The sequence below is a fragment of the Pelecanus crispus genome, chromosome 1, assembly GCF_030463565.1.
Source record: "Pelecanus crispus isolate bPelCri1 chromosome 1, bPelCri1.pri, whole genome shotgun sequence".
In the NCBI taxonomy this organism is placed as follows: Eukaryota; Metazoa; Chordata; class Aves; order Pelecaniformes; family Pelecanidae; genus Pelecanus; species Pelecanus crispus.
The window spans coordinates 30,919,263-30,974,894 of NC_134643.1; the positions used below are offsets into that span (position 1 = coordinate 30,919,263).

The 55,632-nt window shown below is 38.8% G+C and overlaps 1 protein-coding gene across 1 annotated transcript; it reads left to right on the forward strand.

Annotated features, from left to right (window-relative positions):
* Positions 1-18,229: 18,229 nt before the first annotated feature.
* On the forward strand, positions 18,230-52,173 carry SAMTOR (S-adenosylmethionine sensor upstream of mTORC1). Its single transcript, XM_075721211.1, has 5 exons — positions 18,230-18,395; positions 29,465-29,606; positions 38,529-38,702; positions 46,236-46,350; positions 51,364-52,173. Exons 1-5 carry the CDS (start codon positions 18,245-18,247, stop codon positions 51,991-51,993), a joined length of 1,212 nt encoding a protein of 403 aa, XP_075577326.1. The 5' UTR covers positions 18,230-18,244; the 3' UTR covers positions 51,994-52,173.
* Positions 52,174-55,632: the final 3,459 nt, after the last annotated feature.

Below are 55,632 nucleotides of genomic sequence, written 5' to 3' on the forward strand. Positions count from 1 at the left end.
CATAAAAATAGTGTCTTGTAATTCTCTCTTTGGATATTTAATAAGACATAATTATTTACTAGCTACTTATGCCTAGAAGCAAAAAGTTTTACTTCCAGTTATCAACTCTTTCAGCTACTTAGTCTCCTCCCGGTTTGGAGCAAAACTGGGTTATGATATCATGCAATTTAAAGACTATATATTTTTCTTGGCATTAGCCACGTAGCCTCTATTTGTACATTAAAGCAGCATTAAAATGTACCTGACATCCTGTTCATATTTGTTTCTATCTACAGAAGATGAGTTAGAGATGTCACATCCAAGGACAGAGATCAGATGAGGTAAGGGTCTGCTTTTCCCAAACTATTTGTAAAGCAGTTGGACAAATATAGAGATTAGATAACTCATACACACACTTACATAAAATAATTATGTGGGTTTTTTTTTTTTTTGGCTCACGTGTTATAGAAAAATCCAGCATTTTTTTGCAGTACATACTAAAAACACTGTAAACAAGCAGCCTGTGAAAAATGTGAAGCTGTTTGGCATTAATAGATGCATCCACTCTGGCAACTCCTAATTACATCATCATCTGTTTGCCTGTTTTTAATGCAGTATGTTCACATCTTACTACGCTAAGCAAATGGCCAGATACCTTGAGCTAGCAAACATATTGGTCTGTAGTAACCTACCCGCCTACTAATACTTATTTCTAGGCCCATGTTTTTAGATAAAACACATTTCGTGATTGATATACTGATATCTCTGTGCATGGCTATACATGGAAAGAAATATGTATTCTTCATTTCTGTTTGCTTAGAAGTAGTAACTCACATGCTGTAAAATTCTAGAGAAGAATAACTTGTATTTTTAAGACACACTAGCAGACAAGCTGATATGGAGGAGTCTAGTGCCTACCGCCATCCTGGTTTTGATGCATCCGACAATTTTGTATGATGTAGGAAATACCTCACTGGCCTACACTGGTGCTTAAGGCCACTCTTGAAACAAGGCAAATCACCAAAAGCTCATTTAGAATCAAATAGCAGGACTGAGGACACTCCCTTTGTTTTATAACAGCAATTGTCTAACATGACTGAAATATCGTAGGTTATTCCAGGCTGGGGAACAGATTGTAGTCTCATCTTTTTCTTTCTAGACTTAAATTCCTTTGTTATTTCCATAGAAATGCTTCCCCAAAACCTTAGGATTACTGCCGGCTGTCTAAGATTCCATCAAATTTGCAAAAATCTTTTTAAACCTGGACACAGTATTCCCAAGCGTAAGTAAAGCTGCATAAAGCAGAACTATTTTCCTGTCCTTAAAAGTCATACCCTATTTATATATCTGGTACACTACTCATTTTTTGCAGCTTCATCACATTGTGAACTCCTGTCTCATTTGCTCTCCATCACCCTCAGGTCTTCCTCTGCATTACTGCATTTTAAAACTGTGATTAGGGAACTGGCCTTAAGTAAAAATAACCAACTCAATCAGCCCTTACCAAGACTTTCGAGAATTCAGACAATCCAACAGAATATTCCTCTACTCCCTAACTCCATCTTCCCTAGTCACACTGCAAATAAGCACATTTACCGCCATCACACACTAATCCTATTATAATTACTTCTCAGAAAACCTTTGCTGTGGGTTGAGAGGAAATGGAGAAGAAAATAAAAAACTGTGCCAGAGGCTCCAGTCCTATCAGGGAAAGGTAAGTGTTCCTTCCAGCATCTGGTGTGAGCCTATCACTCTTTATACCTGAGGGTGGAAACAAGAACTGCTGTTTTGTTATAATCACCCTTGCTCCAGCACCTTTTCATTAGCAACACCTCTCTGAAGCATTGCTCTGCCATCTCTGGTTTCCCTTAAAGCTCCACACAGATGGAAAACTCCTGCTTGGTGGCAAGTGGGCATTTTCTTCTGCATGGCAAAGGGGTTCTAAGCTATTTAATATGAGAGTATGCTGAAGTCACATTTTACATTATATTTCTGCAATCAATAATGCTAGAAACTTCCACATAAAGCAGAGTGAGATGACATTCTTAGTTGATATGATTGTAAAAGTTGATGCTTCATGAAAATCACCAAAAGAAAACAAAAGCCGTGCACCACATTACAGCATGATTTACTTTGTATCAACAAGGTTAACTGCTGCAAAATTAGCTTCCTGATTTCAAAGACAGGTTACTCGGTCTCTCCTCTGCTGATTGCATTCCTACCAAGCAGCAAATTTGTGAAAAAGGAAAGCCTATGGTCAGCTTCTGTTTCTACTCATATTACACTGCACATACTGAAAGAGGCTAAGGGACCTTCATCCCTGGAAGTTTTCCAGACTCAGCTAGACAAAGCCACGGCTGATCTGACTTAGTTCCAGGATGAGTTCTGCTTCAAGCAGGAGATTGGGTAGATGATGTCCACAGGTTCCTTCCAAACACTTCTGGAAATCTGGTCTACAAAAGCAGCAGGAAAGTCAGTTGTATCTCAGTGCTTTTTAGACGTCAAATACTGAATAAGGGAAGAAGAGAAAATGCATCTAAAAATAAAAACAGAGTCAAAGGATGCCTTGTTTTTCTTGTCTCACAACAGCAACAAGAGCCAGAAGCAGGCAGAAAATACAAAAGATCTTTTTCTCTCTGGCAGCTTGGATGGGTGACTCACAGCAAGTAATGAACTCTCTGCATACTGCTCCTGTCAGTGCCGAGTGGATTCGCCTTCTGAGCCCTGACCTGGGCCATACAGCTGCGGACAGAAAGAGGGAGCTTGGCTTCTTCCTAGCAGTTTTGTCAGTAAGACATAATGCCAAGGACAGCTGAGGACAGCAATCACTGAAACTTAGACTTTGCAAAGCAGCGAAAAAACAAGTGACAGTAAAGCAGGTTGAGAAAATCCCAGCACTCTCACATCCCACAGCTGCTCTGAATTGCAGTAAGCTGAGTCTCTCCCCAGGCTTTTCTTCCCAGAACTCAGAGTGCCTTTGGATCCCATTAACCTTTACACCTACCTACTGCCAGCCAGAAAAATTATGATGCATGTTCTTGCACTTCTCTATCAGCTAAGTTCTCCACCAAAAATTGTAGTTTTCCTTGTGTCTTCTAACTTGCAAACCAAACCTAAAGATTAAACAAAGGCAGCTTTTTCATATGGGGAGCAGGAAACAGAATTGAGGATGATTTTGCTATTAACTTATTTTTGCCTGGTTACTATATATTGTAATTGCACATGAACACTGAGGCATTGATGGCATATTTCACTGAGAGTGCCATGCATTTTCACAGTGCTTATATACCCAGAGAAGGCTGTTCATGCTCTCCCAGAGTAACAGGAAGACAAAGTCTTTGCGGTAAAGATTTGTTTTTAAACTTTCACTTGTGTTTTGCAGAACTAATGGATTTGTATATCAGCTAAACTTACTATTACATTTATTAGACCCAGAAAGTTGAATTGTATTTCAGTTGACCTTCACCTATGGACACTAGCTTTTAGATACATAGCCCAGACAGCACTATACTACTGTCTTGCTTCTCCATGTAAATAGGTTATTTTTCATACATCTTACACCTAGAGGCAATAAGCATTATGGCTGTGACATCTGCTGCCAGTGCAGCTGTGGCTCCAGCTTGTTTTCTTCCCTGGGGTAAACAAACAGCACAGTACTTAGATTCTGAGGGGGGGTTAATTTATTGTAGACAGTATCATCATAATCACTGATCATATCAGTTATTGGTTTTGAAACAAGTTGTTTCACAAGAAGTACAATTTAAGAAGCATTCCCAAGATTTCTCAAGCCTGAGAATGACAAACCTGTTTTTTCTTGTCTTTACTGTATACAATGTGTTACTGCTTACTTGTATACCAGGCAGAAGAAGAGCATCTTATGCCTACTTCGCACAGCTCGAGGCTAAAAAGAACCATCTCCATATTGCACAGGCTTTATCACTGGAAGTTTTTCCTGTTGAATTCACCAGCACAAGGACCAAAGTGACTGTTAATATTAAATGTATGGGTTGGTGGAAGCTTTCAGGTTCATGCCCTGTGATTGGATCTTTCTTGGCCATGTTCTGGAAATGGCTCAGGAAGTGACAGTGCACTTTCCTCTTTCCTGAGGTCTTCCTCCTTTATTTTAAAGAATAAAGTCCTCTGATACTGCAAAAGATACTTTTATTCCATGCTGAAACAGTCCTTCCTAAGAAGTCTCTTCCTCCCTTATGCTTTCTGACTTTCTACTTCAAGTCTAGTTCAGTTCAGTTTTAAGTGCAGCAAACTCACAGTTGTACATGAAGTAGGATGATTTGCGGATGCTTGTGAAGTACGCACATATCACAGGATCTCCTGTGACTGTGGTGGATTAGTCCTAGTGAATGTGGTGGCTCCTTCCACCACTCCTAAAACAACCCACAGATGTCATCAGTGATCTAGCTACCACACAGGCACTTGTTCATTAGGAACTGTCCCTGAAAAGCAGTCATGAGAAATTAATTATATTTAATTCCAATTAGGATAGATCTGAACCTGTGACTTCAGGGTGAAAGAGAATGAGTTCTGTGAATGAATCTGCTACCATAGGATGTTCTGAGGAAAGCTGCAGTTGACTCCTTTCTGACAGCCAGTCTCTGTGAATGCAAAAATAATTATCTAGGGAAAAAAGAGGCAACATCAACAAGACTTGGAATTTTAACTGACATGAAAGGAGGTTATGCTTATCTTAAAGATGCAAATGTTGGTAAGTAAACACATTTGTTTTCATTTTAAGATAGAACTATTGATCTGTTTGCCCTTGCTATGTTGTCTAATTGATCACCTAACTGGCTGATTGGATTAAAATGTGTTCCTGGTATGTGCCCTTTCATCCTCTTAGTTTCTATTTCTTAAATTTTTAGAGCATGTTAAATCAGTTTACAATTCTTTTTCTGATTGCAGACCACCCTTATAGTATCTCTTGTTATTTTAAACACGTTGTGAGCTTTAGAAAAATGTTATATTCCTCTGTTATATTTTCTGTCTCTATTTACTGTATTTACTTGGTCACTTCCCATTTACTGATAATGGGTTCCTGTAAGAAATCTACACTTTTTACTTACAGGAAATCTGCAAATACTACAATTCAGCTTTGCTAGGATAAATCAAACATTCTTTGTGAAACTGCAGTCTCATAGATAATGTCTTCACTTAGCCTATAGACTTAAAATCAATCTGGTGAAATCTAGAAAGACAGCTATTTAGTCTAAATTTTAATTTTTGCTTTTTTTCTGTGATTCATTAGGTCACCTCCCATCATGTACAACAAATCTTGTAAATTTTTAAAAAATAATCAATACTTGGCTAAAGCCACCATTTCAAAGTATGCACTCCAATTATGAAGTATTATTTTGCAATTAAGATGTCGAATTGGGAGCCAGGAACCATACAGTATCAAGACCAAAAACCTGACTTATGGCTCAGTTCGTTACCTTGCTCTGCCTTAATGGTCTATCGGCAGGCAGCAACTTCTTTCTCAACTATTCAAAGATGGATGGCTCAAAACTTGCAGTGCAGGTTAGACCCCTTGGTTAATTCTGGAGGGTGTTCTGGGAATTACAGGATCTCTGTGGCACTCTAGGAAAGGCTACCCTGTGCCGAAATGGCCGAAAGATGAGAGTCTTCATCTCCACATTGAAACCAGGTGGCAAGAGGAACTTGAGGACATAAATAAACAGTCCTCTGAGATAGTAGGTCTAACACCCTATATAATGCAAAGGGTCATTTCTTTTCTTAGCATGTAAACTGTGCACAAGTGACTACATCAAGTGTGTGACTTGACAAGAAACAGATGACTCAATTCTCTTGAGTTATAAAAGGTGATGGAACTGGACCCAATTCTCCTGTGGTTACTCTTAAAGAAATCTGCTTTCTTAAAAATGGTATTCTGATCAGCACTAGCTTGAAGCCTAGATGCTACAGGCCAATTTACCTATGGCTTGTGAGATGATGCATTTGCATCAATATCATATTTTCTTCAAGAATATATATTTTAAAATATAGTCTTGCTCTTTGTTAAGAAATTCTTCAAAGTCTGAACCAGATACAATTAATGATCTGATTCTTTGCCTGGAAATAATCTCAAAAGACAATACTGAAGAGGGGAACTGCACTTGATCTAGGGCTGTAGTGTACCTACAGTCCAGTTTCATCATAGAATCACAGAATCATAGAATGCTTTGGGTTGGAAGGGACCTTTAGAGGTCATCTAGCCCAAACACCCTGCAGTGAGCAGGGACAGCTTTAACCAGATCAGGTTGCTCAGAGCCCCATCCAACCTGGCCTTGAACGTTGCCAGGGATGGGGCCTCCACCACCTCTCTGGGCAACCTGTTCCAGTGCTTCACCACCCTCATTGTAAAAAATTTCTTTCTTATGTCTAGTCTAAATCTATTCTTCTTTAGTTTAAACCCATTATTCCTTGTCCTGTCACAACAGGCCTTGTTAAAAAGATTCTCCCCATCTTTCCTGTAGGCCCCCTTTAAGTACTGGAAGGTCGCAATAAGGTCTCCTCGCAGCCTTCTCTTCTCTAGGCTGAACAACCCCAATTCTCTCAGCCTGGCCTCATAGGAGAGGTGCTCCAGCCCTTGGATCATTTTGGCGGCCCTCTTAAGTTTGCCTTAAGTTTGCCTTAATCCTGCTCCAGCTGTAAACCTCATGGACCTGTCAGATTTTCTAGGTTGTGTGTGACCTTCACTTAACAGGTCTTTGCCTCATGCTTCCTTGTATTGGTGCTCAAATTTCATTAATATACAGCACAATGTTTCCCTTCCATGCTGGCAACCTTCATGCTAGTGTTTGAGTCACCATCCCTGGAGGTATTTCAAAGACGTGTAGATGTGGTGCTTAGAGACATGGTTTAGTGGTGGACGTGGCAGTGCTAGGTTAATGGTTGGACTTGATGATCTTAAAGGTCTTTTCCAACCTAAACAATTCTATGATTCTATGATTCTAGACAGAGCTGGGCAAACTGTTTTCTGTGCTGGCATAAGAGGTCATGGAGCCAGGGAAGGGCCACAGTAGGATGGCAGGGGGTCATCCTTCAGTGAGGCCAAAACCAGAGAACACTTCCTACACATCAGGAATTCTCCCCACCATATGATCCTGAACACGGGGTCTTGCATATTGGCTGAGATGCCCATTTTGAGGCTTATGAGTAGCTCCTATGGCACTCATGACCACATTCAACACAATTACATGAATGGTAAAAAATAGTGTAATGTGCCAATTAATTTATATATAAGGTCAAAAAATTGGTTCTTTAATTTTGGCTTTATTCAGTTTACAAACCTACCCTGGTTGCAATCTCTTCTGGTCTTCTTATTTAAGGACTCAACTCTACAAGCATGTTTAGAAAGCAATTTACATCTGACTTTTACTTATGTGAAATTATAAAATCACATAAGGAACAGTGAAGGACTGAAGTGAGAAAATACTTCCTCTGAGCACACTGACTACTATTCCTGTACTTAGAATTACAGCCTGTTCCAAAACTATGCAGCTATTTTGCCCATTTATCAATCAAGATTTGCATGTTTACACACCAGATGCCAACATGTGATCCAATGGCCATTACTGCTTTTGTGTTAGAGGAAAGACAGATTGCATTAGTCTGGAGCCAACTGTTTGTAAAACTATTGTAAGAAGTGTATATGAAGAGTAATAGTGATCACAAATCACTTACTAAGCATATTGACCCAAGCCTTGCCACTAAGTTTAAGAGATTCAAATTTATACCTGATAAGCAACTGCTGTCAGAAGTGGTAGCTGCTTATGTCAGTCATCTCTGAGACCCAGCAAGCACATGTGAATTCAACAATCCCCAGTAGCAAAAGAAGACTTCAGACTATAGCCATTTGCTTGTCACCTTCATTTAGGTGCCAGGTTCTATAGGAAGAGAAGTCTCAGAAACATTCACAGATGACCCAGTAAATTGAAATATCAGAACAGCAAGTATTAGAGTCACTGAGCATATACCCCAGAGTGGAAAGAATGTAGAAGATAATTAATTTGAAATAAAATTCCACTAAAAACATGACTCACTGAGGATTAGGTAACCCTTTTGGAAGTCTCTTACATCATACCAGTAACACAGGCATTTGGAAAGCCCATCTCTTTACAGTTTCAAAAATCTCATCAAGTTGCTCAGATCACGAGAAGGAATCCCTAGCACTTCTACAGAAGCCTCAACAATGGAGAGCTTTAAAAGCTCACCTTTGTGTTGGTATTTCTCTTATTCAGGATAAAAGAGGAAATGATGCTGGAGTACAATTCAAAATAATAACAGGATCACCCTCTGTATTCTTTCTCAACAGCCCAAAGATTGCATGTTCCCATTACCTTTGGGGTGTGTTAGAAAAATCCCTAGTGTGCAATTTCCAGCTAAGCTGCTTCAGGAAGCAATCTAGTTCCTGTCCTCCAAAGGCCTTAAGTGATGTAACTTAAAGAACATGAAGCGTAGGAGATTCATAGGCAAGGGCGATTCACATCATAAAAACATTTATGTAGTGTTCTTAACCGCTAATGTAGGCAGACCCATTCAATCCCCAGGAGCAAAAGAAAATTGGCCAGGGTCCCATTTGTGTTCATCTGCATGAAGAAACTATTGCCAAACAAACACACCAGGTATGAATTTAAAGTACAATAGCCATTTGTCTTGCTTCTCTTAGTGCTCTGGCTCCAGCAGGTTACACTGGGATGGCTATAGAAGCTGCTGTTCGCAGCTGGACACGTGCCCCTTGTTCAGAGGTTTCTGCCTCCATTGTAAGGCTAGTTCATGAAGCAGCTGCTGGGCTGCCACAAATTACAGACTAAAATTGAAGAAAACCATCAGGCATAAAACATGACCAAGAATGCATCCTTATCCTAGGTAATCCTAGGTATCCTGAGCAACATCAAGGCCATAGAATAAATTAGATTTGCAGGTAGCCTGAAAAAATCTGTCAACAAGGAGTCATAGGATGCCTTGTGCTGGATCTGGGAACAGGGTGAAATTCCTAGTGCCCCTAAGAGTCCTCGCCAAACATGATTTAAACATGACTGGTGTCCATACCAAAACCAATGTCTTTCACACCATCTAATTTGAGTTGCTTCTCTCATAAATGAGCTTTCACAGACCAACAGAATTCTGTTTGTCCCACCCAATTTGGTTTACAGGCAACTTCTTTTGAAATAGCAAACTGTAAAAATAACTACACACATGGACAACCCTCCAACAACTGTAAGGCCAGCTAGATCTTTCTATATATATACAGGTCTTTAGATGTCAGCCTGAACGGTACAAAAATGGAGGAAGCCTTTTACCAAAGGGAAGTACAACTTGAAATACTTTTAAACCAAAAATTTATTCCCACCTTTTCACACAGGTTCTAGTATTGTTCAGAACAACAACAAAAAAAAAAGTTAATGAAAAGGCAGGCTTCAAAATTATTTTTAAAATACATTTTTGGTCATGCTTTTAGTTCTGGTTCAGGGACCTTTAATGATGGATAAAATTCACCTTTATGAGTACAAATAGAGCTTGAAAGGACACGAGTTATATAAGAAAATTGGCCACAATTACTTTTTTTGATGCTTCAGAATTATTTCTATGTCTTCTAAGAAAAGTCTGTTTCTATTTATGCAGAAAAGCCTCCAGGAGACCATTCTAGCTTCTGAAAAGGCAAGGACAGCAATGCTTCAAGTACCTGTTAGGCTGTGTGATAAGCCTCATGCTGCATTTTGCTGATCACGTCAGCCTCCAAAAGAGGAAAATATTATAACTTTATAATATGAAATTATGTTCCTGTTGAGCATACGACCTGGGAGCTGACAGCCATTTCACCTGGATTTAAAGGAGTCATTCAGCAAAAATCCACCTTTCATGTTCCAGCAAGCAGGAGCTCTGCCTCTAGTTCTTACAGCCTTCTTACACTACCTCCTCTGTTATAATTTTCCTCATTTTGTAGTATGTTGTCATTATGGCTTCCAAAATGATGTCTTTTCCTTGGTGACCAGTGCAGAAAAGCGAGTAGCCTAAGTAGACATTGTTATTATAAAAGCATTCTTAATGTCATTTCTCTGTAATGAAGCCATCAACATTTATAAGGAGTGTTTGCACCGGTGTGAAAACTTTTCTGACAAAGAGTATCTACATGCAATATGTTTCAAGGAACAAGTTGATATGGCAAATGTGAACACTTCAATACTGGATCCCCAGCAAAACTTAGCTGCTTTTGAAAAGCAGAACTACATTTTCTGTAAAGACATAGGTTCCACTTGACAACCACAACTCTGAAGAAATTAAGTATTTGTAGTCAGCTCTTTCCCTTCCCCTTTTTTTTTTTTTTTTTTAATTAATGAAAAGGCATGGCACCTGTAGGGGCTGAAAAATATGTTGTGGTTGTAATTACGGAGCCATCTAGATCATACAGCTGGGATTCTGCCAAAGCCAGATGAAGGTGCAGGCTGCTGTGTGGCTTGGAGGTGCTTCTTCCCCCTCCTGTTAGGATGCCAGTGAGATTACGGTCATGCCCTGAAATGTTTTGAAGCTGCCCGGGGACAAAGCACAGAAGTGCTGTAGGTCTCAGGCTCCAAAGGTTCATGCTTTGCAGTGGCTACCCTCACTTTGTGTGTGTCTGCACGCGTGTCTCCTCCATGGTTTGCTGGACATGTCTCTCGGCCTGCATTTCCACATCACCCCATCCTCCCCGGATAAATGAGCCGTGCCTGTTTTCAGCGCTGCCAACTCTCCTGATGGCAGCAGTTTCAACCTTGCCGTGAGGCAGATGGCAGCTTTTCCTTGCATGTTTCCTCCTTCCTCAACATGGCTGCCACCTTCCATTTTGGACAAATAGGTTTACAGCAGCCGTTTCGCCTCCGTGTTTCTCTGCATGGCTGCAAGGGCAGGCTTTAGCACAGGTGCTGCCCTCCGCTGCTTTTAGTGAGACTGAAGTTGTGCTCAGTGACAAAGTGATGGGAGTTGTGGAAATCCTACAGGAAAGCAGGAAAGCAAGACAGGAGTGGGTGCCAGAAGTCAGGCTGGGGGCTTTGAGGGATCTGAGGGGGCTGAGGCCCCCCACCCATGAAACATCCAACAGGAACTGAAAGAAGGGTGTTTAAAAATAGATATTTCCTTTCTTGCTGTTTGACAACTTTATTTTTTTAACCTGCATTTAATGTCATGGTTTATGTTATATGTTGCTCAAACACACATATTTAAATTATTATTGAAATGTTTTCAGTGTGTGAGAATTCATTATTTTAACAAGACTTAAGATTCCAACCATAATTATGGCACTCTGTAACGGAAGCTTATTAGTCTAAAGTTTTTTCTAGGAGTTAACAAGATGGCTACTGTCCAAGAACACTCTTACACGTAGAGAGAGGTTACAGACCTTTTTATTAGCCAGAAATCTAAAAGACTTCAAGTCTTAACTCAAATCTGAACATCAGTATGGAATGTATGTCTCCATTAACTGCTACAGTACCTTTCTGTTCTATTTCCCAGTTTTTGAACACAGCAGTTTATCAGTGCACCCTCAAAGAACTGAAATGGTTATTTAATTTTATCACAACTCTACCTATCTTTAAATAAGCATTTCAGAACGGCTCTCTTCTTCTGCAGATTGTAGTCCCACTCATACCTCAGGGAAGCTGCTATCAGATCATTCTTAACCCATAGTAATAGGAGATAAAATCTTAAAAAAATCTAGCATGGAGAATGCTTGCTTCACGGTATTTGTGCCACAGTTGTTTTATTAGATGTTCTGAAGAAGAAAAAGAGAAACCATTCTTCTAACAGTAGATAATCTTTATCTGTGGTGCTTATATCGGAAAACTGTTCCAAGCCTTTGTGTACTTACTGTCAAAAATTCTGAAACAGCATTAATATTCATAGTTTCATTTGTTCTACCACCATTCTTTAGGCTCCTAAGTCCTGATCCTTCAAACCAATGAAGAGAGTACTAACCCTTTTAATTTTATTGGTAATATCTTAGACATTAGCGTCACTGAGGTCAGAATTACCCAAACCTAAACCATGAACTGTGCACAAGCCAAATACTGTGTGTGCAGGATAAGTAAGAGGCATTCCTTGCTCTTCCTGAAGTATATTATACCACCTGCAACATGTTGTCCCGAAGACAGAGCTCCGTTTGATGTTGTATGAATACACTTTGTTGTTGTTCTCTCATCTTCTTAACTGAAAACTTGACTTGAACTTCAGTAGAGTCACAAATAAACCACATGACAGTATTCAAGAGGCAGGAGAGATTAAAAGGAGTTGGGTAATCTTTGGAATAGTCAAGAATAGTTTATGCATACTAGAGATGTATTCCTTTATAGGTCATATCTAATGATACCCAAAATATCTTCTCCCACACCTTCTCAGGACTTAGGAGGGGGAAGAAAGAGAAAAGTGAAATGATGCAACGTACCCAGATCTATCCACGGCACCACAGAAACAGATTACTCTCTATAGGTTGTTTTTTTTTCCTGTCTCAAAAATTCACATGCAACTTAGTCTTCCTCTGGGTGCTTTTTAGTACCCGCAACTCCGATCAGACTGTGAGGTCATCTTAGTTTATGAGTCAGGCTATCATACTTGCAATACAAGATTACAGGGATACTGCAGTATTTCCCAAGTTGAAAATGACCTAATGTACAGCTACATTGCTACTGAGCTGAATTGGAATTATACATACCTGACCCATACAGGAAGACTGGAATTTGAATCCCAAGAATTGAGAACATCTTTAAGGCTATCAGGTTCCACAGATGCACAAATAATCAAACATAAAATCTTTCCTACTAGCACCGAATTTTCTTAAAGTTACTGTGTCTGAATTGATTACTCAGCAAGTTTATGCATAGCAGCTGACAGAAACATGAATCAGTGCTAAAACCACATACTATTTTGACTGACATTGGAAGAAAACCAGTTAGACCTGCTGGATGTTTTGACATCTCTTGCTAAATCAAAGTGATTTTATGAGTTAATCTTTTATGGCAGCAAGAAATCAGCTACGAAGAAACTCAATCTAGAAAAAGTAGCTAGTAGTCTTTGTTAAAGCAATCATTATATTGACTCTTTTCATTTAATAATTCATACATTCCAAATAACAGGGGAATGTGCTCAGACTAAAATCAATGAAAAAACAGATTTTTAAGGGAATTCAGGATTACTTTTAATAAGTTATGTTTATATTTAATGATCTTTGTTAATAGAGTATTAAGTATATTTGCAATGCTCATGTTGCAAAGCAGTTGTACAATGAAGTACAGCATTTATTAAAAAAATGCATTATCTGTCCTCAGCATTAAAGGATCGTTTTACTTTCTACACATGCACATAACATTCAGAATAACTCAGGTATAAAGTACTTTGCCAGTTTTCAGTAAACATTTCAGTAGTTACACGGAATTTAATTCCCTCTTTACAATTACACAAGTGACAGACTGAAGGGATTAACAAATTCTTAACTTTTCCCTCCTGTGTCAAAAGAAACAGCTCCTTTCCATGGACAGACACAGGTGGTATCTGCTGGCCACAATGGAGGCAGTGAATGTGTTGTTTATCAGAAATGCTGGCTACTGTTAAAATTATGCCTGCCTTATTGCAACACAAGCTAAGAAGCAAAAGACACAATTTCAATAAATAAAATCTCCTATCAGTATCTAATTCTCGCGGTCTTGAGGATACATAATTGGACTCCACAACGAGCCCCTGTGTGTGAAGGATTTTTCAGCCATCTTCTCCAAGTTGGGTGTCTCTGCCTACTTGAGGAGCAACTTTAATTGTTCTTCAGTAGAAGAATCCTCTCTTTTCCAGAAACAAAATGTTTATTTCTGTAAATGCTGGGATTTCAGATGCAAACCAAAGTCAATACCAAGCCTTTTTTTTCCACTAAAATACACAGGGGATTAAGTAAGGGGACCAAGTAAGGGGACCTGCTCATGTAAACTTACTTTTAGAGGTGTCAACCTCCAGGAATGGAATCCAGGATCTGTAGTTATAAAATTATTGTTATGGGGTAGCAGTTTTAATTACTGTGTAATTTTAATTACTAAATTACTAAAGTGTGTAGTCTGGAGAAATGTAATAATGGACCAGCTCTTAATAATTGTGTCAGTGCAAATTCAGGGATGTGACTCCCACTTTTTAAATCAAGTTATCTTATTTTTGTGGCTTATAGGACTCCACAATTAATGAAGAAGAAAAATCTTAAATTCAACCCAAATATGCTATTGCTGCCTGTTTGTCTTCCCTTTGGATACACGTAGCAAAACCAGTTCCTCATCTAACAAAGAACCTTTTATTCCTTTTAAATTACCACAGTGTTTCAGTATTCCATTAAAATCATTACATGCTTTTGGTAATATTTTTGCAGATTACATTGCATTAGAGACTCTTACGATGATGTCATCGCACTGGAGAGAGTGTTGTCTAGAAAGGTTTCTTCTCTTTGATGCTGTGTCATTTTTTTGGTTCCATTTCAGACAACCAGCATCTATAAAATAGAAGGGATGAAGAGGCTGAGAAGACGTGTCAAAAGTACCACTGAAATAGGGATGGAAGCAGAGCACTGCTCATTTGCGCAGCTCAGAAAGTTTTTGTTACTTTTTTTCCACAGTTTCCCTGGGGAGAAAAACTGAAAATACAGGCTGCTGTCACCTTTCCCTCAGGAAGGAAGAGCACTTCCACTTTGTATAATCTTGTAGTGAAGATGGGGGTTCAGATCCCCTCGGGCAGAGCAGGGATGTGAACTGGTTTTCCCACACCCTTAGTGAATGTTCCAGCCACCTGAGTACTGGAAAGGGCTGGGGTTATTCCTCTTCCTGGCCTGTGAATCAAAACTTTTGTTTCTAAAGCTACTCAAGGAAAGCAATGGGCACTGAAATATTGCAGAAATGTCAAAAGAAACTGTTCTAGTCTGCCCTAAGTCAGCTTTTTAATTTTTTTTTAGAAAGTAACTAACACACAGAGGATTGTTTGGCCATTTTCTACATTCAAGATAGTAAGTCCAGCTGCTCAAAACGATTCTTTCCCAGATGATCAAGCTCCATTGTCCCCATCAGGACACAGATAGTTCATTGTCTTATCCCCTTGGAGTAAGTGCACACATCCTTATTGCTCGTTCTGCTCTTGTGCCTTGGGGACAATCACAAGATTTATGTTCATCTTCATTTGTTCCTTGACTCTTCCTGTACTGTGTTCAAGAAATGTATTGAGCACAGATGTTTCTTCTCCACCTTGACAGTGCCACTGGGTCACCAGTTCCAGGCCTGCCAGAACCAGTCCTGCTTTAATCGCCTGCTCCATCACCCCCCAGTATCTCCACGCAGCACTCTGGGGAAGCACCTCCTTCGATCACTTTGCATTTGGAGTCTGTCGTTGGGAGCCAGCTCTCACCACATATTCTGAAGTACCTGTGTATCCTGAAAGCACAAAGCCTCTTCCTCGATTATTCTTTCATTTTTGTTCCTGGAAAAGCTTGACAACTGGTAAATACTGTTTACTTGCTTATTGAAACTAAACTCCTAAGATACTTCTTTAAGAAGGAAGAATATATCTTGGTCTATTTTCATATAGAACCACTTACATTAAAAATGCGATACTTCTCTATTTTCTATTTTTAATAATAGCTTGTACATCTAGATATGAAAGTAGTCTGTGCACTGAAGTACTGAGTTTGATTCTTTCCCTGGTTGACATATTTCTAAAATATCAGAAAATAATCAAAATATTGAAAATATAAAGCATCATTAACTTTTATTAAAAAAAGGAGTCATGTAAAAACTGTACAGTGTAAAGTCATAGTAAAGTATGCCTAATATAATACTGTAAGTTTCAAAATAATTGTGATAAATTAAAACCACTTTGTATTTAAAATAATTTTGTTAGTTTTAGAAAGAATTCCTGAGAACTGAAAAGCAACAGTGATAACATCATTCAAACAGTAACTTTTTGTTATTATTCTGAGAGAGTATATTTCACGTAAGTGCAATTCCCCCCTGATTTTCCAATTCTACAATTAGATTTCCGATTTTCCAAACCACAGATACACTCATATTTTGGCTGTGTACCCTACACTTCCGAGTCTGGAGGCTTGTGATGGCGGGGGGTTGATGCCACAGCAGTATCTGTTAGGCATTGTTCAAATGCCTCCATCTCCTTTCTGTCATTCTGGTACTCCTTCTGAGAAGGCTCCCTCAGTGCTCTCCTAGTATGATGCCGCACACAGAAGATTGGCTCATGCTTTTCCTCTTCATTCTGTGGTTCCCCAAATCCTACACAACGTAAAAGTGGAAGGAACATTAACCACTGTGTAGGCTGCCCCTTAACCAAAAGGTTCCTAGTAGTTATTAGTGTAATCTCCTCTTACACCATCTTAATTCTTCTTATGTGAACTTACATATAAAACTACAACTAGAAATATTTCAGAAAGCTATCATTAACCCCAGCACCAAATCTTCTTTCTAATGCAGATTTAACTTCCTGGATCAGTTTGGTGAATATGAAATACAATAACCCATATGAGAAGCTGATTTTTGGATGTTTTCCAAGTCAAAGTAAAATGAATACATACCGGTACTTTTTTCATTAACACATGATCATTTTTTTTCCAGTTTCAAAATTAAAAGAAAAATGTAACTAAAAGAATAACTCAATCACTACACTTCTCTTTCCTTTCTTAGTGCTGATGTCAGTAGCAAAAATTTAAATTCTCCATTATTCTCCTGTATTTTGAGAAAAAAAACAAACTGAAATATTCTGACAATAAAATACATAACGGTGTGTAAATATAGCGATGGAAGATCCAAACTACACCAAAGTTTTTTAAACACTTACTGAAAAATAACAGTACTGAAAAAGCTGGACCTTCAGGCATAATGTGCAAGCCACTTTCAGGGCGATGGGTGCAATGCAGTATTTGCCTGCATAGCTCAGAGCAAAGTGAAAAAGGGACGTCTTTGCAGTGAATAACGACAAAAAGCTTTTGTTCAGACATTGCTGTTTTGTCTTGATAATTGCACCATCAAAAAGAAGTTTATCAGAAAAGCAGAACAACACTGTGCTCTGTGATTAGTGCTAAAATCTTTTTGGCAGGACTGACACAGTGCTGATAAGGACCTGTTATACATCCCACTGCATACAGTCGCATGTGTCACTGACTTCTCATTCGGATGAAATCTTGACCCTACCCAAGTCAGATTTGTCACCGATTTAATTGTAGCCGCAATTACCTCCTTAATGTTTTTGAACACCTTCAGAGACAATTAGCTGCTTCTGGCCAACTCAAACAAGCAAGAAACTTCATGGCAGATTTCCCCGCAGGGATCTTGCGAGGAGTGGTTTTGTCTATCCTATTTCCAGCGACGACTGAAAGGGAGAACTTAAGTACTTTGGGTCTGGTGAAAGGCTGAAGCTGGGCAGAGGGAGCTGCAGACGAAGGTCTTCCCCTATAAGGGGCAGTTTTGCCTGCTGTAGGTGGTGGTCCTGCTCCGGAGGTGGATTTCCACCCAAATAATGTCAGAAACTGTACTCTGTCGAGAAACGGGCCCAGCAGCTCCACGAAGACAGCAAAAGGCCTTTACAAAACTGTGCTCTTCAAATGCCCATGTCCACACCATGGACACCAGCCTACCGTCGTTTGCTTTACCTTATTTTGACTTCAGATTGCTTCTGCAAGGTCTTTTGTAGGTGGGGAAGGGGTTTTACCAGGCCATTTCAGAGGGATTCACACCCCAATCTTTTACAGGGGTCTCTGGGGTAGCATGTGGACCGGGGAAACGCCGGGAGGAGAGAGGAGCCCCCGCTGCAGCGGTGCCCTGGAAGACGCGCTGCCCCTCTACCCTTACTGTGTTCCTCACCGAATTTCTCCTCCCCGTTTATGAAGCCCCGCAGGGTGACCTCCACCAGAGGCGGGCTGTGGATAGTTTTGCTGGAGATAACCAAGCCCACACCGCCGGGGTGAGGCCGACCCCCTGCCCTCAAGGCCGAGAGAGGCCAGTAGGCGCCGGGTACCCCGCAGAGGCCCTGCAGAGGCCCCGCCGGGCACCCCACAGGGCACCGCCGGGCACCCCGAAGAGGCCCCGCCGGCGAGGCCGGCTGCCGGCCGGCGGGGGCGGCCGCGGACTCCATCTCCCGGCATGCCGAGCGCGGCGGGGAGGGGCGGGGCGGGCGGCGCGCATGCCCACCCCGCCATAGCGCCCGGCGCTCACGCCTCCCCCTCAGCCGGGCTGCGCGGCGGAGCAGCGGTAACACCATGGAGGCCGTTCCCCAGCCACGGCCCCGGCCCGGTGGGGCCGCCGCTGCCCTGCCGCCGCCCCCGGAGCAGGAGCGGAAGCTGGAGCAGGAGAAGCTGTCCGGGGTGGTGAAGAGCGTCCACCGGCGGCTGCGCAAGAAGTACCGGGAAGGTAACCGCGGGGGAGGGGGCCGCCCCCTCCGCGCCCCCCAGGCCGGGTCGCCCCGCTCCCCTCCCCGCCGGAGCCGGGACAGGCCCGGAGCCGGGGGGGGGGGGCTGTGGTCCGGCGGGAGCCGCGGTGCCGCAAGCGGGAGGAGGGCAGCCGCCCCCGCGGGGGGCCCTGCGCGGATCGGGGTGTCCCCCCGCCGGCGCGGCGGCCCGGCCCGCTCCCCTCAGCCGCTGCCGGAGCGGTGCGGGCCGGCCGGGCCGCGGAGCGCTGCCGAAGGGGGTGTGTCGGGGTGGGGGGGGGGCCGTGAGCAGCGGCTGGGAGCAGCCCCGGGCTCGCTTCCTGCTCCTCCCCGGGCGACCGGGAGCGCCGCTGGCCCCGCCGAGGAGCCCCGGTGGGGTCTGCCGAGGTTTTGCCGCTTTCCGTGGGCTCCTGGCAGCGGGGACCCCTTCCTGGCTCAGGAGGGCTGACGGCGCATCTCTAGGAGCTTTTTCCCGTGGGATGTCGGAGGAAAGGATTGGCGTGCACGGATAATGCTGCCAGGTGAATGCGTGGGCTTGGCTGAAGGTGCGCTGCACCCCTGCCCGGACGCGGGTCCGTGTGGCCCTGCGCTGCCGCTCCCTGTGACATGCAGGAGCTGACAGCTGCAGCGAGGCCTTTCACCACAGGCAGCTTCCAAGTCGTATGGCAATGTTTTCCCAACCGGGAATCCACAGGAGTGAGGAGGACAGCAGATCATGAATGCCAAGAGAGATTGAACGGTGATCTGGAGAGGCACGGGTCTTTGCGAACCCTTTGTGCCTCCTGTCTTTCAGACGTGGAGGAATAGTTCAGGCTGGAGCACTAAGCAAAAGAGTTGGGGAAAAGCTGTTATAAAATAAATTACTCCGAGTCCTTGAAAAATCTACTTTGTCATCAGTATTAATGCCCTTATGCAAGGTTCTTCTGCGTGGTATTGGAATGCTTAAAACCTCCCAGAAATGCTTTCAGATGAGTGTCAGAGTTGAGATTTGTTTGCTGAAATTTGTAGTCTCCTCAGGTTGATTATAATGATCTGTCTAATCTTTATAAGACAGGTTACAAAAAAAAATCATCCATTCATTCTTTTCAGTGGGTCGACAGCTCTTTGCTGACCTGGTGCGTACCTCAAGGAGGACACTTATGAAATGGAACTCTTCTGCTGTAGGCACGAGTTCTTCCCTCTCCTCTATGTCTGCATATGATGCTTCTGTTAAAGTAACAAGGTCATTCTGCTTTCTGGACTTCAGAAGTCTCCACAGGACCCTGTCCATAGGATTTGGGCAAAGATATGTCTGTCTGTGTAGACACTGATCAAGAGTCACTGTTTATTTTGGCCTTGGTGAGCCAAAACTGAAGGGAGGATCTCCCTTGTTCGCCTGACATTTAGGTGAAGGAACATCATACATTTTAAGAGTCAAATCCTGGCAAAAGAGCCCAGCTTTGAGCCGTTTGTATTTCTCTGTTATTTCAGAGTGCCTGCAGATTAAGACAGACAAACATTGGCACTGTTAACTTTAAAAAAAAAATGTGAGCAATCTCTGTAACAACTGAATTTTTTTTAGATGAGAGCCTAACTTACATGGAAGTCTATGTAAGCCTATTTCTCAGCAAAGAGCAAGTTAGTATGCAAGGGTAAGTTGTGTTTTATCTTTAGTTCAGAGTATATTGGTTAAACAAAAGAGCAAATAGTACTCCTAACTTACCTCCTATGTCCCATAAATCATGTGTTAGTGAAACCTTTACAGTGATATTTCTAGTCACTCTAAATTAGCAACACTGTATGTCTTTTCATGGAGTTAAAACCCGAAGAGTTCATCACATCAGGTCTATGCAACAAGGAGACCTCTACCCATTACCTACTCATCCAATAGTAGTAGGTGGTCTTTACAAGTTACTAGTGATTAGTAGTCATAGTACTTCATCCGTGAGGTTGTTTCAACTTCAGAATTTTATTTTTGGAATATTTTCTCCCTACATTTCTTTATGCTTCTAAAAGCAGACTTGAGAATCTCCTTCCTAAATGCCTTTTTTGTCATTCTGAAATTGTAACACTAGTATGTGCTTGACCTCTGAAGGATCTTTTCTTGGGGTTTTTTTTTGTTTTTTTTGTTTTCTGATACTTGGAGACAATGACTGGCAAGTATGTTACCCTGACAAAATCAAAGCTGACAGTTTGCTAAAGAGAAGTAAAAAAAGCAACAAATCATCTGTAATTTCTCAGTATGAATTGAATTATAACTTGGGTATGAAAAAGCAGAGGTAAGAAATGCATCCTTGGTTATATGCTTACTGCTTGTTAGACAGGGAAAGCCTCTTGTCTCCACAGTGCAGTGTACCCACATCCATATGAAGCAGAAAGAGAACTATCTGTATTATTCTAGAATCTTGTGTTGTCCTTTTTTTGGTTTGGTTTGGGTTTTTTTTTGTTTTTTGTTTTTACTCTGCCTCTTCTCACATTTACTATGGTTCTATGAAGCTAGTTTCCATTTTGTCTAAATAAGCAAACAGTACTAGAATTGCTGTTGCATGGACTTTGGTGCTTTGTCTGTGGATACTAAAATAGAATTGCGTATTAATTTTGTTGGTAGAGGAAAAAGCATGTTGAGTATCCTTCTGAAAGCTATGTGATTATGTTGCACAGGGTGAATAAGTCTAAGAAAGCCCTTGGTATTGTAATATGATCTTAAGTTACTGTCTTCTGTTAGAAGTGTTGAAGGGAAATAGGTGCTTCCTTGAGAGACTGAGATGTTTGTTGATAGAAGTTATACAGGCCTGATTTTAATAAGCTGATTTCCTTGAGAATTATTTGCCTTGCTGATGTTAGCAAGCCTTGAGTTTCAATGAGCAATTGTAAAAGGCAAGCCAGTGTATTATCTGACTTGCTTATAACTGGCACCATTGTTATCATTTTGTTTCATTTCCCACAATAGTTCCCCTCTGTTTTTGAAGATGAGCCAGTGGAAAAGTGACTATATGCTTCAAAACTGCAAGCTATCATGCTTCTGAAGAAGTTGCATACTTGTCAAAGTGCAAAAGCAATATTTCTTAACTAGGGATGCATCACAATTTTTTTGCAGTTACTAAGGAACTACTGGAGTAAAGTTTAATCACCATCATGTCATCTAAAAGGTTTGATTTTTTTTTTTTTAACTTGGTGAAAAACTATAACTCTTGAGATTCATCAAAACTGAGTCTTGGCTTCTTTTTTAATTTCTACATTTGTTGAACCACTTTTACTTGTATGTATGGTGGATGGATTTTTTTATGTACTGTGGCTCATGTTGTATCATAGTCCTAGAGCATGCCAGTGTATTTATGGCAAGTATTTGCCATGTTCAAAATAGTCCAGCTTAAATTCTTTTAAGTTTGCATTGAAGTGCATTTTTTTTGTTTTCTTCAACAATTTTAACTTCTTTACTGTGTGACTAGTACTTACCTTTTCCTATTTTTGGGATATTACTAATCTAGTATGATTTCTAGTGGGAATTTTTTTCCCCCCCCTTTTTCATCTCCTTTTCTTTTCATGCTTTTTTATTTCCTTCCCTTCACCTTATACCTTCTCTGTTTTAATTCGTAAATAAAGAAGGGAAGCATGTAATCATAAATGCCGTGGCAGATTTGGTATTTTGTGATTGTAGGATACTCTCTTTTTCCACTGTGGATCCTATGGTAGTATTATATGTCATATATTTTAAAATGGTTTAATGAAGTTTAACAAACAAGTGTGGGGTTTTTTAGTGTGGAAAAAAAAAAAGTGTATTTTTTTTTTTAATTAAGGTAATTGGTCCTTGTCCACACTGAGTGAATGTGTCAACTAAATTAGCTAATCATTAATAAGTTGTTTCAGACTACTTGAAGGCAGTGATAGAGACAGACAAAACCTGTCTAGTGGTTCCTAAAAATACACATCACTCCTCAGGTTAGCCTATAAACTTTGTCTTCATGAAGAAAACTCTCAAGTGAGAACAAAACACTGAGGTTAACATGTTCACTTAGGAGTGTATCTCATTAGCATAAGACTCGTGTTTTTCTGAAGTTTTAATTCTGTTCCCTGTCCAAATGGATTAGTTTACTCTGAATTACCTTACACACCAGGCTGAAATCCAAAAGCTGAAACAGCTTGCAAGTGCTCAGTTATTCACTTACGAGTAACTTCAGGGTTCTGCATGCTGGACACAGATGCTTAGAAAGTACAGAAATTAGGGTTTTTCATGAGACTTGAATTTCTCCTACTAGCCTGTTATGACATGGGGGTGGGGAAAAAAAACAATGTTTGGTTTAGTCTCTTGCTCTATGTTCTGTTGCCTGGTACCATAAGTGACCCCAAATTTTACAGGATTTTCCTCTATGCATCTTTCAGGCACCTGCAAGCCATGGGCTGGAGCATGTTGTATCGGTTGCATATATGCATGTATGTTGCATATATTGCATGTATGCTGATGTATGTCAAGCCTGACAGACAGGCTTGTAAAAGCAGATTTAGTGGTTCATAGGGAACTAAACATGATCTGTTTAACATCTGCTACGTGATATTAGTTTGTTTGCTTCCAGTTGCTTGTAGCAGCCAAGTAGGTTTAATTTTTACTGTGATAAAAATCCCTTCCCCCAATACGGAGGCAGCCTTTTTTCCTCTGAGTTGTTTATTCCTTAGTAGTCATGCAGAGCTGTATTTATCAAGTAAACATTTTCTGCACAGCATGACCCTTAGTTATAGATGGTTTTTTATGTAGTCTGGAAAGATGATTTACAGGATCCTCTACTTCTCCCTGGAAATCCCGTATTGAGCACAAATGGAAAAAAATTGCTGAGGTATCTCTAAAGGTATTTTATGAAATGTTTTGCTATGTGCTTACTGAAACGTTTAATTTCTCCTTCCGTACACCTGTTAAGGCTTAGAATCACACAGAACTGGTATTTGTCCTGATATTAGTTACTGTATCACAGAAGCTGATAGAAATATGTCTAGGTGGTAGTTTGATTCCTTAAAACAAAGATTTGTTGAAACTTCAAAGAAATGGGTAATAGCTTTATTGAGAGGTTTTTCAAATCCAGAAAATTAGGAAGAATTTACAGGATGCTGCCTGACGATAGTAAGTAGCCTGAATAGGTAAGTGGTTTAGACATTCATGTGAGAAGTGTTGTTCTGAAGTCAGTTGCTTTATGGTCTCTTCCTCTCTCATGTTTTTCATGAAAACCTTGAGAGAGCTTAAGTTCTTCCTGATGTGAAACAGGAAACATTTTGAAATAGTGGCATTTTTCACAGGACAGGAAAACTTTGTCACCGAACTCTACACGATAAGTTAACAGTTGTTAGTCCTTTTTGTTAAGTATAACTGGTTTACTGTAGAAATAAAGCTAAGTTTTCAAGATTTCCATTTGTCTTTCCCCACTTGCATTAATTTCTTGGAAGAGGGAGATGTTTGTAATACTACTACATTTTCAAGCAATAAAAACTAAATGCTATGTCATTAAAATTGATACTATTTTATGACATGGGCATTAAGATACAATTGCCCTTACTGTTTGTACACCACAGTTTTGCAGTGAAACTTTCATTAGAAATCCCATAAATATTTTACACTTTTGGGGATTTAATCATTGGTATGATTTAGTTAGCCCACAAATTTTGAAAACCCACTGGCCATGCCACAGACTTGCATCCACTGAACAAACAGCTATATGTAACTTCTGCTTCTTTATTGCCTTGGCGGGGACGATTGTGTTCCTATTGCAGGGTCGGCATAATGAAATCTGTCCTTGTGCCTCAGCTGCTTCTGATTTTTGCTCCTGCATTTGCACAAACCTACCAAAATCAGTAGGTTCTGTTAATGTGTTTATCTCTGCGTTGGTGTCGCTAAGGTACAGCACGTAGTCTGTCCCACAGAGTCAGGTTTGGGGAAGAGGAGAGAGGGGTGATAGTTCCCATAGAGTAGATCCAACACCTGGGGGCAGTAATTGCTTAAACTATCACAAATAGGCTCCCCACTGTTTGTGTGACAGCCATCAGAGATTTATAGCAGATAGGAGACAGATCACTCTTCAGGGGGGTATAAGCTGACCCCCAGTAGATGCTTTAAATAGCAGATGAATTGACTAATTAATTTTTCTATTTATTTCATAAACATACCTTAAATGGCAGTTCCATTTAACACACTGCAAAGAAATGTCTTTTAAAAATAAAAAAGACAAACAGAAAATAGGATGGAAGAAAGCTCAAAAATAGACTGCCTGGAGAGAGGAGGTACGGTGTGGGATTGTCCCACCAAGCATGGCAAACCTGGTCATCTCACGCTGTGCTGGGGACCTTTGGTGAGATCTTGTAAATAAACATAGAATGAGAGGAATTCTTACTGAGCTTGTATGATTGTTTCTTCTTTATTAAAAATGTTTTCAGTTGTTGAAACTTACAGCTAACGTTAGGTCTCTATTGCTGTTACCCACAATTAAAATGATCTTGTAATTAGTATCATTTAAAAATAACTTTACATGCCTGACCTGTTCTCTCTGTGACAGGATTTGGTAACTGCTGATTACTCTGTGGTTGAGTTTGGGGGTGTGATTTGGCTATTCTGCAGGCGATATTAATGTGGGTGGAAGTTATTTAGAGGGGGGGTTCATCTGTTCTAGGTATAGACAGTATTGGATTTTTGTTACTGCATTAGAAAAGGATGTGTTACAAAGAACCTACAAGTTGGTCAGTCATTTGTTTACTGACAATTGTTAGAGGTGTGCTTTGGTCTTTCTGGTTTTAAAGGAATAGTTAATCTTCAAGGTGAAGAGTAGGTAGTTTATTTTCTAGGCAATTCTGGATAGAGAGAAGAGCAAACATTAAATAATTTTAAAATAATATCACTAGTGATTTGAGAGGTGTGTGAAACTCCTGTTATGAGCCAGTCTTGCCAATCACACATGTTAGCTGGACATTGGTATAACTGGTTCGTTGGTGGAGATCTGATGTGTGTGAAGATCTCTGAAGAGTCAGTGGTCAAAACAGGCTTTAAATCACATAAAAGATGATCTCCAAGTGCATAGTAAGAGTGTCGAGTAGCCTTAAACTTTATATTGTGGTATGGTCATGAGACATGAGACAAAAAGTTTAATGCACAAAATCAAATATTAACTTTAAGATGTGATGAAAGATGCAAGACATTTTTTTATTCCTTTAGATAGCCTACCACAAACTTCTGTTTAATTTACAGCATTATTGATTGCTTAACAGAAGATTTTATTTATCTTACTACTGTAGTAACCATTAGTTTTGTGGTAAAACCTTCCTGCATACTGTACTGCCTTTTTGGTTACACAAGCAAGGATTCATAAATAAATATTTAACTCCACTAGAGTTAATGCAGTATTTGCACATGGATTACAATGTATTGTTTGAAAAATTAATACACAGTGGATTATAATGTATTGTTTGAAAAATTTAATACGTAGCTCTACTGTGTTCTGCGTATCAGTTTGAAATTGGATGCTGCAGGACCTGTTGTTGTCACTACCTCAAAATCTCAACAGATGGGAAGCATTATTTGCATTTTCAACTCGGTATTGGAGCATGATTCTGGAATTAAAGTTCCTGTAAATCTAACGTGCCTGTGTACACCTTCTCAAAGCTCGCCCTGGAGAAGAATGGAGGAAAAACACAAGAATGCCTCACTACCATGGTACTTGTTCAAGGAAAATTGGACCTCAAATGCTTCTTTGAAAGTACCTGCACAATGGTGCCAGTGTCTTAAAAAAACCCTTTATCTGTAGTTGTTTTGGATCTTATATAAATGAAAGGGCAGGCAAAGGGAATCATATCAAACCCAGTATTGACAGTGGGTCAACAGCAGATGCTTAGACAAGAACATATGAGAAGTGCTGCAGGAGTACCACCATATGCTTACTTACCATTCTGTCTTTCAGTGATTTCATGGTCTAGGAGCTCCTGAGTTAGAAATCGCATCGTTGGATATGGACTTTGTCATGGATTTTCTTCCCTTAGTTTGCCCAGCTACATGAACTTTAAGCTTAACTATGTACTTGTGAAGAAATAACTACTTTCTTTTTTTCTTTGAAGCTGCCCTTCTATGCTTTTCTTGGATGTCTCCTACTCTTAGAACAACCAGAAGCTGTTCCATATTTACCTTTCCTGTGTCACTTGTGATCTTGTGGAGGTCTGTCCTCTCCTGCTTTCATCCGTCTTTTTGTTGCCTCTGTTTAGGTGTTCCTCATACAAAAGCTGTGCTGTATTTGTCCCATGTTGCCATTTTCTGTATCTCTGTAGACCTGTTGTATTGGTAGATGAAAACCAACCAGAAGTGCACACAGAATTGAGTTGATATAGAATGCGTGACAGAATTACTTTGTGATGAATTTTTCACTTTTGTTCTGCATGTCTCTTCTAATAGTCTGTATCATTCAGTTCTATTTTTCTTGTCAGCTCAGTGGCAAGAAGTTGGCACTGTCATAGGCAGCTCTGTTTTAACCCAAAGTTCATGTCCCAGAGTGTTCATAGTCAGCTCTGGGTCTGTTGCTGTGTCTAAATTTAAGATCCCTTATCTGTGGACTTTTTTGCCCCTCATCTGACTTTCAGAGAGAGGTGCAAATCCCGACCTTGTTCAGAAGGAAGTAAGAAGAGTTGCTATGAGAGCAGGGTTCAGTGTTACGAGGCATCGCTACTTTACTGTAAGAAAGGACTGGCTAGTTAAGAACATCTGGTCTTTGCATATTTCTTCTTCCCCATCTGTCTTATTTCTTAAGTTTTAGGGAAAAGTGGTATTTGGAAATAGAGTAATTGCTTAAGAATAGACCAAATGAAGTAATGGGCTAAAAGAAGAACAGTATTAAACTTTGACATTTTGTATTTATGATATTTTCCCTCAGTAAATGTTCACTTGTTCCTTTTTCCTTTCTAATTATTCATGTATTCTTCAACTAAAACTTTAGCAACTGCATGTCATTCAAGTGTTTCACAGTTGTCTGGAGCATGTAAGATTCAGAGTACTGAGGCAGAGAAACTAAGAAACTATATCTAAATTGCACCAGAATTAATTGGCTATTGAGAATACACTTCAAACTTGGCTGGTGCTTTCTGGCTTGGTGCTGTATAGGTTCTGCACTTTGACACAAGGAATAAAGATTCATGAGTTCTGCTTGTTTTGCCCCTTTTACTGTCTATACCATCTCTTGCTCTTTTCCGTCAGTAGGGTATGTTCTCTCCTGCATGATTGTTTCTACATAAGGCTCTCCTAAAAGGCCTGGAAACGTGACCACAGGTTTTAGCAGAAACCCCTGTGGGGCCCTGCTTGTGACTTGGGTGTTTCTCTGCTTTAGTGATCAGTTGGTGACCACACATATCTCTCTGAACTTGGATCATTTGGGAAATAATGAGGGATACCACTCAAATGTAATACTGTATTTTTTTTGTCCGGTCTAATAATTCTCACATATGCTTGTTGAATAGCAAGCAGAATACATGATTTCTTGTATAGCTTCCCTATTTTGGTAAAACTAAATCATGTCTACTCCCTTCCATCTCCACTGCCATCTCTCACAGGGGAGTATAAAACACCTAATTTTAAACACAACTCATTTTTATGATTGTACTAGTGCGCTAGATGAATATTTTTGTAAAGGAAAATTGCTGTGACATCCCTAAACCAAACTTAAATAGGGAGTAACCTGGATGCTTGGTTTAAATCTTCTTAGTATGCAACTATCTATACTTGTCCATCATACCCGGTCTTCCTGTAATTGGAGGGCAGGTGAAGTGAAGGATTGTTACTGCTTTGCATACGAGGGAGAAAAAAGAAAGTTGCCACAGGAAGAAATCTTAGTTATTTACTGCTAATTAAAACAAAGCACATCAAAGAAATTGCTGTAAGTGGGTTAGAAGCAGGTATCTCTTACTGATACGAAAAGGACAGGTTGTACTGTAAGCTACTTTCAGGCTTTAGCAGACATTAATAGTTAGCTTATGCTTGATAGAACTTTTAAATATTTCTTTGTAATACAAAGGTGCTACAAAAACTGGAACCATGTTGTGAAAAGTGTGTTGGTTGTCCGAGTCAAAGCTTAAAGTCAAACTTGTTGTTAGCTGTAGGGGCTTGCAGGTGCAAGATCAGTAGATAATTTTTATTCTGCAGATTTATATATATTTATAAAAGATGTGTGCACACATTTGTGATTAAGAAACACAAAAGGAATTAGTGAGGAACGCACCAATGAGCGTGTATTTTTCTTAGGGCAGAAATGTCCTTTTAGTAAGGTATACCAAGGGTTTACATGCTGTAGAAACCACAATAGGAATTGTGGCTAGCCACGACTAGCATTTATGTTGTTTTTGTTTAGCAGTACATTATGTAAAGCAAGCTGGAAGTGAATACTTTGCAGCAAAACAGGGAAAATCGTGTTTAATTACTTTTAAGTGCTAGAACTTAATCTGCAAGACTTCTTTTGAGCAAGGTGAGGAGCATGGAAATAAATCTGTCCCTAAAGATCAGGAGATGAGTTTATATGTGATTTCCTGACCATAGTTGGCTTGATTCTTCAGTACTGTCCCCTAGAAGCTAATTCATTGCGACTGGCTAGATTAGACAGACATCAATGAAGGCTTGAATTCCTTTTCCAATGTATCAAAAGAAATCTATAGTTTGGGTTAAAACCTCCATTTTGGCATTTTTGCACATAATATATTGTCCACAGTATTTGTCACAAACATGAGTGCTACTAGGAAACCTTTCAGTCTTACTGTTTGTCATGTTAATGCTCATGCACCGAAACCTGAAAGCAGAAATTCCCAGGGATTTGAATTTCGCAGAACAAACTGAACAAAATCAGTATACTGAGAATATTGCTAGTTTCAAGTACTGGATAGTCCCTTCCTTCTCCAAAACCTGTAATTTTGTGTTTGACTAGAGAAAGAGGAACTTGTTTTTGTAACATGCAGGTAAAGTAATCTCTTGGTGTATTATGTAACTTCTTTTAATTGGAAGATGGGGATTTTGCCATGGAGATAATGAGACACTTTGGATCTAATGTGCAGTTTTTTCTGTTGTTGTTTTGTTTAGTTGGAGACTTTGATAAGATCTGGCGTGAGCACTGTGAGGATGAGGAAACTCTGTGTGAATATGCTGTGGCAATGAAAAACCTTGCAGATAATCACTGGGCAAAAACTTGTGAAGGGGAAGGCCGAATTGAATGGTGTTGCAGGTAAATCTTAATGTATTTGAAAGACACAATTGCACACTTCTACTTGCAATTATTTATAATACCAGGCTTAAGCATTCTTTGCTTTTTTGCCAATTCTTAAGATTTGTTCTATGCCATGTTAATGATTTATTGCTTCCTAAAACAAATACCTTCTCACTGTTCCAACTTACTAAGGAAATATAGCTTATGAAGTGTTTTGTTATAAGGTGACCCTTTTTAAAGTATCTTCAACAAATGAGGTTGGTTTTTTTTATTCTCAAATACTGAAGCTGTTTGCAACTAAGCCTATGAAGTAATTTTCTATACATTTGAACCTAAACTGAGCAAATGCAATGAGTGTAGCTCAGGTTTAATTTTAAGGGCTTTGATTTGATTTGTGTATAATAGTGTTTGATTTCTAAATGCAAATTTCTGCTGCGCAATTTTCAAGTCTCAATCTTGACTTTCACCTCTGTGAAACTTCATTTTAAATGGATTTTAAACTTTAAAATTCACATTTATCTTAAACATCTAATTTTTATTGGATTGTTGTAATAGTAAAGTCATGAAGTGAGTTCAGCTAAACTATTTCAATCCTTGAGGAAAATAAACTCTTAAAAGAGAAATGTTGGTCACTCAGGCTTCCTGCATACAGTTGGCATCCAAGGCATACCATGGAATCTATACAGCAGAATAAAACAAAATATTGTTGAAATCTAACTGGGAAGAGAATTTATCCATGGTCCTGCCTTTGGGAACTTTTTTTAGACAGGCAAAAAGTAGCATTGTATGCCAATGTGTAGGTCTTGTAGGTGAGTGTTGCAGTGTGATGAGCAAAAGGCAGCAAAGCAAAGCAGGCATGGTATTGCTAAATTTAAATTCATTACATGAGTACTTTGAGCCCATAAAACAAAACAAAACAAAAAAATAGGAGGGGGGAACAACTGTGAAACAGTTGATCCAGAGTACATTTTGGTGGCAGCTTGAGCTGTTCTGTGGCTTCTGGAAATGGAGCAAGTAAAAACAAGCTGGTTTCCTTTTTCCCTACAGCAGGCTCTTAAGTATTTGAATACCATTCTTTTACATATCAATCTTGTATCCTTTAGCTTAACCACACCCCCCCACCCCCCCACCCCCCAAACTAGTTAAGTGTTTCTCTGTAGTCCCTTTTCCAGACATGTTTTGTGTATCCTTATCCCAGTTACAAAAGAGATGAATCATTTGGAAAGAACTGTGCCCAAAAATGGACACAGCATTCCCCTGGCCTTGTCAGCAATAAATAAAATGAAGAAATATTATTGAGGTTGTAGTAAACTCTTGTTTATGCTACTGACCTTGTTTGGTGGGTTTTCTGTGGGTGTGTGTTTTGTTTTGGTTTGGTTTTTTTAGTGGTGTGGCATTGATTTATGCTCACCTGTGATCCCCAACTGCCCATTTCTTTTTTTACAGGCTTCCTCAGCTGCTGGTTGTTTTCTTGTATTTGTGCTATTCATTACTTCTGTGGAAATGCTGGTATTTGTACTTCTCTTCACTAAATTACACTCTCTTGAATCACATTGAATTATAATACTGCGATTTCTTGCAGCATCTGCCCCCCAGCCCCCCCCACTGGGCATCGTTCACAGATCAGTTAAGAGGAGTACTGACTGTTCCAATGTTCAGGTTATCTGTGAAAATACTAATTGTGCTGGACGCAGGACAGATTCCTGTGGAAGATTGCTTGATATTTTCGTACAATTTGATTGTCAGCTAATGTGTGAAACTTTTTTCATTAGAGCTGCGTGCACTTATTTTCAAGTAATTTCAGGTAAACAGCATTCGCTTAACTTGTGGCAAACTTGTCTGTTACCCTGTGGGACAGGATAATGTTCCTTGTGGACAGGGGAGGAACAGTTGATGGCCTGTGTATTGAAGTTTTTTGGCTGTCTCACTTGTTTTCTGTTTGTAGTTCCTACAAGATTTACAAAGTAAACAATTAAAGTGTCCAGTTTGGGCCTTGCAGCATGAACTGATATTGAAAAGAGAAGTCACACAGTGCGAGACACTAAAATGCTCTGTCTCACTATAAAGCTTCAATTAAAGCATGTACCTTTTCAGTTTGCAAAGTCAAGGGGTCAGGAGTTTAACATCAGTAGAAAAAGAGGGGTAATTCTCACTTTTGTGTGCCTTGGATCAAACTGAGGCCTGGATGGCTAGATGCCAGAACTTAGCAGATTGACTTTGTGTTCTGCAATTTTTTGTTCCTTCTCAAAGGGCCAAGAGGTGTGCCAGACAGATGGCAGGTCCCATTGTTGTTACTCCTCCTTGTGTCTGGTTGCATAATTGCATGCAAGAGAACTTGACTTGCATAAGACTTCACTGAAAGCTTTTGCTCAATGCTTTAACTGTGTCACCATGACAGCAGGAAGGTAGCTGATGTATTAGATGAAGTTTAATTTGGGAGTAGAATGCTGAAAATACTCAAAATACTTCAACAGTCTTTCTAGCTACTTAGTTGAAGGCACTGGAAAAATGCTTGTTGTGACATTAATTCTTAAACCAGATGACATAAAACTTATTATTTTACTTTTTTGTTAGTTGTTGATTTAAACAAGCACATATCCAGACTTCAGAAACTGTAAAAGATCAAAAGCAGTACATGATAGACTGTGCTGATGACCATGTGGTGTGTTGTATAGGGCCAGTTTTATATATTGTTTCAGGAAAACATTATACAACTGTTAGCTGGGGCAAGAGGAAGAGGGATTAAAACTTTGTCCCCTTCCAGATGCACTTTAATGATCCCCTGAGTGGTGGTGTAAAAAGCCTGGGCAACACTCAACTGTCCTTCCCTTGCTTTCTTTTTATATCTTTAGAAAACTGAATAGAGTAGCAAATGGTATTTGGAAATTAACACTTCTGTTTCTCTTTCATTTAATTTATATTGCAACACAAACCTTAAACCAAAATAGGGTAAGATGATGTTTACCTTGAATAATTGTCCTAACTCTTAATTTCTGCTGGCATAGGTAGCCTGGTGAGCCTTTGTATGGACAATGAATGCCAGCCTATTCTGGTTTTAGTTAGAACAAAATAAGCTAGACCAGCAGGTTTGCTTCTTTCTGTTGCTTTTGCATCAGTGTTAAGACTTGTGTTGACTTGGCTATTTTTTTAAATAACAAAAACCAAAATGTGCACTTCTAACTATCATGAAAAAGCACTATCTAGACCTGCATTTTTTTAAAAAAGTCTTTTAGACTGTTTCCTGAGCAAACTGAAGAAATATGGTCTTGATGAAGTTAATGTCAGAGGAGTGCAGAACTGTTGGGAAAAAACTTGCTGAGAATAGATGTTAGAAGCTTATCTTAAAAATGTGATTTACTGAGAAGGACTCTGTCAGTGTCTGTCCCTGCATCCATTACTAATCAGTATTTTTATTAGCAATCTGCTAGAATAAAATCTGTTTATTAAATTTGCAAATGAGACCAAACAGAAAAGAATTGTCATTCTGAGAGCAGGATTAAAATTAAGTGATGTTAACTCTACCAAATATTATCAACTATACAAACACAGGCCTGGGAGTATTTGGTTATGTCAGTCTTTTAGAAAAGCATTTGGATTCTGTAGCAGGCCACAACCTGAATATGAAACAGTCAATGGGATGCTTTTGCAATAAAGGCAAATACCATGCTGGAGTGTGTTAATGAGATTGTCCACAAGATATGTAAAGTACTCCTCTGACTTTATTTTGGCTAAGAGCAATGCTAAATATTACTTTGGCCACTGCATTTAAAAAATAACAGCTCAACTCCAAGAAAGATAAAGAAATGATAAAAAATATTCTAATTTTTTCCACAAAAGCCTTGGGTTTTTCTTCTAGAAGCTGGAGCTGTGTAGTCAAAAGACAAGAAGGCTAAGTGATCTCTTACAAGATCTTTGAGAATAACAGGTCTCTTCTAGAACTGTACAGCTGATCCTGTCTGGGTTTGGAAGATTGAATTAATGTTTGAAGTCCCTTCAACACTGTTTTGCAGCTTTTCTGATGAATGCAGTTAGTCAACCAATTCTCTTTCAGGAGAATGCAATTAAGAGAGAGGTGCCGTAAACAGGAGGAGGGAAACCATTTAAAATAGAAAAAAGACTTAATGTTCATTGTTCATGTTTGTATGACAGTCTTAATTTTTGCTCTTAAATAATACTTTGTTCTGACAAAACCGTATCTGTTTGTTTGAATACAAGTACTAATTAGAGCAGTGATCATATGATAACTGCTGCCTGTTTTCAAGTTCTTGGAATCCTCCAGTAATGAAGGATATTGCCTCCAGAAGCTGGCTTGGGGTGAACACAGCACCAGAGAAACATCTGATTACAGACTTAATTGTGTTTCTCAAAAGGAAAATGTCTCAAAACCCTAAAACTGAGACCAAATATGAAAAATAAAATGTAAAAATGTATTGTATACAAGCTTCTCAACTTGAAGTTTCACAAGATATAATTATGGTAATAAAAAATTATAATACTTTACATTGAGAAACCTAGTGCTCTTGACTGTGCTGAATACGGGATTTCTTTAACCTAAAGCTGTGTGCACATGACAATAGTAAAATATTTTCCAGTCCAGAGGAAACTTTCCTGCTCTTCTAGGTATGATTAATGTGTACAAGGGAAACTGAGAATTCTCCCTTCCTTGATTTTCATTGGAGATTGTGGGGTGGGTGGGTTAAACCTGTAGAGGAGTTTACACTTTTTTTTTTTCCAGGCCAGCAGCTCTGTCAGTTGACATTAATAAACTTATTCCTCAGTGTGTGAGAGGAGGAAAGTTTTTGCAGACAGAAACCATGATAAGTCCAGACTTTCCTTCATCTCTGAAGGGAAATACGTTATTTCTCTATATCCTTACTGAACTTCATCTTCAACATTAAGTTTTAGTTAGAAAATATTGTAAAGAATGCAAGTCAAGCTCACCTTTTCCTCATAAAGCAGGAGGAAAGAGATGGACTGTGTTGGTTCGTAACATGTAAAACTGGCTGCTTGAAACCCTTGAGCATTGATAACAGCTATCAGAAACTGCTTTTTGCCATGATAAAAGCTGCCCACACCAGCTTTAATTTAGTTGTTCATTATTACTTGATGAGAAGAACGACTTCATTCTTTCTTTCAGAATGCTTTCAGAATTTTTTCATGGCTTTTAAATTTCATATGGTGTTTCTCCTTTTTGTTAATTATGTTCTACTGAAACCCTTGGTTTTGGTCACTGTATTGGAAAAAGAAGCCTCTGTTTCATTGCTGGAGAGTATTAACAAACGAATATATATTCATATTGGCTTTTACTGAAACTTCCTATATGTGTCCAGACCAAATGGTGGAACAAGGGGTGTTGAACAGGTTGTTTACCATTTCAGATTTGAAGTACAGAAAACAAGTTTCACAGAGGAAATATGTAGATTGTGGTGGTTTTTTTTTTTTAAAAAACCAAAGACATGAACTGGACACTTCACCTGTCTCTGCCAGCAAACTTAAACAGTTTAGACTTGAAATGTTTATTTTGCAGTTTGTGTAAACTGTAGCAAGTGTTAGCTCAGGTAGCATTTACATTGCACAATTCAAAAACAAGTATGTTAACTGTAGAGCTATTATTGTATCATCAAAGACTGAAAGCTTAAATGCCAGTTAAATGGAGCCATGTCAGTTCTCAGAATTATAAAATAAATTCCTTAATTTTATTTCCCTTTGTAGATAATTAAGGGATGTTCTGTTCATTACTTGAAACAGTTGTTAAATGTAGAGTCTTATATAGCTGCATACTCAAAACCACAGTGTGATCAGTGATGGCTTTTGATGGCCATGAAGCTAAACATGTGGCTCCATCAACAAGCTACCATGGGGTAAACTACTGAGTGCATTACCCCTGGTTTGCTACTGTGCAGCGACTGCCCACATGCTCACTGTTACCCCGCAGCAGGTGTGAGGTCCGCTTCCATGAGGGGGGTACAAAGACAGCTCCACTGAAGCCCCAGGAGCCAGAAGGGCAACATGTAGTAATCGTGCCAGAATTACTGTAACTTCAGAAAGGTGTAAAATGGAGATAACCCTCAATGGTTATGAAGTGCAGTGTTGCCTGTTTTTTTTTTTCTTTGTTTGGATGGGTGGATTTGGTTGGTGGGTTTTTTGGTGTGGTTTTTTTACTTCCTTGTGGTACTGCACAGGTATGCAGACTGGGATGTGAATGTGAAGAATCTTACCCAGCCTTGGGCCTTCCTGTGGCTCTGGCCCCTCCATCCACTAGTGAAAATCCAGGAGTAGAAGAAGCTTTTCCTCATGGTTGACTTTGATAGTGTCTTATGTGCAGACAAGGAAGGTCAGTTAAGAAGAACATAGAATTACGAGAACTCAGTTGACATGATAGGCAGGGATAGAAGGACAGGAAAAAATACTGATTTGCACCAGTACCAAGAATGAGAAAGAAATGGCTTCTCAGTGACAAGAGGAGCTTGTACTACACTTTACAAGTAGGTGGTTCTCCTGTGCAACAGCCCATTAGGTGTTAAGCTGGGCAACATGCCAGCTTCTAGTGAATTAAAAAGTTGATAACATCAATAGCTGAGGAGAAAAAAACAATACATTCCCCCAAGGTTGGGAACTTTTTGATGTGTTCAGACTTAGATGTCAGCATCAATGGCAGTGCAACACTATTTAAACTGCCATCGATTCTGGATGTTTTAAGAGATATAATGAGAAAAAAGAATAAACATAAAGAGATTGCAAGATGCTAACAAAGTAGTAAGGCAGCTGACAAATGGTAAGGAAAAAGATATTTTTTCCGGAGTTTCATTGACTAAATGACACAGACCTAAATGGTTAGGAAAGACATAATCCCTAAATTTATCACAGACTTATAAACAAATAATACAATATAGTGTAAAATACAACTTTTATTAGCACACCAGCAATAATTCAGGTGTTTTTCTAGGGTTCTCTTTTTTTTACTCATGTTTTTACTCTCTTTCCTGCTAAGTTAAATGACTGATGACTCCTACTTTAACTCTGTTAATTTCAGAATTGTTGCCTTTCCATATGTGCAATCTCTAATGGATGGAGTTGGTATGTTTTCACAGTCTATATATCTGGGAGTATTGCCGCCTCAACTGCTATTCATGCTTCTGCATGTGATCTTGCTCCATACTGTTAAGATATGGATTTTATTTCTTTATTCTACCTAGCTTCTCTTTGGTCTGAAAATAGCTTTGGTTACTGAGGAATTGTAACTATAAACTTGTTGATTATAAATATAATGTTTGCTGAGTTTATTTCTCATGTAGCTGTGTTTTCTGCTCTAAGGTTACTGTCTGCATTTTAGACTTTTTGTAGTTAGTGCAAGAATGCCTACGGCCTGCTTGAGCAAGTAAAACTTGTTTGTGCTTTGAGTTTGTTAGATGCAGGTCAGTTTTGAGCTTGAGGTCCTGTAAGCATGCCAGCACAGAAATGAGTCCAGGATAACTTTTTATTTCCCCCTCACAGCAAGAATTAGTAACCTGGACATAATGTGCTACTGTAATTATATATTTACTGATTCGAGGTGTTCATTTCCTACCAGCTTAGAGTAAAGCAACTTTTATCTGTACCTGTTTGATTGTGTATGTTTCCCTTTAAGAAACTCCAGTGACTCTTCCACATACCCCCCCGCCCCTTCATATCTTCTGTGGTGGAGGGGCTGGATATATTTGGTACCTGTATTACCACCAGCCCTTAGATAAGGCCTGTGTATTCCAAGCCCTTGTCTCTATTTGTGATTTAAATGCAGCATTATACCAACATGTCCTTTCCTGAATCTGCAATGTGAAATACTATGTTATCTTGAAGCTGTTTTGCATAAGGTGTTACTAAGCTACACTTGAATTTATGTTTTCTGGAATGTTTCCTTCAAACCTCTGCTGCTTTATTAGAGGAAAATTGAGTGAGTTTCAAGAAAGCATCATAAAAATGGGTTGTTACGAAAACATCATTCAAACAAGTACTGTTAAACTTTCTGTGCAAATACTTGGCTGGCACATCTAATTAAAAATACTGCTTTGTGCTTGGTGAGTCAGGCTTTTTAATTTCACAGCAACAAATTGTTTCCAATTCTATTTCTATTTTGTGGACAAAATTCAGTTGTTCTCAAACATAATGCTTGCTTCTCATACACTAATGCTGACTACTGGTTGAAGTATGCAGGTGCAATTTAACTTTTTTGATAACATTCATTCCTTTAAACTGGTTAACATTTCTGTTTGAGTATGACCAGATTATTTTGTTCTGGTTCCTATTAGCAAAATAATTAAGTATGGGGAAAAAATTGAAAGTTAAAATAAGTCTTCCACAATAATACAGCTACTGCAGATATCTGTTACTTAAAAAACAAAAAACACGCCAGGCAGATATCTGTTACTTAAAAAACAAAAAACACGCCAGGCAGACTCAATTAAAATTAAAAACTGGTGTATGTAAGTTAGCCCATAAGCCTGGATTATATTTCTTTTCCCCCACATTACGTGTCTTGCAAGACACAGATGTTTCAAAAGCCTCTGCATTTATGGGGAGCTAGTTAATAACTGTTTGCACCTTAATGGAGAACTGTGGTGCTCAGGTGACAGCTGAAGTTTACCCTCTGGTGATGTTCTGACAAGACTTCTACTGTCTTGCTCTGAAAGTCTATCCAGATAAAACTATTTTGAACCTGTTTACTCAACTGTTACTTACAGCCTAATTTCTGGAAATAAAACACCAATCAAGATCAAGTGTGTCTTTGGGTGTATCGCATCTTTCCTAAAGCTGATTTACCAAAGTTGCAGTAAAACCCAGATTTGTTTAAAAGCTGACAGTGCTTGTATTTTTTTTTTAAACCTCTGTCTTATGTCTTATCTATAGTAATGACCAAAAATAGCATTCTGTTTTTCTGGGGAATGTTTCTTTTTGTTTTTTCAGTGTATGCCGAGAATATTTTCAGAATGGTGGGAAAAGAAAAGCACTTGAGAAAGATGAAAAAAGAGCACTTCTTGCTTCCAAGACCACTCCAGCTTTAAATGTTCCCCAGGCTCCCAAGATTGAAGAACCCTTGCCAAACTTCGGCTTGACAAATCATGAAGCTATAACAGAAGAGTAAGTTTTACTTGTTTTCCAGACTTTTTTCCCCTTCTGTGTGCAATAAGACTTACCTGGATGTTTTTTTCTCATAACATATTAGATCAGTCTGATGTATTTTTAATAGTTAAGAAAGGGCATTTTCATGTGAACATATATACATGCTTCGAGAAATATTTATGTTGTAGTGTATTTTGGTGGATGCCATAAAAAAAAAATTGCTTGAGAATGACAACTTAGTCATCTTCATTTAAGTGTCAGAGCAGTTTCACTTTTGTATGTCACTGGTGTGCAATGCAATTTATATTAATCCTTGAGGTGAAATAAGGGAGATGTTAATTAAGTTAGAATCTAATGGCTGTTCAGTATTGTTGAAAAGTCAATTGCTTATGTAAGTAGTAAGTGCCAAATGTAAATATCAGAGTACTTAAAAGTTTCTCTTCATAAATAATTGCAGAAAAACTCTTGATTCCAATTATATACTTAAAAAGCAATTTTGAATTATAACCCGTAATTTTAAATGTGCTAGCTTTCTGATGACGGGCTCTGCAGAAGTTGTAGTATCCTTGAGGTGTTTTCCTAACAACACTTTTAATTTTGGTTTTGACCTTCACTCAAGTAAGAATTTTATTCTTGGCATTCAGGAGGAGCTTTATTTCAGTTACAGTCCCACTTTCCTTTTTTCCTAAATAACATGGGTCATGTTTGTGGCTATTCCATATGTGATGGAAAGAATTTAATATTTTTCTAGTATAATGGAATAATGAATGCATAAGCATATTATCATTAAATGTTAGACTTACGACTTGCTTCATATTCTTTATAGACCAGTTCTTACAACTGTCTGCAATAATGTTCGTTCTGTTCTGTGAAGAGATTTTTCTCATTATTGTAGCATGTCTTCTGTGATCAGCACTTATGTTAGATATAGTATTAGTTAGGAAGGGAATGATGCATGTTACTAATGTTATTAGCAGATGTGTCTGTCCCTACCAGCTGGCATCTTTTGTGGTTTCTCATGTTTGTAAAGTAACTTGCAAAAGGCATGAAGATCCTAAATGCGTATGTAGTTGAATAGTCACCTGCAAAATGAAAACATTTTCCCCATTGTTGACCTACTATGACAAGACAAAACAGATGCTTCCAAAATGAAGGTAGTGTCTTCCCATAAGCTGACTTCCCCTACCAACTCCTCTTCTTAGTGCTCATATTGCTAAGTCAGCCTCAAAATGAATACTTGTTTTTAATGAGAACTACCAGGCACTTTCTCACAAAGGGCTGATGAGATACTAATCCCTTATAACATCTCAATAATGCTGGCATTTGTTAACACATAGTTTTAGCATTACTATAAATAGCAATTTGTTGGTAGTTGTTTGTTTAAATCAATAGGTTTGATGATCATACACTACTTAAAGTTGATTTGTCTTCCAGTGGGAAGCCTTGTCATGACAAAGCATTAGCTCGCTCTTTGCATGTGCTCTATCTTCATACTTTGTACAGAGTTTATAATGGCCATTGTGGAGCTAACCTCACATGACTTTCTTCTTGCTACCAGTACCAGTAGTCTGTAGCCTTACCTTTTGTTCTGACTAGCGTGTATAGAAAGTAATTAGTAGAGAATTTTTTTATTTAATAACTTTAAAAGTATCTGTTAATATAGTGAGTGGTGATGACTTTTGTCTTATAGAATCATAGAATCGTTTAGGTTGGAAAAGACCTTTAAGATCATCCAGTCCAACCATTAACCTACACTAACAAGTCCACACTAAACCAATCAAGGGTAGACTAGACTAAACCGTGTCCTGAAGTGCCACATCTACCCATTTTTTGAACACTTCCAGGGGTATTGACTCCACCACCTCTCTGGGCAGCCCGTTCCAATGCTTGACAACCCCTTCCGTGAAGAAATTTTTCCCAATATCCAACCTAAACCTCCCCTGGCGCAGCTTGAGCCCATTTCCTCTCATCTTATCACTAACTACTTGGGAGAACAGACCAACACCCACCTCACTACAACCTCCTTTCAGGTAGTTGTAGAGAGCAATAAGGTCTCCCCTCAGCCTCCTCTTCTCCAGGCTAAACAACCCCAGGTCCCTCAGCCGCTCCTCATAAGGCCTGTGCTCCAGACCCTTCACCAGCCTTGTTGCCCTTCTCTGAACACGCTCCAGCACCTCAATGTCTTTCTTGTATTGAGGGGCCCAAAACTGGACACAGTATTCCAGGTGTGGCCTCACCAGCGCTGAGTACAGGGGGACAGTCATCTCCCTGCTCCTGCTGCCCACACTGTTCCTGATACAAGCCAGGATGCTGTTGGCCTTCTTGGCCACCTGGGCACACTGCTGGCTCATGTTCAGCCGGCTGTCAACCAGCACCCCCAGGTCCTTTTCTGCCAGGCAGCTTTCCAGCCACTCTTCCCCAAGCCTGTAGCGCTGCATGGGGTTGTTGTGACCGAATTACAGGACCCGGCACTTGGCCTTGTCAAACCTCATACAGTTGGCCTTGGCCCATCAGTCCAGCCTGTCCAGGTCCCTCTGCAGGGCCATCCTACCCTCCAGCAGATCAAAACTTCAAAAATACATCCACCCATAAAGACATACCTGGCAAAGGCAAGATTCATAATATTTACCTGAGCAACAAATGGTAGTAAGTTTTTTAGTCGCTGCACAGACCTTAAAGCAACAAGGCATAGCTGTTCCAGGTTACTGCCCAGAGAAATCAGAATTCAATTTCTTCCTCTGTGTCTTATAGAAGAAATTACAGAGTTTATCAGAATGAAAATGGATTGTGTATTACACAAAGTACGCTTTTCTCCTGAAATGCTTTTCTACTGTGTCTGCAGTGATCAATTAGTGAAGGCTTTGAATCTTGGTGAGGTCTTGGTACAAGGGGTATTGGGGAGCACATGCTCGCTCTCTCTTCCCTCCCTCACACACCCCCCCCTCCGTGTCAAATACTGTCACTCCCTTCTGGTGATGTAACAGCACAGGTAAGAGTTGTGGAGTTGTCTATAGCTATGGCTAAGCCTGTGACTTTTTGTTTTACCCTGGTAAGTGGAAAGACAATAATTTTATTCTCCCCATACATAAGCCTCTCTCAAGTAGTATTAAAAACAGGCTGCTCATGTAGGAGCTCTTTCTGAGCTTACCTTTACTGGCAAGTGACTGTACTTTGCTTGGTAAAAAGCAAAGCTAGCTCAGGAATAAAAGGTTCCACAGGTAGTGAAAAAGACGCTGGGAGATGTGGAGAGAAGTAGGAAGCACTCAGCCAGCTCTTAAAGGTGATGGTAGGAAACATCATAGGAACCAGAAGTGCAAAGTTTACTGCAACTCAGAATGTCAGTCAGCTACTTTGAACCCGTTTCCAGTTGCTCATGCTGCTTACCTCTCTGCCAGATTAGTTATCTCTGTGAGACTTGCCAATTTTAATGTGAACAGTCCTTTTTTACTTTCACTTATATGAAAAGTAATGTATGCTACACAGTACTTCCTTCCATCCCAGAATGAGTTCTTTTGTCTCTAACATTACAACTGCACCTGTTGTGAAGCTGGACATCGAAGTGGCTCAGTCTTGCAAGATAAAAGTGGCTGTTATCTGCTGTTTAACAGCTCCTCCCTTCAATAAATCAGTCCCCTCCTTGTTCTCTTTCTCTTTTTCCCATCAAATTAAGCAGTCTTGCTTTTTATTAACGGTAAAAATCACAACCTTTTTGGTATGGATTCTTCTCAGGTGCTGGCTTGACTGTCTCTGAAGGTACAACCTGTCATTCAACCTATGTATCTCAGCAAGCTAGACCTTCCCATTGGATATCTTTATGCGTGGATGTTACGAAAGATTTGAGGCATATCAGTGTTGCTGCTTGGAACCAGATTATCTGGATCTCTGCTACTTTTAAGGTTTCAAAGTACATTTGCATTGAACTTAGACTGCAAGGCTCCTTGGATATGACACACCTATCGGAGTGAGTTTGCCCTGTATCAAATGTCTTAGATCTGTTGTCCATTAGTGTAGAAGAGTTTGTGGCTTCTGCTCAGCTTGGAATCCAGAATTGTAGCTTTCCAGAAGTGTGCCCCGATGCTGTAGTAGGCTGAAGTTGTGTCCCCCTACACCCAGTCAAAAATAATGCTCCAGCCAAGAATGCAGGTTTTGTAAGAGAGGAAGACAGAATACATCACAGTGATTTTTCACTCTACTGTAGGTGAAGTGGGCTCTCCTGGAGATTAGAGGGTTCTGTGTTGTGCTCCTTAATTTTAATCTGTACAAGTATTTCATCAAACACTTTAAATGGAAAATTTTAAGATCTCTAGAGGCTGTCACTCTTCTTTACGGGAAGTTTTCTCTGCACTATAGAGTCATGTTCACTCTTGTGTTTCCTGTGGTCTCATAAGTCTTCTATTCTTTTGCTGTTACCATTGGACTCTTATGTAGAACGCAAGCGTACATACAGACATAGATTTCTGTTTGAATGAGACAATCTGCCATTAGTATCTCCATTTGCTAGACAAGGAGACGTGCTGGTCTGAGAAATGTCATACTAGCCTTATGTGGAAAAAGACACTACTTGACTTCAGCCCATGTTTGTGATTTCTGGCTGCTAGGATCTGAATGGTCCCTCTGCAGTATTCAAGTTCCTGTCGTACATGTTACATTGTGATTGGCATCCAAGCTGGGAAAAAATTGTTGCTATCATCTTCATTCTGAAATCTTACTCAGTACTGACTGACTTACAGCGTAGCCTGGTAATATGCGTGGCTTTAACTTAAAGATAATTGTTGCACTGTTTGCCATGGTGATGCTGGTATTTTGACAGAAGTATCCCCTGGATATCTTCTATTCCATGTAGAAGCAAAACCCTTCAACTTTGCATTATCATTCTGCCAAATGCAACAAGAAATCTTCTCTTGCTTCTCCAGCATCCTCTCTGTGGTAGATCACTGGGAGTTTAGGAGGAGCACAGAGACTCCAGATCTCTTTATTGCTGCTTAAAGACTTTTTTCTGCAGTATTCCTTACTGCTTTTTTGTTGCTATGAGTACAACCATGGCTTTGTTGGACTCCATTGGTCCTGCAGATCTGTTTCTGAAAGTTTTTGTAGTTATCTGTCTTTTTAGTGCTGAATCTTTCCCAGAAAGATGACAAATGATGTTTTGGAGATGCCAGTTGGAATTGGCTGCAGAAAATTGAAGCAAAAAGCAACATTTGCTTGCTGGAAAGATATAATTCACCTCCCTATTAATTCCCTGTGAAATCTGTGAGTTCATGTTTGTTTGCCTCTATTAATGAATTTTGGGTATTCTAAGATCTTACAAATACTGATGAAAATTTTTAGATGCAGCCCTGGAAATGATCCGATAGAAAGAGCTTAAACTGTTGGGTGCTAGTGGTGCTGTGTATTTTCTTTTTTTTTTTTGATACATGGATGCACTCATGAAGTTGTGTTTTGGAGAACAGGCAGATGTAAAGTCTGTACTAGCTGACTTGAACAGAACTGTTTAACTCCCGCATTTATTGGTTTGTTGCAGTTGCAAAGAAAGAATAAACAGCAGGGGCCTCCAAATTCAGAATGCAAGGAAAATTAAAAAATGAAGAACAGTGTCTTTGTAGGATGTATTCAACAACTGAGTCTTTGATATTAGTGATGACCGAGTGCAACATTCAAATTCTAATTCTTTTAAGATGGACAGTGTATCAGGTTAGACAAACTAAGTGCCAGGATGAGGCAAAACCTTTAAATAACGAGATAGCTGACTGCCAGTACTTCTGTACGGTACATTGATCTTATCTGATACTATATTATACTGGTAACAGCCTTAATCATGAAGAAAATGCCTATGGTTGCAAACTTGAAGACAACAAATGTTCCTCTAGGTATTGGTCAAGGAGACTATCCTTTGGAAGATAAGAATGCTTTCAGAGGCAAGGCAGCAGTCACTATCCTCAAAAGTTGCCAGGCATCTTTTTTTTCTTTTCTTTTTTAAACTATATATTTAACTTCAAGAAAAGAGCAATGATGTCTTTATTTTCATAAAGGCATTTCAGATTGGTTTTGCAGGTGGTCACAGATGATGTCAGAGCTTCCCAAGAAAAGGCAATTCTCATCTGCCAGCCTCTAGCATATCTTCTGCTGTGCTATAATGGGAGCTTCCACCAGACAGTACAAGAATGTCCTCTCTTTGTTTCTTCAGTCTGCTATTTTCTTTCTGATCTTCCACTCCTCCAGTTTTTTTTACCCCAGGAAGTTTTGGAATCTAGTTGAGAAGATGGGCCAGTTATTCGGTGTGGTTTTTTTCTTTCATTTTCCATGACATTTTGGAAGGGTATATGTGCATCTTTGCAGCATTCCAGAACTAAAGTATTGAAGTATCCTCAGCAGTCTGTCAAGCTCTGTCAGTCCAAGCAGTAAGTCATGATTTCTCAAGTTAATCCCCTGCCCCCCCACCTTTTTTTTTTTTAATCATTCACCTTTTGTTGTTTGGTAGCATAGTTAAGTATTTAGCATTACAACCACTGACCACCTTATCTATAATTTCACCTTGAGTAGTAGGGTCATCACACAGTGGCAGATAAGGAGATAGATTTTTGGCTTACTAAAATGTTCTCCAGAATTCTTATTGGATAAATTTTCATTTTTGAGTACTTCAGAAGTACTCTGATTAGGACTCTCCTTGCTAAACCAGATGGTTGTTTTTGACTATTTCTCATTAAAAAGCTTTTGGATACTCCAAAAGAAAGCTGATTGCATGGCATGAAATAGACTTCCCCCCCACCAACACCCCCAAGTAGTTTTGAGGGAATATTTCAGTTCAGTTAGATGTTTAGAATAACTTCCCTACAACTTGAGCAGCCAGTTTAAGTTTGTAGCTCTGCATGGAGTGATCTAACTCTTTTACAGCATCCATTGAAAACAGAATTGGAGTGAACCTACAGCATTTTAAAAAATATTAGCTAACATAAAGCAAACAAAATATTTTAAAATTTTTGCAGGGAATAACTAAATGCTTTCATTTTTACATTTTTTTGTTTGTTTGTTTACCGTGGAATACCATTACATGTTCTCTTGCCTTTATTAAACCACTTATGGCACTTGACTTCAGATGCCCTTTAAAATGGGACTGACAAGTAGGTAGGTCATGGGGTGTTGTCAGCTGCTTTTTTTGTTGTCAGTTTCTCTTTTAAACACCTGAAATTTTACCTCTCATGACTTGTGTGACTTCAACACCAATAAATACCACAAAAAGGTAAGTGGGAAACAAAGCAATAGAGAAAGCCTGTCTAGTGGACGCATAAATTGCTGTTCTAGTTTCTTACTGCAATTACTTAAGTTAATAGTATTACAGCTGCTCTGAACATAAACTTTTCCGCTTGAGGACCATCTGCTTTACTGATGGAGCTTGGTTCTTTAGGTATCTCAGCAATTCAAGTAAGGCATTCACTTCTATTAGTCACTACTGTGGTGTTTGAGAAATTTTTTGCACTAGTTATCTGAAATTGTAATTCAGACTATAACTTCAAAAATAACACTTGATAAAACTGAATTCTTGCTGCTTCTTAGATTGCTCCACTCCTTGGGGAAGATCAGATTACTTGATGTTGGTAGCTGCTTTAATCCATTTCTGAAGTTTGAAGAATTTCTGACAGTTGGCATAGATATTGTTCCAGCTGTTGAGGTATGTAATGTTTGCTGAATTTAATATAAATTTGATTCTCAGATATTTTAGAATGCTTCAAAACGACTGTAAAAAACGTATGTTTAATGCTTAAGTATGTATCTTAAATATCTGTGCTTTAAAAGGAACTGTGGCCCTCCTATTACATCCTTTCCAATGAGCAGGCTCTAAACTGTAGTTGTGTTTTGTTTTAAAACTCTAATTTTTTTCCAGAGTTATGCCTTTATAATGTGGTTGTGAATCTTAAAATCGGAAACTCTGTAGTAGCCATCTTTTAACAGCATTTGAGATGAGTCCTGGCATCTTAAAAGGCCTAAATAAAATTGAGTAGGCTTATGCTTAGGCATGAACCCCTCGGAAGCTGCGTTTGCTTACAGAATGAAATGATCAGTGGCTGTACTTGATGAGTTGTTCTTGGTGAGTTTTAGTAACCAGAAGTGCACTGTAAGGGGGCTTTTCAGTTTATTGCTACACATACTATTGGACTTCTGCAATCCTGAGGACAAATTTATCAGCACTTTTGAGGTAAATCGCTTCATTCTCTCTAGGTACTAAGGTTCTCAAATGCATTAATTCTGCCGTAATCTTATGTTCTTTTGCTCTTGACCCAACTTTTGTCAGTCGTAATAGCATTTATCAATCAAGCAAAATGACAAAGTGGAATGAAAATGAAAAGATACAGAAAGGAATGCGTTTCTTATAGAAAACAGAAAAACCTTTGACCATACACATCTTGACCACTTACAGCTTAAAATCAGGCTGTATTAAAATCAGTGGCCTAAGGTAACCCTGTCTAGAAGTGGAGAGGTGAGAAGCTTATGAGTGCAATAATACAGTTAACTTGAAAGTAATGTTCTCTTATTTGCTGCAGTGTGATTTACATGCTAAATGCTTTGTATTTTGTTGTGGTCGCCAGGTTTAGTCCAATAACACCTAATTTATATTTTTGCGTGTATGCTTAGAGGTAATGAAAGATATTCTTGAAAAAAATCTGAGTCTCATAAATAGCTTTTTAAAGCAATTCAATGTTAGTTTCATTTAAAACACAAAGAAACTGAGTGGACTGCATCTTGCCTAATTTGGGCAACTGATGCCTATTCTTCAAATACAATTGCTTTCCACCACTTAAGAGGCCATAGGACATCTGCATAGGGCTGTTGAGCATCACACAGGATGTAAAGGAGACACATGGCACTGAAGTGGCAGCCTGTGGCATCTAAAATGGTAATACATGGCAAGTAAATTTCCAGTTAAGATACATAGAGCATGAATGTCTGCATCTGAGGTTCTATGTTCCAATTGCAGTCAGTGGAGCTCTATTAAAAATAGCCAGTGAAACCTAAATGTCTGCTGTTTCATGTTGAGGTGATGACCTCATGGGATATATTGACTAGCTCTCCAGTGACTATAATGGGAGCCTAGGCACCTGAAGTTACATGAGCTGAATCTAACCGTTAATTTTGGGGTATGGATAGTTAATATTTTGCTATCTGGTCTTATCGTGCTGTTTTCATGAGAAAATTACTTTTGTTCTCATGAAAATCAGTTTAAATGTACAGTGACCAAAAACATTATTGGAAGAGTCCCAGAAAGGTTACTTCTGTGGATGTAATGGAGGAACATGAGTAATCTAGGCCAGACAACAGGAGAGGGAGTAGTCAGGTAGCTGCAATTTTTGTGTACTAACTAGTTATTCAGGCTTTCTCCCAGTACAAGGGAACAATAAGATAATGGATTTCTTGTCATCTGACATGGTTAGTAGCATAGCTTGAGGCCAGGAACTCCACGGAGTGATACTGTACAGATCAACATAGTTACTGCAAGGCCTGTCTTGGGCTCACCAGCTTCTCTTACTTCCATCCTCTTGGATACTTTGCTGTGTTCAGGGCACCTTGCAACCTAGCTAGCAAGCGTCCTTGGAGTGACATGGAGTACAACTTGTGTACTCAAACTCATCTGCTGGAATAAGCTTAGGCCCACCTCCAAAACAGAATTAATAAGCGCTGATGTATTCAAGATGACTCTAGTTTAAGCTGCATCAGCACCATAACCTCCTGAATAAATTTATCTTTAGGCCAGCAGTTGCCTGCACTGATTTAAGACTTGAGAATAACAGCCAGAGGGTTCTTATGGTAGTTAATGTCGTTGTCTGACCTGAAAAATGGATCTGATAACTTAGTGGTAGAAGCTGAAAATAGAACTGGTAAAATCTTCTGATTTAGCAAATCTTTTAGATAAGGTACCAAAATACTTTTTGAAATGCATTAAAGCATAGAGGCTTCTTAGGAAGTCAGTTTCTTGAATAATATTGAATAGAGGGTTAAAAAAACTCCTTCCTTATTAATAAAAATAGGTTAATCCACTTTCTGCATACAGAAATGCTTTGGATATAGACCAAGTAGTTGAGTAAAATACTTCAGCTAACTTGAGGAATAAGAAGGATATAATTGTGAAAAAAGTAGGAGAGGGACTGAACTGTTAGTTATATAATAAAAGAATGAATGTCTTCAAACTGTTCAGAATCTGTATGTTTCAGAGCAAAAAAATGTGAACTATAAAGCTATGGATATGGGACTATAATGGCAATATGGTAATCTGGTTTTGTGTTTTGATTGGGGTGCGTCTGCACCAAGAAAATATTGGTATTCGCTTTAATTAGGCATTGTTCACTCATTCAGTGTCCTGGTGTAAGGTGCACTAAGGGAAACATGCAGTATTATAAACTAGGAAGAGGGAACTGAGACAGGGGTAAGCAGAGCAGGTTTCTTCTTGACTTGGTGTTTTTGTTGGCTGTTCCTTCAAACACTCTGCTAGTAACACAGATATTCTGGAGTACAATTAGCAGTGGTTATTTTCTTGGAGGAGTCTAATTTATCTGTGCTCAAAAAAAAGGCAAAATTGGAATGAAGGGAGAATCTCCACTTTGGGAAAATCCAAATATAATTTCATACTGCTGGGAAACATGTTGTATTGGAATAAATGTAGTCTGAGACCAAAAAAGGGGCTGGAAGAGTACTGGAATTAAAAATTTGAAAATACAAATAGGAATGTGTTCTTAAATGTCAGTGGGTGCACTGAAATATGACTGCTGTTTCAGTGTCTAGAAGGACTTTAACATCAGTTCAAAACTTGTATGTCTAAAGTTTAGTAGCAATTTCCAGTTTAGCAGAATTTTTGTCCTAAAACTGCCTGCAGAGTTCAAATTCCACTTGAAACATACTTTAGTCCTGAAATTCTTTAACATTATTTCTGCATAATGTTTTATGAATACTTTTCCACTATTGAGAAAAGCTTGCTGTCTAAATTGTTTTTTCAGCTGTGTATGTATAACCTCTAACTTTTTAAGCCTTGCTTCTAAATATAGCTAGCATGTTACTCTGAACAATTATTCTTCAAAGCACTTCTTTCTTTTAAAACGTATTAGAGGATATCATGAAATTACTGCTGTTAATTTCCTGTTCTAAATATTACAAGGAAGCAGCATATAGCCCTGCAGGTATAATGGTTGCAATTAAAATTTCTTGATTATAGCCACATAATGCAAGTATCTTTCTTGATTTTTTGCAAATTGGAGGCCAAGATTAAACCTACTGAAAAATTAATCATGGGGTTTTTTTGAACATTGACTACTTTTTCTAATTTACTGCATATTCTCAGAAGAGATTGTGATTTTATATAAACAGAAATAACATTCTTTTCTACTTGGAAACAGTTGTGCACATCAATTGCTTTATGTTTATGAATACCTTTAAAATAATGTTCTAGTGATCTCTTTTTTGAATATTGTTTCATAAAACATGCTATAAATATTTTTGCAGTATGAAAATGCAACAGATCTAACTCCACTTCAGATGTGCTCCACAGAATGTTTTATCTCTGCCTTCATGTTCACTTAACGTGTTTGGAAATCTGTCGTTCACTGCACATTCTCTAGGCATTAATAACAATTTTTGCTGCTATCATGTTGAAGCCTTGTATCTTAATATCTTTTTTTATGAGAGAAGTCAGCCCAGGTTTTGATGAATATGAAGTGTCAAAACTTAAACGTAGTGAACAGCATACTGTTACTTTTATTTTTTGAGTGCCTTGTGATTAAGGATGTTAAGAACTTCTTCTGTATGTTGTATTGTGGTGTCATTTCCAGTCTTTGATGGCTTGAGCACACAAATGATCAACACGTGAATTTAAAGCCCTTACCTTTACTTTGATAACTGCCCAAATGTGTACCGCTACACTTTGCATTTACAGCAAGGTTGAAACATGGACCTGCATCACTGCTGCAAAGCTGTTAGTCTGCTGTAACTTTCTAACTTTCTTGCCTTGCTGTAACTTCTTTATGTTTCTGTGCCAATAAGGAATGTCACTTTTTTCCAAGTGACCAAACTGCTGAGTTTCCTGGATTCTTGAACTGGTGGAAATACTGGTATCAAATGTTCTAATTACTGATTTCAGGTTTATTTAAAAAAACCCAAACCAAAAGCAAAAAACAAACCACCACATAATTTAGATGTAAATTTTAAGAAGTCCATTGTTTCATGCTATTGCCACATTTTAATATGCAACTGTCTTGACAATGTATGGTATACTAGGAAAACATGGAATTTTGGCAGTCAACAGGGGATACTTTTGGCTTTCAGTATCTGGAGGAACAAAAGCAATGTAGGCTTATCTGAGTTATTTTAAAATCATTTGTGAGAGAGTTGATTTGACACTTTGTTCTATTTGGGCTTTTGTTTTTTTTTAATGAACAGTTCCCAGCTATCAAATCTCCAGCAAATTACTGCACATCTAAAATTTTTCTTTGCAACTGTGAAAGCTGGAAATACGCATTATTTTTAAACTGTTGGTTTAGATTGTTCGATTTAATAACAAGGGGGGATGTTCAGCAGGCTTGAATTTTCCTCAAGGGAATGAAGAAGTTACCACTGATCATTCTGTAGGTTTGAATTGTATTTGCTCTTTAAACTGACCTTGACGATTTTTTGGCTTGTTCTGTTTTTCTTATTCCACCAGAGTGTATACAAATGTGACTTCTTAAATCTTCAAATTCAGCAACCTCTCCAACTGGCACAAGATGCTATAGATGCCTTTCTTAAGCAACTGAAAAATCCCATTGATTCTCTGCCTGGAGAACTGTTCCATGTCGTCGTTTTCTCACTCCTCCTTTCTTACTTTCCATCACCCTATCAACGATGGATATGCTGCAAGAAGGCACATGAACTTCTCGTGTTAAACGGCTTATTGCTAGTAATAACTCCTGACTCATCTCATCAGAATCGCCGGGCTATGATGATGAAAAGCTGGAAAATTGCCATAGAGTCCTTGGGTTTTAAACGCTTCAAGTATTCCAAGTTTTCTCACATGCACCTGATGGCATTTAGGAAAACTTCCCTGCAAACAACAAGTGACTTGGTTAGCAGGAACTACCCAGGAATGTTGTATATCCCACAGGATTTCAACAGTATAGAGGATGAGGAGTATTCCAACACTTCCTGCTATGTTCGATCAGATACAGAAGATGAACAGCTAGCTTATGGTTTTATGGAGCTACCTGATGCTCCCTATGACTCAGACTCTGGAGAAAGCCAGTCTAGTTCAATTCCTTTCTATGAGCTAGAAGATCCTATATTGCTTCTAAGTTAATGTAGTCACTGAGATGCCCTTTCAGTCAAACCTCTTCCTTAACTACTTTTGCTATACTAACATGGGCTCAACACACAAAAATGGTTTGCATAAAGGAAATGCAAAGGTTTACAGAGTTTGCTATTTTTTTCTACTTTTGAATTTTAAAATTTATTCTTGTATGAAAGTGGAAAAAATACAAGTTTTACGCAAATGACTCATGTCATAGCATAAATTGCTGTTACTTTCTATAGATTTGTATCACTAATTTTTTTCCAGAAAGGTACCATTCTTTTCTTTAGTGCTGTGAAGTGTGAATTCTATTTAATTTGCTAAATGTTGTTTCTATATTTTAACTCAATGTGGTTGAGCTTAAGGCACTGGAGTTGGTGGGCTTCTGAGAAGTATATGTAGGAAGAAATAATTTGCACTTTGATTAAATGTGCAGATAGGTTAAGACACTTGGTTACACATGTCCCTTCTTAATTATGGAACAAAACTTTTTTCTAAAATTTGTTTCACTCTGGTTAAGCCTGGGCTGGAGAAAATATAATGCTTGATCATTTGATTTTATGTTTATTGCAGCCCTCTTGAGATAACAGCAAATCGAGGTAACGGCAAAACGCTGCAATATTTTCACCCATAGCTATACATACTGTGTAATTTAATTGCATAAAGAGTAGTTAGACATGAGATTTCTGAAAAGTTATTCTCCCCCCGCCCCCTGCCAGGAGTATGGTACGTCTAGACAATTATGTTTCACTTCCAAGCTGGAACATGGTTTTCTGATTTTGAGTGTACAAGCACTAACATATATCAATATTTCCACAACGATGGTGTTCTGTATTCTCTTCAAAATGTGTTTTTTGGGGGGGCAGGGTGGGTTTTGTCATGTTTTAATGTAAATTATTTATGCGTTTCAAAAACAACTTTTTCTTTAATTGTCCTTACTTGTAGACCTCCCAGGTTATATGGTAACTACAGACTGATTTTGTAAAAAGGAACATAACTATACAAGTTTTTCAAGGATACACATATTTGCACAAAAACGTGTATTCAGACCACGTGAGTGAAGTTAACATACACTGTTTGTTTGCTTATTTGGACCCCAAAATCTTCTGTTTAGTTAAATAAAAATTCCATAGCTGTCTGAAAACTGGTCTGCACTGTAAGGAGATGGAACAGAAGAGTTTTACATCTATGAAGGTTTTAACTTGTGTAAGAAATTTGTGAGTTCTTGCAGGAAAAACCAATTCTGTTCAGTGGCAAAAATAGAGGATTCAGTATTAGTGTTGCTTAGATTTCCCTCCATTTAATAGTGGCCAGAATTTTCAGATTTGAATGTTAGGCTGTTAAATCTATATGCAAGTGCCTAATAATAAACGATTTGAACTAGGTGCCACATCATGGTTTTAAGACTGACTTCAGCAACATGGTAAAAAATACTAGCACATATTTTCACAGGTGGTTGTGATGAAATATACCTTACACCGTATTAACCTACCATGTTGTATTTATAATACAGAAGTTACTGGATAAACTGAAGTTGTAGCGTGCATTTTACAGTGGTTGCTACAAAAATGAAACTTACCTACCCCTTCCATTGAAGTTTTGCACTGAAACTGTCACAGTTTGACCTACCTGGTTTTCTTTTATACTGTTTCCTACAAAGAGTCATCCTGCATTGGTCCTGCTTACACTCAAACATGAACTGGACTGCAGTACTTTATTCTTCAACGCAAGCTTTTTGTGTCTCAATTCCTAAATTTAAAGCATCCCCTAATATCTGATTCAAATTTGTTGAATCAAATTCACTCTGAATGATGTAGTTATATACGAACCAAGCAATTGTATTCTGATGTGTTAAAAAAAAAAAGTCTAGACATACAAGTATCACGGTTGACTTTTTAAATTTTTTTACAGAGAATACTTCTCTAATGAAATACACAATGGCTTCAAAATTGGCTGTAAGACAGTATTTATATCTAACAATTTACCACTTCACCTTCACTAAAATGTTTGTCATTCAAACTCTTTCTTCTTCCCAGTTAACCACTGACTCCAGCTAAAATATTGGTGCTATAAATTCAGCTGTTTATGGAAACTTAGTCTGTGCATACTTCAAAGTGTACCTAACATTTTCACTGATACTCCTTTTAAAAAAAAAAAGTTACATACTAGCTAACATAAATGTTGGCGTTGGTTAATGTAAATTGGTTTGTGATTCATACAGAAAAGCAATTCAGACCAAGATTTATCCCCCCAAAATAGTTTAAAATATTAACATTTAAAATTTAAGCCTTTTTGGCAGGTTAGTGACACCATTGTATTTGTGGTTTAGGGACCTGAGATTCATAACAGCTTGGTTTTCTTGCTGCTCATTCTAAATACCTGAAGTGTTGAGGGGAGTTGGGATTTTTTTTGGGGGGGGGGGGGGGGGTGGTAATCTTTTTTTTTTTTAACAAGGGACAGTAGATTGTGGTAGAGGAGAAAAGTGGTATTTACATAAATATTTATACCTCCCTAAACAATAAAGTGGTGATATCAGGAGTTGTTGGATATTTGGCTTTGGTGCAAGAAGAATGTTCTAGGTTATGAAATATTTGAAAATTAAGACTGCAAGAGATCTCCCGTTCTTACGGTGCTGGAGAGGAAAAGAAAAAAAAAAAGTGTATTCGCATTTCTGTTGTCTTTATGTCACTACTTTTTGTGAACAAAGCACATTTATTAAAAACAAACTGAAAACCTTTTTAAAAATTGCTTCTTTGGAGTGGAGATGTCCTTTTTTCTTCCTGTGCAATTGGTTTATGCTGAAATCCAGTGAAACCAATGCATAGTTACTTTCCTTATTGTCAAGAAAATAGTTGTGTTGGGTTCATTTTACAAATAACTGAATTATAGTAAAGATGTTAAATTGGGTAGTTCAGTTTCAGCTATGTCTCGGTTGTGGTCTTTGCTTTACAGAAGAGTTTTTGGAGTTCCTCCAGTTGATCCTGTATCATATTTGTTTGCCCTGCCCGCTTAGGATGTGACCACTTTCTAATGCAGTTCCTCTCTTCTCTCTCCAGATGTTCTTAATTTCTCCTCTGTCTCCCTGAAATATGTTTGCAGCACTCATTGTATGTTGGCCCTTTGAGGTCATTGCTGTATTTTTCTACATGGTGATCTTGAGTGCTGGACTTGTTGGGAAAAGATGGCAATGGGAAAAGAAACCCAAAGAACTGAAAATGCAAGGCTCCTACTCAAATCCAGATTCTAAGAAAATTAGATTTCAGCAGAACTGAAGTGTGTCCCTAGCACTGCAGAGCCTAGCTGGTATATTCTGGTCTCTTACTTGACAGTGAAGTTCAGAAAAATGGGATTTCACAGCTGTTTCCAATTCTCAGTGTTGCTTCCCAACAATCTTTCTATTCTTTTCTTCAGGGAGACTTGCTGACTTGCCTTTAAAAGTGTGACCATCCTAAGTCTTTTTAATCATGTCTATGAATCAGCAGCATGTCTTTGATTCCTTGCAGTTGGGATGTGTATACATTCAGGTTTTCTGCTCCTTTTCCCTCATTTCCTCAATTTTCCTCAATTCATTGTTTCATACCTGTAGAATAGCAGGAAGATTTTTTTTTTTTAAGAAGGGTTGCATTTCACAAACTTGCACAGAAACTT

What these genes read in the sequence shown, in the direction of transcription:
- SAMTOR (XM_075721211.1), top strand. Translation starts at nt 18,245, where the DNA reads ATGGAGGCCGTTCCCCAGCCACGGCCCCGGCCCGGTGGGGCCGCCGCT. An exon ending in CGAATTGAATGGTGTTGCAG is followed by an intron (nt 29,607 to 38,528) that starts GTAAATCTTAAT and finishes TTGTTTTTTCAG; the next exon opens with TGTATGCCGAGAATATTTTC. An exon ending in ATATTGTTCCAGCTGTTGAG is followed by an intron (nt 46,351 to 51,363) that starts GTATGTAATGTT and finishes TTATTCCACCAG; the next exon opens with AGTGTATACAAATGTGACTT.